Source organism: Trifolium pratense, linkage group LG7 (genome assembly GCF_020283565.1).
Source record: "Trifolium pratense cultivar HEN17-A07 linkage group LG7, ARS_RC_1.1, whole genome shotgun sequence".
Taxonomy (NCBI): domain Eukaryota; kingdom Viridiplantae; phylum Streptophyta; class Magnoliopsida; order Fabales; family Fabaceae; genus Trifolium; species Trifolium pratense.
This window is the reverse complement of record NC_060065.1, coordinates 14,816,726-14,869,988: the sequence shown is the minus strand read 5'-3', so window position 1 is coordinate 14,869,988 and position 53,263 is coordinate 14,816,726. Positions and strand designations below refer to the sequence as shown.

General features: G+C 31.7%; 3 protein-coding genes and 2 long non-coding RNA genes across 5 annotated transcripts; 2 read left to right on the top strand and 3 right to left on the bottom strand.

Annotated features, from left to right (window-relative positions):
• Nucleotides 1-235: 235 nt before the first annotated feature.
• On the bottom strand, nucleotides 236-2,404 carry LOC123899653. The gene is made up of 2 exons (XR_006805703.1): nucleotides 2,085-2,404; nucleotides 236-664 (listed from the first exon to the last, which is right to left on the bottom strand). It is a non-coding gene; the product is annotated as an uncharacterized LOC123899653 (long non-coding RNA).
• Nucleotides 2,405-5,485: 3,081 nt separating this feature from the next.
• On the bottom strand, nucleotides 5,486-8,569 carry LOC123898773. The gene is made up of 5 exons (XR_006805425.1): nucleotides 8,251-8,569; nucleotides 7,942-7,996; nucleotides 7,625-7,684; nucleotides 7,045-7,183; nucleotides 5,486-5,871 (listed from the first exon to the last, which is right to left on the bottom strand). It is a non-coding gene; the product is annotated as an uncharacterized LOC123898773 (long non-coding RNA).
• Nucleotides 8,570-15,978: 7,409 nt separating this feature from the next.
• On the bottom strand, nucleotides 15,979-24,500 carry LOC123898186 (protein PAT1 homolog 1-like). The gene is made up of 5 exons (XM_045949079.1): nucleotides 24,182-24,500; nucleotides 23,444-23,589; nucleotides 22,860-22,916; nucleotides 19,976-20,039; nucleotides 15,979-18,810 (listed from the first exon to the last, which is right to left on the bottom strand). The coding sequence occupies exons 1-5, from the start codon at nucleotides 24,264-24,266 to the stop codon at nucleotides 16,529-16,531; spliced, it is 2,634 nt and encodes an 877-aa protein (XP_045805035.1). The 5' UTR covers nucleotides 24,267-24,500; the 3' UTR covers nucleotides 15,979-16,528.
• A 5,546-nt stretch (nucleotides 24,501-30,046) lies between these two features.
• LOC123898977 (ribosome-binding ATPase YchF-like) lies at nucleotides 30,047-37,422 on the top strand. The gene is made up of 11 exons (XM_045950031.1): nucleotides 30,047-30,415; nucleotides 32,456-32,644; nucleotides 32,788-32,841; nucleotides 33,060-33,170; nucleotides 34,067-34,129; nucleotides 34,224-34,478; nucleotides 35,245-35,391; nucleotides 35,611-35,638; nucleotides 36,153-36,223; nucleotides 36,675-36,734; nucleotides 37,081-37,422. The coding sequence occupies exons 1-11, from the start codon at nucleotides 30,206-30,208 to the stop codon at nucleotides 37,147-37,149; spliced, it is 1,257 nt and encodes a 418-aa protein (XP_045805987.1). The 5' UTR covers nucleotides 30,047-30,205; the 3' UTR covers nucleotides 37,150-37,422.
• A 3,325-nt stretch (nucleotides 37,423-40,747) lies between these two features.
• On the top strand, nucleotides 40,748-41,464 carry LOC123898641 (auxin-responsive protein SAUR78-like). The gene has a single exon (XM_045949654.1). The coding sequence runs from the start codon at nucleotides 40,853-40,855 to the stop codon at nucleotides 41,231-41,233; it is 381 nt and encodes a 126-aa protein (XP_045805610.1). The 5' UTR covers nucleotides 40,748-40,852; the 3' UTR covers nucleotides 41,234-41,464.
• Nucleotides 41,465-53,263: the final 11,799 nt, after the last annotated feature.

Genomic DNA, 53,263 nt, shown 5'->3' with positions numbered 1-53,263 from the left:
ATTTCTAGAGCTAAGTTGTTAAGAAAAACAAATGCAAGCAAACACGGCTAAACTTCAACTAGGATCCCATCCTGCCATTTCCAACTACAAAGATATCAGTTAGCAAGACAATCACCCATAAGCAATGAAGTACCCTTCTAATTTTCTAAAGATCTTAATATCAGCTTAATAGTCAAGCCAACAGTTCAGCCATATCTTTTACCCAATTACTCACATTTCCCAATTGTAGTGCATATAAACTGAATTGGCAAATTTTGATTTAATTGGTACGCCACCTACATTTCAACCAAACATTGTCCTCATTGTTAACAAGTAGCAAAAACTAGAACCATCATCTAAAATAAAATGAAAGACACTTCCCTGACATCCACACAAACTAAAAAAACGACGAATTACTGAGTTGGAGGTTGGGGGATTTGACCATCCATAATGCGGAAGAGCTCATCAAAGCGCTGGTGGACGGCAGTCTCAATACGCTCTTGGCTTGCTTCAATACGTTGCTGGCTTGCCTCAATACGCTGCTGGCGCGCCTCGATACGGTCCAAACGTGCTACTATGTCAACCAAATCAGGAGGAGGCGCGGGAACATTAACAGCAGCAGGGGCAGGAGCTCGGAAAGTACTGACCTTATTAGTTGGTCGCTGTCTTTTGGTGCCCATTGTACCTACAAAAGAAGAGGGACCATATATCAACTCGACACATAAAAATAGGATTCTCAAAACATATGACCAATAAGCTACAAGAACCAAAGTTAGAAAAATAAAGCACAAATGGGTCTAATAAACAAATCCTGTATACCATCTTCAAATGGGACCTCAAAATTCAACACAGAATAATGCACAAAACAGGAAATCACTCAGATTCTATTAGTGCTAACCAGAGAGCTCACAAATCAGACACAAGTTCACAACAATGTTGTCAGCGGCGGATGGCGGAAGACCAAAAATCCACCATGCAAACACACTATTGCGGTCTATGGTACCGCCATGGCAGGCAAACTTCACAAATATCCTATGGCGGTTGTCCAAAAATCAGCCACGCCATTCCACCATGGCATAGCCATGACAGCCACCTAACAACACTGGTTCACAAATGCCATAAACCCTAAAGGGTCAAATCACAAATCAATAGCCATCTCACAATCCATCCATCATTTTCAGCTTACAAGTCAGTATTGTAATATCAAGTCAAACCCAATTCGAATTCTAAAAAGTTAGGCAACCTGTTATAGGGCGACACACTCCACATGTCTATGCACGAGGGTTGTGGAGTTGAGTTAGGTTCAACATCAATCATAAGTCTCATTTTCAGCTTCCACACCACTCATTTTCCATTTTATCAACTAAATGCATAGGAATAGGATTCTCAAAAAACGAAAATAACATATGAACAATAAGATACAAGAACCAAACCTAAAAACAATACACAAATGGGCATAATAAACAATGCACAAAGATAGAGTAATATGCATAATAAACTCAAATCCCAATTATCATCCCTCTATAGGTCCTCAAAATTCAGTCACAGAATATCACTCAAAACAGGAAATCGCGCAAACCAGAGAGTTTGCAAATCAGTCACAACTCACAAATTCACAGCAGTAATAAACCCTAAAGGGTGCAACCAAAAATAATGAAAAAATTCAAAAAACAACAATCATTAGCAATCATCCCTAATAATTTCCTCCTACATAAAATTCACTACCCTCTCTTCCGTTTCTAATCAACACAAAATAACACATTCTTTTCATACACATCTTTATCCCTTCATCCTCCTAAACCCTTCCAACTATTCAGCCAAAGAGTAATTTAACAACTTGAATTTGCATAAAAAAACCCATCATTTTATTGAATTCTTCTAATTCAACATACTCAGAAATCACCACAGTCCATGCACGAAGGTTTGTTTGGGATTGAGTAAGGTTCATCCTAAATTCAACGAATTTGTCAAAAAAAAAAAAAAAACCTAATTTCAAAGACTAATCTACACCGGTTCCTCTAGATCCACCTTCTGGACCCCAAAATACGGCAGTGGAAAAGAAAATTCGAAAGAGAAAAAGAAAATGAAGCAAAAAGGAAGCGAACCAGGATAGTGATGACCGGAGGTGGCGGAGCGCGGTTGCTGAGGAAATGAGCGGACTGGGTGACCGTTCGAAAACGGAATAAGACCTGCCGCAGACCAGGGAAGAAGGTCGGAGAAGATGACCGGCTGCAGATCTGGGGCGCTACGAGGATAGCGAAAAATGGAGAGCGTGGGCTATGCGGATGCCGAAGATGAAGAGCGGTGGGGAGTGGTTGATGGCGGTGTTCCGGCGACGGCAGGGATAGGTGACGGAGGAAGGTGAAATTTGGGTTGGGTTTTTGTTGAAGAAATGAAAGAAGGTGAAGAGGATTTTAATAGTTTTTTTAGACCTAAAGGGTGTATTGCAATAAAAGTATAAAACATCGGTATCGTCAAGATACTAATATAAAAATTTTATCTTAAAATTTGTGTAATTAATATCTTAAAAATATAAAAAAAGTTATCTTTTTAGCATTAGTTTTATCATAATTTTCTTTTTTTAGCATGTTTAACAAGTGTTTGGGGTACGGCTTAGCATGACCTTAAAACATTTTAGGCTCTGTTTGGTAAAATTAAATTATAAGTTAGCTACTTGAAATAACATAAAAGCTATAAGTTAATGAGAAAAGGTTTTTACCAAACATGTTCATTTTTTCGAACAAGCTTATAAGCTTAGTCCAATAAGTTATAAACTAGCTTATTGGACTTATCAAACACACCCTTAAAAGATTGTTTTGTTACTCTCTCCGGCTACTGTTATAAGAAAAAAAAAATCACTTTTTAGATTCATTGAAAAATTTATGTATTTGGTCTATAATATAGATTAAGATACAACAATTTTTTAATGAATATAAAAAATGAATTTTTGCTTATGATAATGACTGGAGAGAGTATTTTATTTCTTTTTTACAAAAAAAAAGACTATTATTTATATTTTGTTATTATAACAAGGGATTTAATTAACTGAGTTTAATGGAGATTGTCGAAATAAATTAATTTTAAATTGACGTTTAATAGAAAAAAAATTAATATTAAAAAAATTGAGTTGATTTGAAGGAATACAAAATTGTTATTGATTAATAATGTAAAATTGTTGAAGTGATTTGACGGAATATAAAATTGTTATTGATTAATATTGTAAAATTGTTTTACCTTGATAGTATGTATTCTTTTTTATCTAATTAATTTGTATGAAATTTTGCTCTAAAGTTATTTTACGCATGCATCTTCAAATTGAAAAGTTGTTTGGTGGTTAAGATAATATACATGAGATAATAATTTATCATGTTACATTTCAATTCAATTTTTTATGAGAAAAAAAATATATGGTAAGTCAATTAACTTAAGCAAAATTTGTAACAAAAAAAAAAAACTTAAGCAAAATTTCAACTTGATAGTAATTTTATAGACTAAATTGATCAATAAATAATATTTTTAAGGACTAAAATGACTACATGAATATAGATTCAAGATCAAAATGACTACCTAAATAAGGTAAATTCTAATATGACCACTTCATCAAGTGGTTCATGGTGGACCAATCATGAATAACATTATAACGAATACGAAATTTACAAAATTCACCGTTGGATTGAAAGTTTATATCATATAGATCATCCATAGAAAAATTTTAAAAAAATGAAAATCATTTGATATGTTATTGAGACAAATCAAGATTAACGGTTTATTAAATAACGTAAATCTTGATAGGTCTCAATAACATATCAAATAATTTTCAAAAAATTTTAAAAAATTTATGGATGATTTATACGATATAAACTTTCAATCCAACAATAAGTTTCGTAAAATTCATAATCGGTAGATCACTTATTCACGGTGGACCACTCCGTAACATCAGTCACCTAAATAGTAGTAGCGAAGAGCATGGATGGACTTGAGTAATTGAGAAATTCTTGCATAGACTCTCACCTAACACCACTATATACACACTCAATTAAAATATTACCCCTCATTAAAATAAAAATAAACTTAACATCCTCTCTTAATAATAGATTATTCCCTCTTTCCTCTCCCCAGTTTTTCCATTTTCGGCGAAATCTTTTTTTGATCGAATTGGCCGCACACTATTATCTTCCTCCTCTAGTGTCATTTCATCTTCTGCCTCTTCTATGTACTCTCACTAGTTAGGAACTCTTGCGACACACGGCAAGGACGATTAAATACATCATTTAGACATATTTTTTTTTATAGGATAGACAATTGGTTGTTAATATAACACAACCATATAAAAAATGCATAATAATATAATTGTTGTTATACTTAGAACATAAACCTACAAACAAACAACTTTCACTTTTAAAACCTACAATTTCTTCTATACAAAATTGTTTCCATAGATTGGTATAACTTGAAATTTCTTTCCTTCAGCATCCATATGGGACACTCCCCGTGTTTTGTGTCAATAAATTTTCACTTTTAAAACCTACAATTCCTTCTATATAAAATTGTTTCCATAGATTGAGATAACTTGAAATTCCTTCCCTTTAGCATCCATATGGGACACTCCTCGTGTTTTGTGTCAATAAACTGTCACTTTTAAAACCTACAATTTCTTCTATACAAAATTGTTTCCATAGATTGAGATAACTTGAAATTCATTCCCTTCAGCATCTATATAGGACACTCCCCGTGTTTTGTCTCAATAAACTATCACTTTTAAAACCTACAATTTCTTCTATACAAAATTGTTTCCATAAATTGGGATAACTTGAAATCCTTTAATTCAGCATCCATATGGGATACTCCCCGTGTTTTGTGTCAACAAATTTTCACTTTTAAAACCTACAATTTATTCTATATAAAATTGTTTCCATAGAATGGGATAACTTAAAATTCAATCCCTCTATAATATTGACATTTCACGAGGAGTGCCAAAAGGTAGCGTGTTGTAAGAATTGAACAATAAAGAGTGACAAAATTTTCAACTATCAATGGTCTTTCGTTTTGTTTTCTTCATTTCAAATCAAGGATATTGCTTATTGCCTACTACTCTTTGTTCCTTTTCAAAGTGAATGTTTATACTATACCAAAGAAATTTTTCGAAAATAGAAATATGCTAACTTTTACATATAACTGGATATATAACTAATCCATTAATTTCAGAAAGAAAAAAAAAATTAAAAATTAAGACAAAACTATGTTTCACTTACCTCATTTTCTTGGTATTTTTATGTTTGTAGACTTATAAGTTATATTTATATCCATTAAAAGATGATATACTAGTAATCCTACACTACACTACAAAAAAAGAAAAGAAAAACGCCAGTACTTCTATGTTTTTCTCACATATTAACATGTTCTTTTGGTGAGAATGTGGTATGAGAGACAGTAATTCTCAAATATTTTGTGCAGAAATTAAACATTACTTCTTAGATAATATATAGAAATGAAAATGTACTTCAAATATTCTTCAATGTACTTGTTAAGAAATAGAATGAAGTTATTACTACAACTAAGGTTACATAATTCACTTGCCCAAGGATAGAAAACATAATAAGAAAAAAAATTAAATCATAGTTTTCGTAAAGCCCTAAAATACATAACTTTTGTCTAACTCCAAATTCAAAATTTAAGCCATTGCATAATAATCTCTTCAAATATAGAGTCAACAAATTGAATGTGTGGTTTTATATGTATGATAGCATATATGTACATTACACGATCCTCCCTATACTATGCATCAGTTTTACCATTCTATTCCTTTTTCTTCTCCTTATCCCTCAACGTTCTTATCATGTGCATCAGTGTCTTATTCTATCTTCTCAAAAAGCATACCTACTATAGGTGCACCTGCAATAAAAGAAGTGTGTCAAATATATGGTATGAAAGTTGAGAAAGTAAAGTAACAAAATGCAACATGTTTCATCAAATAGTAGGTCAAATATATGGTATGAGAGTTAAGTAACAAAAGAAGCATGTTCCGTCCAAAATACAAGCACCAGTTTTTGTGTAAAAGCTCCCAAACTTGAAACACAATTTTCTTAACTAATTCAAAGTCTTATATAATGACAATAGAAACCATAGTTCATGTGCAGAAAATGTAACATAATCAAAGCAAATATAGTGAAAATAAGCTTAATCCATTATTGCAAGCCTTGAACTCATTGAGTCATGCTGAAGGGCATATGCATGATGCATGGTTTTTAATTTAACAATCCTAGATTCAGCAAGAGTTTATCTATCAAATACTTCTTAGCAAACGATATGTATTGTTAGATGCAGGATAGAGATGATAGTTGCAGGCAGGGACGGATCCAGAAAATTATTGTACGGGGGGCCCGGAAATAAGAACAATTATTTTGAGCTTTAACATATTTTTTGTAGTCATTTTGATTTTCAAATTTATCTTTCCTTTGTTAGTTTGGTCCTCAAATATGTTTTATGTTAGTCAGTTTGTCCAAAAATAAATTACTAATAATAGACATATTTGAGAATATTTTGTAATTTCAATACACTTTATTTGACAATTAATATTTCATATATTTAAGGACCGATATATTTTATGTTAGTCATTTATTTTTACCATAGTATAATTCATAATATTAAACTAAAGTGTTATATATAGATAATTGAGACATGATAATATATATATTATACACATATATGAGGGGGAGGGGGGGGGCCTTGGCCACTGCCTGCCCCCCTTTGAATCCGTCCCTGGTTGCAGGATAGTGAAGATGGATGTGCCAAGCTAGCTGCTAGCATGCATGCACTGATAATTGACAGCACAAAAAGCCATATGATTAGAAGCACCATTGAGCTATAAGCCCCTTGGTATTTCTAAGTAAAATAATTACAAAAATCTAAACCTTAGGACTACCAAGTCTGATTGAACACACATCACATATAATCTCATGAATCATGAATATAATTAAAAAAAAAACTACAAAACCAAAAGCAATGAGAATTAATTCCATTTCATGTTATACAAAACCAAAACCAAAATGTAGTTCAAAGAAATACCATTGAAAAAACTACTGGCAAAGTGAGCTGAATAAGGATCTTTGTAAGCAATAAGGCACGCATCAGCAGTATTTTTTCCATTTTCATCCGTGTACATCCATCGATATTTATAACCCCTCTTCTGCTTTATTCTTCCAACCTATGCAATTAAAACACATGTAACAAAATGTCTAAAATGTTGAGGCCTCTAATCTAATAGTACTTCACAAAGGGAATGAAAAAATAAACTTATTTCCACTAGTACAACAGGGTCACATTTCTTACATAAAGCACAATTCAATATGTATTTCAAAAATATGGTCATGCATTACAATGAGACTGAAGTTACTCTGTAAGAGGCACTTCCATGTAAAATAGTCCTGATAGTAAATTGACGCAAATAAAAAGTGCAAAAGTCAATTGATGAACACACAAGGAACACATATACTTATTTAGTCATAAGCTCCTTTGTTGCATCTTCAATTTTAAGATAAAAGATCACCAAAGAAGCATAAAAAAATAAGTTATCAAATGTCAATGTCTATATATATCTATATCTATATATAAAAAATGAAGGTATAAACGTATAATGGCATCTTACCCCTGTTTCTTTGACTTTTTCGAGCAGTAAAATATCCAACTTTCGAAATTAACAAAATCTCTGCATTTAAAAAAGAACAGCAAAATCATCATAATGAACAATAAACCCCAATAATGGATCCAAAGTTGTATAATTTGATTATTCCAAGTGTCAAATAATGGATGAAAATGAATATAGAAAAAGTCAGAAAAGCCAATATTTTTTAATCGAAATTTATGTGTTCTTTAATTTGTGAAAACATTTCCAAAACCAATTCAAGAATATTACTTTCATCAAAGAGAATGCAATAATGGTAACAATCTTTGGATATCTCTCACCTGATTGTGTCATGCGAGAGAGCGATTCCTTCGATCAGGTATCAAAATTTTACTACTAATGAGTGAATGAAAAGAAAAAACAAAACAGAAAGCGGATTAGAAATGCCAATGAAGAAAATTAGGGATTTGGAAAAGAACAAAACTAAAATTACTTGCGGGATGGGTCTTGAAACAGGGTTAGAGGATTAGATTGAGAAGATTGAGAAGAAAATCTAATTTGCAAACATAGACACAAAATTAAACATGTCACATAAAAATCAGATGATGAAATTAAATCATAAAATAACATATGGAGAAGCAAATTGAAACCTTTGAAGATTGTGGCTTGTGCCATTCAAGATGGTTGATTCATGGAGAGAGACGAAGTTCAAAGGAATCAACAAAAAATGGAGAGAGATGAGTAAGAAAGTGAGTTTAGATATTGAAAAAGAGTGGGATAAATTGAATTTTGAATTTTGAAATTGATTCCAACAAAGCAGAAAACAACAGTAGTAGCAGCAGCATCATGAAAGGGATGGGTCAAGCTGCAAAATTTGAATTTTGAAAGTATTGGTCAAAGCTTGTAGAATAGGATTGCAAAGCAGCTTTTGGTTTTTCACCGAAATGGAATGGTGTGAAGATGGAGAAAGAAAGCAAAAACGTGTGGGCGTCAAAATGGAACGGTTTGTCTGTGATTGAATTGTTTTTTTGTTTGGCGTCAAAGCTTTTCTTTCTTCAGGATTGGGCTTTGCTGGGCCAGAATGTGTTGGACTCAAGTATTTTGGCCCAGCAAGCAAGGAGATGTGATGTAGGAGAGTTTCCTTAATAATTTATTATTTTAGCCATATTTAGTTTTATTATATTTTAGGTAGATTTCTTATTTTTATATTTCACCTAGATTAGCTATTTTTATATTTTAGGTAGATTTGTTATTTTTATTTAGCTAGGTTTGTTATTTTTATTTTTACAATCTTTTAGAAGATTTGTTATTTTTATTTTTCACCACTATTTAAACCAAACTATTGTAGTCTTGAAAGGCAACCTTTTGATTTAATAAAAATACAGAGATTTTTCTCAAATTTGGTGGATTCCAAATTACTCCTTCTGGTGGATTCCGGAAGTCTAGTGGATTCTAGATTAGTTACTCTTTTTAGTGGATTCCGGAAATCTGGTGGATTCCAAAGCCTTATCTAACAGGTTTGTCGCTTGCGAACCTGTGTTTTATTATAGGATTAGCGCTTGCTTTTCCTTCACGCTTTCGTACTGCGTCAGTTGGTATCAGAGCCTGGTTTCTCCTGTTCTTTTCCTAACATGATCAGCCATGGGAGAATCAATTCCGGTTATTAGGGTTCGCAATAACAACCATATTGTTACATACATAAAATCAGAACATACTCGTGGTGAATCTGATTTGGAATACTATGAGCGTCGATATTACAAAAGGTTGAAGGATGATTACTACGAGTTTAAAATCTCTGATTCGACATATCGTTGTCCGTTTTGTTACAACAAAGATTACTCGTTGTCCGGCCTTTTGAGGCATGCTTACAGAATGGCAGGTAACTCGCGTAAAACGATTAAAGATATTGCTAAACATTCTGTTTTGATAACTTATGTTAATTGGTATGTTAATGTTAAATTTGAGGAAGCATTTAGCATCTTCAATAATTCCAATAACAACAATCATGCCAATAATTTTCATCTACGCCACATAGCTACTGAAACCCTAGATGATAACCAGTCATCTCTTCTCGAGAAACTTGACGATCCTGCTTATAAATCCGAACCGAAAGAAACCGAAGTAGTTGTTGAACAAGATGCTTCGGTTGAAGTTGATGAATCGAAAGATGAGAAGGAAGAGATCGATGAACATGATGATTCAGAGAAAGAGGATCAAACGGATGTGGAGTCTAAAATGGTAGAAACTACAATCGATGAGGAAGGAGTGCTCAATCTAGAATTGGAGGGTAGTTTCAACGAGAACAACAATAACATGGATTACGACATCCAAACAGAGGCGACACCCGAAATTGATAAAGAAACAAAGGAGAAAGAAGGTCATGTAACAAATTTATCGTCATCGGCAACACGGTATGATGCAACTTCAAGGACAACACAAACAGAGGAACTTATGAACATTGATCGGTATTCCCATGTTATGCATATAAGCTCTACCTCCACTGTGGAGTTATTAGATGTGTTAACAAGTTGTTATCTCAAGTTAGAGGAGAAAAACAAAGAGCAAAAAGTAGCAATCAAGCAAACAAGAAAGAATTGGATAATTAAAGCAGAACCAGTACTAAGTTTCTACTATGATAAACGCATGAGTCAGTATCAAGCATATGAGGTTCTTTATCAAGATAAGAACTCGGGGTCGAGTTCTTTTGAGGTAGAGGAGACTGATGTAGGAGAGTTTCCTTAATAATTTATTATTTTAGCCATGTTTAGTTTTATTATATTTTAGGTAGATTTCTTATTTTTATATTTCACCTAGATTAGTTATTTTTATATTTTAGGTAGATTTGTTATTTTTATTTAGCTAGGTTTGTTATTTTTATTTTTACAATCTTTTAGAAGATTCGTTATTTTTATTTTTCACCACTATTTAAACCAAACTATGGTAGCCTTGAAAGGCAACCTTTTGATTTAATAAAAATACAGAGATTTTTCTCAAATTTGGTGGATTCCAAATTATTCCTTCTGGTGGATTCCGGAAGTCTAGTGGATTCTAGATTAGTTACTCTTTCTGGTGGATTCCGGAAATCTGGTGGATTCCAGAGTCTTATCTAACAAGTTTGTCGCTTGCGAACCTGTGTTTTATTATAGGATTAGCGCTTGCTTTTCCTTCACGCTTCCGTACTGCGTCAAGATGAAAGGGAGGGAAAGGAAATTCGAATTGCTGGCCAGAAGAAGCAAAGTTTTTGAATTTTTTCCAGCTAGGATTTTTTCTGCATGATTGTGTGATTGACACATGTCAAAAATTACCCTAAAACTGTGTTGGGTTTGTGTAGTTAGTATGATATCAATTTTGAATGTTATTCATTTTGTGATTGTTTTACAAATTGACATATATCGAATAATTGTAAAATAGATTAGTTTGTTAATTAGTTACCGTAGGTTATAATTTTTTTCTTTTCAGTTAACAGGTTTTTATCCTCTTTTCCTTGTATATTTAATAGGATCAAATTTATGTACAGTTCCATATACACAGTTTTTACTATACTAGATACATGGAGGTAGTTATTTTTATATAAAAATAGTTTTCTTTTATTTTTTTAAATTAAAAAAATATAAAAACTTCATTTTTGTGAGAGGGACAGAAAAAACTGCACCTAAAAAAATGCATATAAGTTTTATCCTATTTAATATCCCTTTAGGAATACACAATTGAATAGAAGGATTTCAGTTTTATAAAACTCATTTAAAATATGGTGGTGATTTAATCATGGATGGAAAACGATATTATTTATAACTTGTGAGAAAAAAACAACTGTAATTGATGCAGCGGTAGCAGGGGCGTCTCCGAGTTTTAGGAGGCTCTGTGCAAAATATAAAAGTGGTCCCTTAATAAAAAAATTAAAAAAATTATCGATTTAAATTGCATATAATATAAAAAAAAACATTCTTGTAAACATATAAATTATCAATATTAAATCTTACATTAAATTAAATGGAACAAGAAATACAAAATAATTATCTTTGAATATAACGTCAAAAAGGAACATCATAATCTAAGATTAAATTTTATGCAAAGATTAAAATGGACTAGAACTATATTTACGAGTATAGATAACTAATATATTGATACTCATGATATTTATGAACATTAACAATATATAACTATTATTTTAGGGCCTAAAAATTAATCTATTAATATACATCTGATATTTTATAGGTATAAATAATATATAATAAGTAATATTATAGGACCTCAAAATTTTGAGTTGAGGCCCTCAAAATTTTGAGACCCTATGGCGTCGCACACCTCGCACATGCATGCGAGCCTCCTCTGAGCGGTAGTAATGCTAAACAGTGAAATGATTTTGACGATTTGCTCATGGTTAAAGAAAGTGGAGAGATTTGGTAAAAAGAAGCTGAAAGAAATTGGGGAGAGAGAGAAATAGATGTGGGAATAGGCTAGACCGAGCTAGTCTTTGGCAAGCCTGAGTCTGACCTGTCAAAAAATTGAAGGCCTGAGTCTGGCCTATGACCTATCATACGCCTAATTTTTAGGTCCGAGCTTGGTTTTTTGAAAGCCTAATGTGACATATTGGCCTGTTTAAAAGCCTATTTCATATGAACATATTTAAATAAATAATTATATTTATTTTTAAATATACTTATGAACGAATAAACCAATGTTCTTTTTGATATTTAACATGATATTTTAGAGGATTTGACTATATATGTCATCATATTTCAATTCTTTTTTTTTGTAGAAAAAGAGGGCTAAACCCCAAAACGAAAAGAACTACAGAGTCGAACAAATATTCCTAGGCATGCAAGCCCCGAAAAAATCATCAAAAATGAGTCTTGAAACCTCACTGGGAGGATTCTCCATAACATGAATATTAAAAGAGTCTAAGGAGAAGCTAAAATTAGTCAGACAATCAGCACTTCTATTCCCCTCCCGCAGGTATGATTGAAATGCACCTGCCAGTTCAACTTTAAAAGCTCTTGTATACGACGCACCAAGGTTGGAGGATTGCCATTAATTTTAACTTTCCTTGTGATCATGTATGATGGAAACCCTGACTCCAAGCAAGCTTCTAGTTTATAATAATACATTTATATATATATGTTAAAAACGAATGTAGATTAATAAATTTAAACTAATTAAAAAGTTAGTCGATTTATAATTTAATCAAAGTACAAATTTTAATATATAAATTATAATCATAGTAAAAATATTATTCATATTAAGTTAAATAGGCCTCAAAGCCTTTTTTAATGGTCTGCGGTCTGACCTTTTTAGCTAAATAGGCTTATAAAAAAGTTTTGACTTGCTCTATTTAAAGAAATAGGTTGATATGGCCTGAGCGGCTGAGCCTATATAGGCTAGGCCTTAAGGTCCGGTAGGCCGGTCTGGCATGTTCCCACCTCTAGAGAGAAAGAAAGAATCTTCAACAATAATGAGAAGAAATCGTTTCCCAAAAAAAGATAATGAGAATAAATCTGATTTTAATTTTTTTTAATTAATTTTAGTGAGGTGTAATATTTTAATTGATTGTGTGTAAGAGTGAAATATTAGGTGACTATCCATGTAAGAATTTCTCTTAGTAATTTGGTAAATTTCATTTTCCCTTCACAATTAAGGCCAAAATAAATAGTAGTAATATTAAAAAGTGTTACATTAATTTGTGATACATAGAATCGTTTAAACTGTACTGTAGCCACATATATATATCCTTTCTCAAGTCAAAAGTTTGTCACCAAATACTAATTAATGCCTTGTGTTTTAAACGATTTTGTTTGTTGAGTCAAATGATATTTACCCTTTTGAAAGTGGTGAGATAAAGGTTTGTTTTGCTTTTTTGAAATTTAAATAAATTGTTGTAATATGTGATTTGGGAAGGAGAATTATTTGTCCTCATATTTTAGATAAATTCTATTTTCATGATAGAAATAGTTATATAGTCAAATAAAATGGTTCAGTAGTTCTATTTGTGATTCTTTTTCTTGACAAATGGAGATCGACTAGCCTATACATAACATAGTTTTTGTGAGTTGAGTGTAGGTGTGTTGGGATGCAAAATTATGTAGTGTTTCGGTTTGTTTAGTGGTGAAAAGGATTACATGATATCCATATTTTTTTCTCTGTATGGTAATGTAGATCTATCTTATGTTTTGGTATTTTCATGAGCAACTCTAATAAAAATCGATGATTCATTCTCCTAATAGATTGAAAGAATTTGTATCATTTTTAGCTTACAAACTTTACACTAGTTAATGACTTTTTGCTTTGAAAAAAGATATATAATCCTAATTTTATATAAGGAGAATGAATCGGTTATTTTTAGGCTGAACGTGATGGGAATAAATGTCAAAAAATTTATGCCGAATGTTATGACCAATTTTTGAACTCCGATGCTGCTTCACTTATGTGTGTGAGTTTATACTAATTTAGATACTATATATCCACGTGAAAAAAAAATAGAAATTTTATATCAATTTAAACTATTTTGTGTCATATTTTGTTTGGATTATAAACATTTATCAGTTAATCTGGTAGTATGAGACGTACTAGGAAAACAGATTTATGAAAACTTATATTAAGAATTTATAGCACGACCTGTGTAATGACTTACTTTATTAAGGATTTTAATATCTTTGTTTACGTATGAAGTTGTTTTACATAATTTCTCTTTTCAATCAATTTAGTATGAATGTGAGTTTCAAACCGCATGTGTTGAAGCAAAATATTTGAGCATTACAAATATAGTATAAGGAGATCACGATATGGAGGTTTAACATGTGCCCTAAGGGTTTTGACACATGTTAAAGAAAACAACGTGACAATATTTTGTTTATGTATGAAGTTGTCTTACATAATTTCTGTTTTCAATCAAATTAGTATGATAGCGAGTTCCGAACCGTATGGGTTGAAGCAAAGCATTTGAATATTATAAGGGCAATGTTAACTTGTGCCCTTAAGGCACATGATAAGAAGCAATAAATGATGGTTGGTCCCACCCAAAATTAACTTCAGTCAAAATAATATAAAAAGAGTGTTTTTATTTTTCCAAAATTACCCTCTTCTGTGAGCAGCTATGGTGGTTCTTTACAATGGTGGGTTGGTCACTGAGGATTGAGGAGGATAGGTCGGCAACGAAGGAAGGAGTGGATCCTCTGATTTACTTTTACGAATGAATTTTTGAATAAACTAAAATAAGGGACACGTGGCATGATCAGGTACGTGAGATTGATCTAACAGGTGTGATTGGATAAAAAATATACATATAATAAGCAAAAGAAAATGTCAGGTGTGTGTGTTTAAATGTAAATGGAAGTGGGTGTGTGATATAGTTGAGGGCAATTTTGTCTTTAAAAATTTTATGAGACACAATTTATGATATTATTTCTTTCAAAGTAAAATAAGTGGAGTCAACCATCATTTATTGCTCCTTATCATGTGCCTTAAGGGTACAAGTTAACATCACCCATATTATAAATATATTATAAATATAATATATGGAAATCACGATATAGAGGTTTAACATGTACCCTAAGGGTTACTTATTAATAAAAAATTGTTTCAATTATTTCAGACTACGCTCGACATGCTTCCTTTTTTTTTTTTCTTCAAAGCCTAATGCAAACAATTCCCTAACAATTAGTCGCCAAACTTTACTCGGTGGATTTACTTACCGACTGACATTACATAAGGATTAAGGAACATCCTCTCCTTAACAACTTGAACGATGTTTTCAAGGAATTAACATTTGGGCTGGTCGTTGGTATGAGATTGTGTTTGGATTTTGCAAAATCTTTGAGAAAATCTCCTACACTTACATCCTTGTATTCTCCTGCCTTTGATGTCAATTCTTTAATGCTGAAGTGCCCCAAGGGCATCACAAGTACATCTGGTACTATGTGTGTATAAAACTAAATGTCAAGGAAAATATAACCGATTAATATAACTGATAATATAAACGATAGTAAAACAATTTAAAAAACAGATAAGAAAAACATGAATCAACAGTTAAGATGAACTGGAGAGGATACCAATGCATGACAGAGGTGACCGTGTAAATAACAAATACACAACATTTTGTCCACGCAATTTGCTAAGGTTCACTTTTTATCATTTCACAAGAATTAATTAAATAAAATAAGTAATTTAATTAGTTATATTAAACCTATCAACAATATGTACTCATTCTATAAAATTATCCTTTCATTATTGAGAGTCGTTTTGTACTTGATGATTGCCTAATTTTTAAGATTATCCTCTTTACGGAATATATAAAAGTATTTTTAAAAAAAGTAAGAATAGATGCAACATTACCAAAAAAACAAAATCATGCATTTTCCATGACATTCGCATAATACTGTACATGGTTAACTCATCATACTACTATTGCATGCAATATATCTCGAAACAAACTACATAAAAATGTGTCGAAAAATACTTGGATAAAACTAAACGGTCTCTCTCATTGAGCGAAGATAAATAATCTATAAAATAAAAGTTTTAGAAACTATGCTAGTTCCTCCTATGTATTTCAGCACCACCACCAACTGGTCAACATGTTTCCCATTGAACCCCTAGGCTAGGGCAATGGTTGCCTATCATCATCATAAGTAGATTTGAATATAACCCAATTGAAAGGGAACATGGGAATCAAATATCTGCCTAAACCTGTACACTAGTATGTCTACCAGCCACATGGAGTAATAAAATAAGCTCCCCCGTCATAAATAAAATAAAAGACATGAGGAACAAATCAAGCTGAGTATTTCATGATATATGAAGAGCCTCAGAGTAAATATATCACAAATGCCAACACATTCTCATGGAATCATCAGTATTGTATCGCCGCCACAGATGCAAGGTATGTGACATTAATCCCAAAAACCATTATCATCAGAAGAAATCTCTACACTATCAACTAAGCACCGTCTCCGAGTTCACATGACTACTACTGCTCCCAGCATAGCTGTTAAATCCAACCACAGGTGCAGAGCGCTGAGCAAAATCTAGTAATAACTTTCTCTGGCGGTCATTGGTGTGAGGAAGACTTGCACGTAAGAGGTCGACAGGCATTTCCTTACTACCTGCGTTATCAGCATCAGATCCAAGTGCAGCCACATTTTGTTCCCGTGATTGCATGATATTCTGGTACTTATTCATGCAATACTTTGTGAGGAGGCCAAAAAATTCATCAAATGAGGCCTGCCAAAATGTTCGATTACCCAATTTATTGTTAGAAGCAGCATGAGGATCAGTTAGAAGATCAGTAGCGCTTTTAAGAACAGATACTAAAACAAGGGAAGCACTATCTCCAGCAGGACTTCCAAGGGGACGCAGAGGAGGCTGCTCCGATGAACAAACCACTGCTGCAAGACAAGCACCCAGAGAACCAAGATCCATTCCTTGGACACACTGACAAACAACCATAGCAAGATCACTTGTAGTCTCTGCTGCTGCTGAATCAGGGGGGATACTGCCAAATAAGAATCTTAAATGACGAAATATAGCCATGCAGCCAATCCGCATAAGCTCACTACCAGGAGCAAGCAACCGAAGATACTTCGCTAGGAGCTTCCGTCCCTTCGAAATAGATGCTAATCGTAAGAAAACAAGGTCATCCTTAGCAGCAAGCCCAGCTTTGTGTCCATTCTTTCCCAGTGGGTCCACGAGATGAAGTGATGTTGCTAATCCTTCCAAAAGGACATTCCTTCTTCGTAAGAATTGAGTTCCACCATCTTGTAGCAGATTGCACTGAAGGAAACGATCAATATCGTCTACATCAAGAAGAAGACAGAGACCATCCTCAATTGTGATTCTGGCTGCAAACAAAGGCTCTTGCTCAAGGGACTTCTCTGAAATAATTCGCTCAGAGCCACCACTAGCAGAGGAGTTTGGAGGATCAACTTCAAGAAGAGGGCGAGGCTGACGAATGGGCACATATGAAACCCTCCCTAATGCGTCAACCTGAAGAAAACCGTGTGGCTCAGTATTGGCCCGGGCTCGTGAAGAAACATCCTTTATTTTGGTTGGGCAAAATGAAAGTTTAAATTTAACCTCAGAAGGTTGTTTTGCAAGACGAGCTTGGTGATAATAGTCATCAATGTAGGGGTCATTGCAGTGAGTCACAGCAGCAAGCTGCATTTTAAGAATACTCTCAATTTCATCGCTAGTCATATACTTGGACCTGAACTGTAATGATGAACCACTATCGATCTTCTGGCTACTGGCATTAGAAGCCTGTTGAGAGAACCGATGTCTGCGAGTTGATTTTTGTCTATGCTCTCTAACATCACCAAGCACATGTTCATATTTTCTACCTATTGATGATCCAGACGAAAGATGGTGATTAAATAAATGAGGCTGTAAACCTGATATTAGGCCTGCTGACTGCTGAACAGGATGATGCAATCTGTGCTGCTGTTGCTGCAACTGACTCAGTAAATGGGGAGACACGGATCCATTATTATGGTATAGTTGTTGCTGCAACATATTATTCAGGAGGTTTGAATTATCTCCGGGATACAAACCTGTTTGGTTGACCCATTGATTCTGGATTCGATTATTGAGCGGAGAACCAGTATTAAATTGAGCCAAATTGCCACTAAAATGTGGCTCATATTTTGATCCACCCAGGTGTAATGAAGAATTGAATAAATTAGAGCGATTTTGTGATGGCAATGTCATGTGAGCTCCCCCAGAAAAAGGAAGGTTCAACTGGCCTGTACTGTGATTTGGAGCCAATTGATGAGACCTACCACCAGGGGGAGGATAAGAAGTAAATGAAGATTTTGGTGCCAAAGTTGGCTCACTCGAAAAACGAGGAAGCTCTTGTCGCTTGTCAGGATGAGATGATGTTCTATACAAGGGCTTCGGTCCTTCTATGTGTGAAATGGAGGAATGTGGATGCGATGACCATCTCTTATCATCATCAGCAGTTTGAATATCATAAAACTGCTGATCAAACCAGTTAGGAACAGGTTCACTAGAGCGATGCTGGAGTTGGTGTTGCAGCTGCCGTTGCTGCTCAGGAAATGACGATGTTCTGTATAAGGGCTTTGACTCTTGTAGATGAGTGATAGAAGAATGTGGATGTGATGACCATCTTTTAGCATCCTGAGAACCCTCACTGTCATAAGTGTGATGGTCAGCCCAGTAGGAAAAATCATCCCTCTGTGACCATTCAGAAGCAGAGGAATCTGTATAAAAAATATAGGAATAAAAATAACTAAGTCAAGAATACCAAAAAAACAAAAAAGAATAAAGCAAATAAAACAAGATTGATGCAGAAAAGGGGATATAGTGCCAGCTATAAAGCATAAATACAAATTTTACTTAGATGTATCCAAACTCCAAAATGTTATCTAACAAATTATCCATTAACCTGACTGGTGTATATCTAATCTATGCCTCTTAGATTTGTTCAAAAAAAATAAAATCTATGCCTCTTAGACCATCAAGCTTCAGAAAAAAATTTACACACACCTACAGACCTTATGAATGATCACAAAACACGGCAATTTCACTGATGAAATATCATATCTTTCACAACATAGCTCCCTTCTACCACTATTACTGTGGTTACTAAACACCAAGACAACATCTGTTGATACGCAGAGTTATGACCTAACATTTCTCTGGCCCTTCTTTAGGAAGTGAAAGCTTCTCCACTTAAAAAACCATTAAAAATATAAATTATCTTGCAGCACTCACCCAAAGGTTTTCCACTTTCAAAGATACATGTTTGCACAGGTTCTAAATCAATGCTTGTAAACATGGCTTGAGATTTCTTAATAATGTCTATGCATGATAGAGATCAGAAGATTTTATAGCACAGGCACCCAAAAAAAAAAAAAACACTTGATAAATAATGGTAGAAAGAAAAGAAGAAAACACAACTACATATTTTTTTAAAAATAGTAGTAAGATCATTAGAATCTGGTAACTGGTAACATCACAGGAACCCAAATTTCCCTGGATTTCCAAGATTCAAAATGACTTATTAACCATTTCCAACTCTACATACCTAGGTAGTGTGTCCGTATAGAGGGGAGAGAAAAAAGGACAAGTTACAAGGTATGAATTTTTTGGGCGAGTGATGCAAAATGCAAATAGTTTAATAGTTCTAATGTTAAGAATTAATATAAGGAATTTTAGAAAATAATGGTACAAAACATTTCTTTGACAACAGAAGACTTTCATACTTGATGTTACACTTTAAAGCCCCAAGTAGATTTTAACACATTTAAATTCCATACTAAACACCTCAAGTGTTGAAATTTTCCAATAATATTAATGAAGATACAGCTTATTAGATACAGGAACAAGCAAATATATGAATTTATTATATAATAGCTTACTCACTTTCTCTTGACAGCCGATCACCAATAACTCCTGCACTTTTAGGTCCACTAACAATTTTGTTCAGCTGAAATATATCAAGATGTTCAATATTAATATCAGTTTACATAAAACGGATGGCACCACCATTCAAGAGACCAGCATTATTTCCAATATTATAACTGAATCTTAAAATCAAATACTACATGCAGAGCGCATGGAAAATATCAAACAACTTTTGAATCACAGACAAAATTTGTTAATTATTTCCAGAACATTCAAATAAATGAAAATAAAGGATAAAATAAATAAAAAATAAAGATAAACTGAGAGAGAAGCTGTCATGTATACCCAACACTAAAAAAAGGAAATACAGTAATTAAATTTGTAGGATGGTGATTGATTAGCTGCAAAGAGAAGCGCCATTAATGAATTATCAAAAATACCCAATAGTCAACAATAATAAATCTTCACAATTTAAGATCCTGAAAATCCAGTTACATATCTATAGTCTTTTTTTATATATATAAAAATTACCTACCTATAGTCTTTTAACAAAGTTTCAGCCACATTTACTCACCGGTATTATTATTGATTTCATAGTCCAAAATTACTGAATAAGGGAGTAACACAGGCAAGACACGATTTTAACTAATAGAAAAAAAAAATTATTGTATGCATGGCATGCCACAACTTTTCCTACATACTTTCCTCGAAAGGAGTGTTTGTCCATAGAAGGAAACTGTCAAAGCCATTATTTCTATATAGATAGCAGTCTGACTCTAATCAAATTCTAATGCTCAATAAATATCTGATTAGGTATAATAAGTGATACCCTTAAGTAATTTTAGAATCACCATCTTCATGGTTACCTTGAATGAAGTGGTCTGGTCCAACACTCAAGCACGGAATTCAATTTTTTCACATGATCTGAATTAACTAAGAATCATCATCATCCTTCATTGAAAAAAATACTACACCCCATATGGATAGGAATATGAGATTGGACCAAACCACTTCCTTATCTTGTATATGTAAAGCATTAAAAGGTCACCTAAGTCATTTAATATAATAAAAACACATTTTTTGCTTTTACATTGTAGAATAGCCACATTCATTTGGAACGAGAAATTGATGAACAACATTGCTTGTGTCCTTAAAACTTTGGAGCACGGTCGATGGTTCAGCATATATGTAATTGAAAATAAGAAAACTAGAGAGCTATATGATTCCGTTATTGTTTACTATTTCAGAAAATTATTATAAAAAAATTGGAAAATAAAATCTAGTTGATAATATTCATTAGAAAACAGTGTTTTGAAAACATAAAATCTGCTTCATAAATTTAGAACACACGTTTTGACAGAGGAGGGTGACGTGTGGAATGTACTACGACAATAATGGTGAAGGAATGTGTCAATTGAAACTCTATTCGCTAAAAGTTTACAATACTCGATCATGAATCATGATCTCTCCAACTCGAAGACCTCCCTTTTCCTTTTTATACATGATATTACAAGCTACCCCATTAACTAGTAACTTCCCTAAATAACTCCCTATCTCAAATCCTAACAAACTCCCCCTTATTCTATATCCTAACAGTGGCAGATATTTTAGTGAAGGTGGCAAGGTTGCAGTGACGGCAAAGGTGGAAGGTCACCAACAATAGAAATGGAGGGTATAAGGAGGTTGTGGTGGTAGAGGGTGTTAGGTGGTAAAAGCAGTCGTGTAAATTAGGCCGTGGCAACAACATGGATGTTATCAGGGAGGAACAACAAATGGTGTCAGGTTACGCAGTAATTGGTGCCAACGACTATAAAGTGTTGGATTGGATGAGCACATAAGATAAGAATAAAAATGAAAATAAAAAAATAAAAAGATGAAACAAAAACATCTCTAGCTTTTTATTGTTTTCTTGCTCTGCAAACTAAAAAGACGTGAATAAATTTTGAGAATAAACACACTCAGACAAGTTTTTTTGTTTGCTACATTTTTAAAAAACCATTTTTAAAAATTGTACGCAAACAGACTATAATGTTTTAGGCTACTTGATGTTTATAAAGTCATCTAGTGAATTTGGTTCGCTAATCAGGTTCACAGTCAAAGAATGGCAAGAACAAAAATAAACATCAAATTTAAATGCAATTCAACCAACAGTAAGCTATTAGCATGCTTCTACATGCAAGATAGAAAGACAATTCCGTATTATCAATCAAATTACTATTATGGATGTTGTGCTCACAGTATAACCCTTGCACATTTGCACTAATACACCTGAATCCTCACTGCATGCAATGGGAATAGGATTGTGCTTATGGCATCTCTTCTGTCTACAGTTCATATGTTCAATTAACAGGCACTTAAAGTAATTGAACAATTTTGGTACATATTATATTTTCATCTTGTAAAAATGTTTTCTATTTTCATTTCCTAAAATTAGTGTTAATTTTACTTGCTAAAAAGGATATACTAGACTTTTGAAGTGAACAATTTTGAGTATTTTTAGGAAAGAATGAAAATGCCGAAATATTGTTTCATTATTTTAAAAAATGCATCATCTCTAGCTAGTCTTTCTTTTTCTTTCCATTACAATTTTTCATTAAAATGAAAACATGTTTTAGAAAATGAAAACAGAAAATGTTGACAAAGTAAACAGCCCCTTATATTTTCATCTTGTGTTAAGATACCTGTTTTAGAATTTAGAGGATTTCTTATCCTCCCCTAATTGTTTCTTTCTTCTATCCCATCTATTTTATTTTTTAATATAAAAAATACACTATAGTACATATTTTTTCTGGTTTTAAGTGAAGGCAACCCGATCAAAATTCAAAAACAGTCACCAACATACTAATCCATCATTAATCTACATTTCAAGAAAGCAGTAAATGTCAAGTTTGTCGATCCATACCTTCATAAAAGTGGTAGTGAGATCATCAACATCAAAAGGAGATCTTACATCATCCGCCTGCAATGTGAAAATAACAGTTAGATGGTACATATACAGCATCATCTCTTCGATATTAAACCACTCATCAGAGTAAGATTAATAAGATAACCAATTTTTCCCTTTGGCTGAATGCACAGAAGGCAGAATCAGTCAGCCAGATAAAACTCAAATATAATACTCTTGTTTTGTTATAAACTACAAAAAATTTATGGACACAATTCAATGTTTTAACAAAATGCTTTGTGAAAATGGATATGAATGAAAGACGATCAAGTACAACAGTTGGAGCATTGATGCTTTGGCAAAATGGATATTAATGAAAGATTGTTCAAACGTAACAGTTGGGTCAACGAATTTTAGCTATAATAATCTATAATTAGCAACATTTGAATGTTAAAATGAAGAAAATGACTTGACGCGGAAATGAAGAAAACGTACACAGTTAAATTATAAGCAAGGGATCAAACTTTCTATAACTTCAAACATAGTAGCAACATAAAATTTGAAAATAAGAAAAAACTGGGTACAGAGATTGAAAAAATAACCTCTTCTGCATTGTGAAAAAACTCCTCCTCGTTGAACTCAAAAGAAGGGGTATAATCTTTCTCATCATCTAACCCCCCCAACTCAACTTCCTCAGCAACATCTTTACCAAAGAATGCATATTGTGATGCATCAAATAATGCACCATCTGGCATAACATAACAACAGAAAATTGAGTCCGTGCAGTTTCAACAATTTCATAAATGTCTACATTAACATAAAAAAATACATATAGAGTCTACACATTCGAACAATTCAAGAAAAAACATAGCATAATTTCAAAAAGAACTCAAACCCTAATTTTATTTTTTGTTTCCCATAGATTCCCTCAATCGGAGGTTCGAACCTCGGTTCCGCTAAACCCAATCCCCTGTTGGTGAACTCAAAACCTATCTTAGGTACTAAAAGAAAACATTGATTAATATCAACATAAAATACTACTATTAATCTAGCATTAAAATTAAACAGTCTATGCAACCACACCTACAATATTCTTAGCAAGCAACTAAGCAATCAATAAATAAATACTATTATATTTATGATTATTTCAATCCAAACATTACAATCAAAATTAGCAAAACACTCGACTCTAGCACAGCCATGCAACAACTCTATTAAGTATATTGCTATGAACTGAATTAATAAAATAAAATAAAAAAGGCAAGAAAAAAAAACAGATCTACATGCAGAAACCCTACTGAAACCCTATAAAAATTGAAAATTGAAACGAAAAAATGAACCTTTGGTGACATTTTCCAATAGATTAAGATCTTTGGTGTTGGGAGCAGCAATAGAATCAGCCCCAGCAACAGTAGAGAAATCCATCCATAAAACAATGGAAGGTGACAGAGAAAAACGAAAGCGGTGAAGAATTGGTGAGAGTTTGTGAGGTATATAGAAGATTGTGATTAGGTTATAAATGAATGAGATTGAAGAATCGAAGAAAGAATGAAATGGGCTTGGATTTTTGAGAGAGAGAGAGAGAGAGAGAGAGAGAGAGAGAGAGAGAGAGAGAGAGAGAGAGAGGAACCCTACGAAGGGTAGGGTGAATTATGCTTCAAGTAGCGTATTTCGTTTTATATATATATATAATTTTTTTTGTTTTACGGTCATTATTTGATTTTTTTTGTAAGAGGTTACTCCCTCTATCCTATGAAAAAAAATTTACATTTTAAATTCATTCAGAATGTAATGTATCTAATTCATAATTTGGTCTAAATAAATTAGATTTTTAATTAATTTAAAAAATAAATTTCCTTTTATATTTAGGATCAAATGAAGTATTTTATTTTACTTTTGACTAAGTATTTTTTTTAATATATTTTTATACTTCCTCATGTCCTTATTCGGGAAGATGTGTCTACTCACCACCGGTTCGCTAATGAAGTTTTCAGTATTCGTCAACTTCTCGCTATAGATTGAGAGGTTGCGATTAACCATACGCTACAGGAAGGTAATGCGTGTGTGGATGTCTTAGCAAAGATGGGTGCGTTATCTGACTCATCTTTAGTGAAAATCTCTACGCCCCCAAGTGACCTCTCTATGCTCTTGCTCGCTGATGTGCATGGGATAGTCTTCATTCGGGAGTAGCTTTCGCTTCTGTTTTGTCTTTTTGTTTTGTTTTCTCTATTGTAACAAAAAAAATATTTACTTTTTAGATACATTGAAAGTTTAATGTATCAGGTCTATATTATAGTCTAGATACATCAAACTTTGAATGTATCTAAAAAGTGAAAATTTTCATATAATTAGGACTAGAGGAAGTAAAAATTAGCAAAGATGGGTGTGTTATCTGACTCATCTTTAGTGAAAATCTCTACGCCCCTAAGGGTCTGTTTGGTAAAAATAAGCTATAAGCTAGCTGATAGCTGATAAGCTAGCTGATAGCTGAAAAGCTAGCTTATAGCTGATAGCTGAAAAGCTAGCTTATTGAAATTAAAGTGTTTGGTAAAATTAGCTTTTAAAGTGGTTATTAAATATAAAATTACATAATTGATAGTGGGTAGTTTATTTTTTAGAGTGGGTAGTTATTAAATTAAAGGGAATAAATGGAATAAAGTGTAAAAAGCTATAAGCTATAAGCTCAAATGCTACTTGAAATAGCATCTGAAAAAAAGCTATAAGCTAATACAAAAAGCTTGTTACCAAACACCTCTAATTTTTTGAAACAAGCTTATAAGCTCATATAATAAGCTATAAGCTAGCTTATTTGTGTTACCAAACAGAGCCTAAGTGACCTCTCTATCAGGGGCGGACCCAGCCATGAATTATTAGTGTGGCTAAATTTTTTTAGTATCACTAAAAAAAATTCATCATCATCCCAATAATCAGTTAAACAAAAAACAATATATAATATTACTACTAATCCAATATGTATATCCAAAAAAAGAACGCCAATAATCCATAAAATTTCTATTAAAAAAAAAAAGAAATCAATAAACTAACAAACTATATCCATAAAATCACAAAATTTCTATTCGAAAAAAAGAAGCTATAACTTATTGAATATATGTTAAATCATACATATTACTATTGTTTGATACTTCACAAGATTCTACCTTGGACGAGAATATATGGAACCCAAAATTATACTAGCCTATAGTTTATTTTGATAAACTAATTCAATTAGCTTATAACTTATTAATTTTTATTCCAATTTTACCTATATCATCTACCAATTGAAAAACTTAAACATATTGTTTTATGTTAGTTCAATCGTTAATTTTACTCGGTACTGCAACTTCAATCAGTTATCCACAATTTTTTAACAAACAAAGTCAAAGTTGATTATTATAAACATAAAAATATATAACTTAAAATAATATACCATGTATAACCGATGACTTGAAATCAACAATAATAAACTATAAACTAATATTTACACTAATACTTAAATTAATGGGCACTGAGAGAGACTCACGATCTTTAATAATAAACTCTAAAGTAATATTTACATTAATATTTGTATGAATATGTATAAAGAATAACTTAAAACTATTTATAAAATTATTATTATTATTTTTTTTTTAAAAAAAAATTGTGCTGGACTGGTCTGGCTATAGCCACACCATGCCTCACTAAGGTCCGCCCCTGCTCTCTATGCTCTTGCTCGCTGATGTGCATGGGATAGTCTTCATTCGGGAGTAGCTTTCGCTTCTGTTTTGTCTTTTTGTTCTGTTTTCTCTATTGTAACAAAAAAAGATTTACATTTTAGATACATTGAAAGTTTAATGTATCAAGTCTATATTATAGTCTAGATACATCAAACTTTGAATGTATCTAAAAAGTGAAAATTTTCATATAATTAGGACTAGAGGAAGTAAAAATTATAGTCTCGTGAGCTTAGCTCGGTTGGTAGAGTATCGCATTATGCATGCAAGAGATCGGAGTTCGAACCTCAAACATCCGACTAATCCACTTTAGGCTAGAATTTATAGCCACTAAACTACTTGACCAAATTAGGGATGACAATTTGACTCATACTCAAAGGGTACCCACAAAAATTACCCACAACGGGTAGGGTAAAAACCGGCATTGTGGGTACGGCATGGGTATGAGTAATTACCCGCAAAAATGAACGGGTACGGGTGCGGGTACGGGTACCTTAGTACCCACCCCGCCCCATACCCACATAATATATATTTATTTATTTTATTTATATTATTATATAATAATATATGTAAATCAATTTAAAACAATACAACACTATTAAACTATTACATATTTTTAGTAAAAATATTTATTTATAACAAAATTATACAAAAATAATGTGAATGTTTAACATAATACGAACTTTAACATAAAGTTGGTAATAATTTTGTTTATAATTTTCATTAGTCAGTATTAAAATCTTTGAAAATTTTTAATTCCGTTAAAATGATATGATAATTTATAATTGAACAATTTGTTTTTAGTAAAAAGGCGGGTAACAGGTACATGTATGAGTATTTAGGTACCCATATGGTATGGGGATGGGGGCAAAAGTTGTTACTCATGCAGGTATAGGGATGGGTACGTGTATTTTTTCAATCTGCGGGTATGGGAATGGGTACTATAGTACCCTACCCATACCCTACCCATTGTCATCCCTAGACCAAATATACATATATATACATAAAAAAGTATCATTATTTATTTTTCAAAATATTTTATTTTTTTAAGTAGTATGGTGGCTAGAAATTTTATAAATAAATGTCTGTAATTCAAATCATGTCTGCTGAGTATATTATACAATGCCACTACAAACTGAAGGGACTATTTTATGTTCATAAATGTTATATAAACACACTTTTTGAACACAAGTTAGACAAATTTACTGATTTTTATTTTTTAATAATATATTTTGCTTATCGATTTGTGTGCATAACTTTTTCCTTTTTATATTATGATAAGATGTCGTATTTTTGTCGGACGGAATGTGTTTAGATAACATGTGTCTTTTATTTTTGACTGTATCTTTTGGTTCTGGAAAATTTCAAATTTATATTGTTTTATATATTTTATACTATAAAGAATCATTATTTATTCTTTTAAAGATGCTATTTTATTTTATTTTTGACTAAGTATCTTTTGTTTCTATAAAAAAAATTATATATTTCAAATATATGTTTTATATATTTTTTAAAAGATCATTATTTGTTTTTTGTTTAAGATATTTATTTTATTTTATTTTTCACGAGTTGTATAATAGCTAGAAATTTTATCTTAAAAATGAATAAATGGAATGTTCGAAATTTTAATCACGTCTTCTACCTATATTATACAATGTTCTTACTAACTAAGCTAAGATCATGATGACTATTTATTTTTTACTAAGTATCTTTTGGTTCTATAAAAATTTTAAATTTATATTCTCGTCGTGACTTTTGATTATATTTTTAAGTCAACTCACATGTATCTTGTTAATTTTTGTAACAAAAGGTGGGTTAAATACACATTTTTATAAAAGTTTAATTCAAAATATGAATTTTTAAATTTTTGATACAAAAATTCTAAACCTTTATATAATTTTATTTATAATATTATTAATATGAACACAAAAATTCATTAAAAAAAATGTGAAGTATACAAATGAATTGAGTTAAAATCAGAGATAAAAAACTATGATAACAAATATTTAGAACCAAAATTTAATAAATAAATTTAGAAGGATTATAGAGAATAAAAACTTATTTAACCATTTTTTTTTTAAAAAAAAAATTATTTAATACACTTTTGTTTTGCCATTTTCTTTTATAAAAACAACAGACATAATTATTTTTTTTACAAAGAATATCCATAATTTATTTTTTGCCAAGAATTTCCATAATTTTGTTATTTTAGTAATTTGTTTTTTTAACTATTAGGTGGGGACAATTTCTTCCTATTAAATCATTTCATTTCCATGTTATGCTGAGGTTGGTGACATTGACCGGTTTGACCTTATACTCTCTTCCCACCCCTTTCCATATTAGTTCTCACGAGTTTAACTCAGTTAGTAAGAACATTATATAATATACATAGAAGACGTGATTCAAATTTCAGACACTTTATTTACTCACTTTCAAGATAAAAATTCTAGCTAGCATTGTTAACACAGTCAGCAAGTGCCACCTCAGTAAAAATTAGAGACATCAACATTTTTAATTATGAAAACACTTTAAGGACTTTTAATTTAATTTATTTTTAAATTCTAGCTAGATTATTTGGTGATTATAGGTAATATTTAGGCTTTGTTAAATTGATGAAATATAATAAATGAAATGCAACAAAGTAAAATATAGTGGGAATAAAATAAATATACGATATTGTTTTGATAATTTATGATGGAAGAACAAAAGTTTACATTTTATCTCTTACCTCCCAAATTAGGTGGAACAAAATTGAAGGTAAAGTTAAATTGAACACCGATGGTGCATTCAAAGAAGGTAGGAAACCTGGTTGCGGTGGAGTTGTGTAATAATGGTCAACGGATCAGAGGTTTTGCAAAATTATTAGGGACTTGTAGTGCGGATGTATCTGAATTATTGATAATTTTTTAAGACTTAAATTATGTGCACATGTTGAGTTTTATCAAAGTTGAGTTGTCTATTGATTCTAGTGTGATTGCTCAGGTTGTTAAGACAAGTATGTCTAGAAGTAAATCAGGTCAAGCTTGACTGTCTGCATAGATTCTGGTTCTACCTTTGCCACGTCACCTTATGGACTTGTTTTAGGATTCTAATGAGCCAATCACTTTTGATTTGAGATCGAGAGTTAGTGTCTAGTGACATCTTTTACAGCCGGGTCGGTGTCTTCTCTAGTGACCTGAAAATTGAGGGACGCCTTTCTGATTATGAGATTAGGAGGTAGACCTCGTTTATGTGATGTTTGTTTTGATATTTATTTTCGATATTCTGCATATATACAAAACCTCTATTACATAATTCATCTTTTACTAATATTTGTTCATCTTATACAAAAACTTGATGAATAATATATTTACCTTAAAAAAAAAACAAGTTAACTAAAGTCACAAGAACACATCCCAATTATTATTTTTTTTATTTTTTTACCAACATCCCAATTTAGAATCTTAGATGATTTATCATAATCAAAACCTAATTAATAATTACAAACGGTAAGCAGTCAAGCATATAAAAACCACATAGTGAGATAGAATACTTCTTCCATTCATTCCTTCATCACATCGTAGCCATTGAAAATGCTTTTGTAGTAGAACACAAAGAGATAACAACAACACACTCTTTCTCTCTACACTCTTCTCAATTCTCCTACTAATAATAATGGCAAAACTAGTTCCCACTTTAGTTCATCCATTGAAATCAAAATTTTTCGGTAATCATCACAGTTTTTTAACCAAAAACTCTTTTCAACTTTATGGCTTTCAATCAAAGAATTCATATTCTTCTTCTTCATCTAAGATAAGCATGAGTCTCAAGGCTGGCATTGTTGGCCTCCCTAATGTTGGCAAGTCTACCCTTTTCAATGCCGTTGTAAGTATTTTGATTTTTCTGTATTTGTTTTTTCGGTTGCTGGTTATTACTTGAATCGAATAGTCTTTGTTCTCTGTGTTATATGATTTATCTTTCATACAATTTTGGGTATTTGGGTGTTTAAGTATTAATCATAAACTCTATTTTTTCTTTGACCGGTATGTGTTTGAGAAAATGACTTCAAGATTAATTAAGTTTAAACCCTAATCTATAGCGTATAAATTTGTATAATCAAATAAGAGTGGTTTGGTTATGAATTATGATCATTGTTTCATGAGCTTATAACAGTTTTTCATATGCTGGTTCGAGTAGCGTTTGAGCTTACGGCTAATATAGCCTGTCATTTTTTATCTCCACTATCTTAATTGAAAACTTTAAATATTAATTAAAAATCTAATTTTTTTTTATGTCATTTTATAGTTATGACTTATTAGTTAGTTCATCAACTAGTTTTATCAAACATTTCAAATTCAATTTGCTAGCTTATCCGTTATCAGTTACGAGTTACCTTATCCGCTATCCCCTATGAGCTTGCTAATGCAAGATTTTATATTATTATTGGTCTGCTATGTGATTTAGTCCTTTTCATGGTTTTCGTGATAGAATGAGGGGTCCTTGTTTTGTAAGATTTAGAGGCAGAGCTAACGAGAACTAGAATTGAAGAGTAAATTATAGGGCTTGCAAGAGAAGAGAAATAATTAAACAATTGAGAGAATTTTAAGAGGCAAAAGTTCATAAGTCTCGCAGTCAATGGTAATATATGGGGATGAAAGGCATTTATAATTTATAGCCTTCAGTGTTTACATGGAAATAGAAGAAATAACAAACTAACTGAATTTTAAGTATCTCTCATCAGCAAACAACTAACTCCAGCTATGTTCATCTGCCTAACCTAACTGCCAGTTGGCATAGTTTCCTTTTGAGTTCCGTATCACTGTATCAGGGTTCAGGAGGACTTGATGCTAATTTGTTGTTTCTGAAACTCTGAATGCAATTTGGTTTTATTTTACTGTCAATTTTACACTGATTGTTCCTTGTGGTTGTGATATAGATGTGCCCGTGTTTCAAAGCTCAAAGATTATGTTGCTAGCTCCTGTGTGTAGCACTTGTTAAAATAAATAGTGGTTTCTCTGTGTTGTACTTAACCCTTATGCTACTACAATCTGAAATGGGGATATGCACCTTATATACATTCAGACTTGTGATGCTTTTTTTTTTAAGCTGAGAAATGATTAACTTAGGTGAGGTGATTTAATTATTATAGTTGGAAATATAAATAGGAGTGAACTTGTTTGGAAGATTGTTAAGGAGACTTGAAAAGATAGAAATAAAGCCTAAGTAGCATATACGTAACTAATTAGCATCGACTGCACTAGATATTGTGGATAGAACTGTTGTAGCTAATGAAACTAAATGATAACCAAGACATTGAGCTCAAGTGGTTAATGAGCTTCCCAGGAGAACCCGAGTTCGATTCTTGGTGGGAACAATTCCTGGCCAGACTTTACTTACCTCACGGCCGAACTTTGGATTACCGGGGCCCCCTTCCCTCGGGAACCAGAGGGTTAATACCAAAAAATAAAATAATGAAGCTAAATGATAAGGGAAACTAAGTGGTAGGTCCAAGTACTAAGTTATAAGTTAAATTGAACACTAAGAAAGTGTGCTAGGTACTTGTTCTGTATTCCATATGCAATTCTTTATTTCATATGTCTTTAAATTTCTGTTCATATTTACAGCACATACAATCCTTTCATAAGGTTATGGTAAAAGGATAATTCACATAGAACCAATAGTTAAATCTCTCTAAGAAATAGACGTTGAGAAGAATGAATCTTGCTGAACTACTCTTAAAAAATAAGCCATTATCATTTTAGCATTATCCTTGCAATAACTTGATATGCCTTTATGCAATAAAATAATTTCAATTTCTGTTCTTTATTTTGGCTGATTGTTGTATTGATGTTGTGTATGCATATATATAGCCCTTGTTCTGAATGCTATATCAAATTTTGACAAGTAGTGTTCTCGCATGTCTAGGTTGAAAACGGAAAGGCTCAAGCTGCTAATTTTCCTTTTTGTACGATAGAGCCAAATGTAGGGATTGTTGCTGTTCCAGATTCTCGTCTCCATGTACTCTCCGATCTCAGTAAATCTCAACGAGTGGTTCCAGCATCCATAGAGTTTGTAGATATTGCTGGGCTTGTCAAGGGTGCAAGTCAAGGCGAGGTTTAATTAATTTCTTTTCTCCTTTGTTTAGGTTTGGTGTCAACTGACGCTTATCTTAATTTTGCAACCTATCTTATTTATTGTGTTAGAAAGTTGCATATGTATTACTGTCTATGATCACTATCTTACTTCAACTGTTGCAGGGGCTCGGTAATAAGTTTTTATCACATATTCGTGAGGTGGACTCCATACTTCAGGTGTCTATTGACCATCATTTTGTTGTCATAGTTTTACTTTAATCTTCCCTTCTTTTCATTCCATATCTTTCCTTTTAATTAATTTAGATTAGTAGTGGCAATTTACATATTGCTTATTGGAACATGAAGTTTCGAAAATACTGCCTGTATTAAAAAATGTTTTTGCTTTATTATTTTCTGATTAAATATTGCCATGGATCGATTGATTATCACCTTAGGTTGTACGGTGTTTTGACGACAATGACATTATTCATGTGAACGGGAAAGTTGATCCCAAGTCTGATATTGAAGTTATCAACTTGGAGCTTGTTTTCGCAGATTTAGATCAGGTCAGCTTACTAACCGTCATTCTACACAATTTTACTGCCTTTGTTTCATTTGAATTTGTTATTATCTTTCTAATTTTGGTGGAAGCACATTAACGAGTTCTATCACATTTAGGGTCTGTTTGGATAAACAGCTTATTTGCAGCTTATAGCACAAGTGCTTATCATAATAAGTGTTTATGTATAAGCTTACTAAAGCAATATTTATAGCAAAAGATAGAATAAAGATTTATTGTTTTTTATATATGCTACAAACTGTTTTCATAAGCCATATTTGAGAACTTATGAAAATAAGTGGGAAAAAACTTACGAAAATTGTCATAAGCTGTTTTCATAAGTTCTCCCAAACAGTTTCACAAAACTTATACCAGTAGATAAGCTCAAATAAGGCAATCCAAACAGGCCCTTTATCATGATTGTATTAATATATTTGGATGAAGTTATTAGGCTTAACTACACATTTGGTCCCTTACGTTTATTTTAGGTTTCAATTTGGTCCCTTACGTTTAAAAAGTATCAATTTGGTCCCTTACGTTTATTTTAGGTTTCAAGTTAGTCCTTTCCGTTAGTTTTGTCACTAACACCGTTTGAACAGTACACGTGTCAGCGTGTCAAAGTGCCACGTGTCAGTCCACGTATGCAAATTGACTGCCACATGTGACAAAATTGACGGAAAGGACTAACTTGAAACCTAAAATAAACGTAAGGGACCAAATTGATACTTTTTAAACGTAAGGGATCAAATTGAAACCTAAAATAAACGTAAGGGACCAAATGTATAGTTAAGCCAAATTATTATTACTTTCCTTGGTCTTCATTGTGAAGAATACTTTTTGGTTTCTGTGACAAAGTTGACTGATCGAATAAAACTAAGATATTTCTTGTTTGAAGAAATGCAGATTGAGAAAAGACTGGATAAACTAAAAAAAAGCAAGACAAAGGATTCACAATCTAAAGTCAAGGTTACAGTCATTATATATTATTAACCGTCACTGCCTCTTGAATTTGTTGGTCGAAAAACACCACGTGACTTGATTTTGAAAATTTTGGTTGTAGGAAGAGGCAGAAAAGTCTGCATTGGAAAAAATTCGTGTAGCACTCTTGGACGGAAAACCTGCACGATCTGTGACCTTAACAGATTTTGAAAGGGATTCTATAAAGCAACTTTGCTTGCTCACCATGAAACCCATTATATATGTGGCAAATGTTGCGGAATCTGATCTAGCCGATGCTTCAAACAATGATTACGTCGCAGGCGTCAAGAATGTTGCATCCGAGTTGCAGTCTGGAATTGTAACAATTTCAGCACAGGTATACAGTTTTAGATAAACAACTTTTGAGTTATATAGTATACTGTAACATAAATAAATATGTTGCCATATCTGTTTTCTAGTTACACTCGGGTAATATAGCTTTGCCATTCATTTATTTTGAAAATGATTGTAAGATGTTTAAGCTTGTTATGCAAACTTTCTTTGAGAAAGAAAATCAGTAGTATTGTGATAGCATAAAATGTTTAAACTCGGGTAATAAATGGTGTGTATGTCACCTTTTTAGTTGTTAGGTTCTTCATCTTAGGGTGTGTTTGATACATACTATGGTAGAGGACAAGGAGAACAACACATGGCCAACATTTGACTCACAACAAAACTGTCTTGTGTATTGTTTGGTGCATGATGGATGACACAAGAAAATTAAAATGTCATTTAAAACACCATTTCAAGTTACTCTTATTTAAATTAGTACCGTTATCCTCCTAGTATCGTCATATTTTCAAATATGGTTGTATGACTATTTCAGCTTGCTGAGCAAGTGATGTTTCTCCGTAGAAAAGTACTGACAGTAGGTTTGACTTTTTCTGTGGAACGGGTTCTCCTTTCTCTTAAAGTTTCACAAATATCATATGGGCAATTTGAACTTTACATGTATTTTCTGTAGGGAATTTTTGCAATGTCAACTTTTGCTAGATCCGTCACTTGATAGATCATGATATCTCTAGAATGAAATAATGATGATTGACATTCTTGTTAGCATTGCCACAGAGACTCAACTGAGAAGTGGTCATTTGTTTTTGCAGGTTGAGGCAGAGCTTAGTGAACTAGCAACCGAAGAAAGGCAAGAATATTTGAAATCTCTTGGTGTTGATGAAAGTGGTCTTGGGAATCTCATTAGAGCAACCTATGATCTTTTGGGGCTGCGAACTTATTTCACTTCTGGTGAGAAGGTAAGAGGAAACCTTGAAAAGTTTTAGAGAGCATTACTGCCTGTTAAACACGTGTATAATATACATAGTATCATATGGTAACTTGAACCTTTGATTAGTAGTTCCATAGTTATTATTGAACCTAACATGCAAAACTAAGTGTCCCCCAAGACATCCTAGATTTTAACTAGTCTTTATTTCATCTCCAAAACTGATATTGTTTTTCTAATGTATACACAGGAGACAAAAGCTTGGACAATACTTGCAGGTTAGTTTTTTCTCTGATATTGTTCATCCTTTTCTAAGTAATTGGTCATATAGAAATTTAGAGCTGTGTTATTTTGACACAAAACGGGACAACAAAATTTGACAACAATTTGAATAGCTAATGCCGTTTAAATACATGCTTAATTACGCTTAGAAGATAATTTATGAATATGAGAAGCTTCATAACCCATTAACGATCAGCAAACACAATCAACCACAATTTTGAATGTCATTAACCGCGACTTTCAGGTGTATATTTGAACACTAATTGTGGTTAAAATAGATATCATATATAAACAGGTTATTAAATTAAATTTGCTTTATTTTTGGATTGGCAATACTGTTTTTCCTTTTGTTGACAAAAAATGGCTCTGGTTATGATCTTGTGCCCTTTTTATCTATGATTGCCCCTTTTTCTTAGGAAGTAATATGACTGATTGACCAAACATAATCAATAATAATATAAGGATTTGAATGGAATTTCTCTTCTAAATTTTACTTCTCTGTTGTACTAGGTATGACTGCGCCTCAAGCTGCGGGAGTTATTCACTCTGATTTTGAGAAGGGTTTCATTCGAGCAGAGACAGTAAGCATCAATGATACATTTTTAAACTCCTACTTATAATACATAAATTATAAATACATGACTTGGCATAGCATGTATTGTAATCATTTATATCAAACAAAGGTTGAGGTGATTTTGATTTTCAATATTCTAGAATATGCAAGGGAATAGATTTTACATGACAAAATTTAATAGCACGAGTTATAGGTTTTTGTCCAGAGTTTAATGTAGAGTGAGGCAAACCAATCTGGTTTTCAATACTACTTGAATAAACGCATTGCATCTAATCAATCTTGCATTAAGAAAAAAATACCACTCAAGCTCACAAAATTTTGCCATACAACTAGAATTGGCTTTGTATTCATCATTCTGACTCATGTACTAGGGATATAAATTTTACATATACTATTATTGTGTTTGTTTTAAGCGCTTGCATTCAATAACCTTCATGAAAAATGTTTATTTTTATTAGGTGGCTTATGATGACTTTGTTGCTGCTGGTTCACTTGGTGCAGCACGAGAAAAAGGACTTGTAAGTTTCTAATTTCACTTCCCTCCCTAAACTAGTCTGCCTTTTTATTTTCATTTATTAATTATATCATTAGCTAGCAAAGTGTATGCTAACGGTGGTTATTGATTTCTATAAATATGAGATCGTCACATGCGTACTTGTTGATTTTATTTGTTTACATAAGTGATTAATAGTAGGTTTGCGAAGGAAGATTATGATTCCTCACATGATACACATCTTGTGATTGTGTTTCATGAAATTGAACATCCAACATTTCCCTGTTGTCCCTTGAACAAACTTATAAACAGGAAATAATTTTCTATTTTCCTGAAACAATTCTGAATTTACCTAAATATGTTGTTTGCAGTTGAGATCTGAAGGTAAAGACTACATTGTAAAAGAAGGAGATGTAATGTTGTTTCGATTCAATGTATAGTAGAACTTACTGCTACCAGTTGGGAATCAGTGGAGAAGTTGAGATATTATTTATGACCAAGATCAGGAAATTTTTCAGCAATTGCTGGTTGTAGTTTTTCTAAAGCATTGTGACAGAGTGCTCCAAGGTAGGCGTCGGTGGATTTTGAGACATAATTTATGACTACAGGCCAGAAGTTTTTCAGCCAATTTCTAGTTACACTTTTGAGAGGCATTGTTTTGTTTTAGTCACAATTTTTTTTCATAATGTATACACTAAATTTTCTTGACACTTTACTATATAGTATAATAGTAATGTTCATTATGTTCTTGTTTATTAAAGTCCAGTGTAAACTATAAACACTTTAGTATGCTTAATTTATTCTATAGTGAGCATTAGCTATACATAATTTTCATAGGTTTCTTTTTCCATCTACAAGAATACTATGATGAAGCCGAGAAAGACACTGTTACAATTTCGGGAGGCTTTTTAGATGGCGCCATTCTTAGCAAGCCAATCAGCACACTCATTATCTTCAAAATTGTCATCTTTGAGCGTGATTAAAAATTAGATTCCAATTCAATTGAAGATGTTAATTTTTTAGGTGTGTAATGCATCATGTGAAAAAGAAGTGCACGAAAGATATTTTTGGTAAATTTTACTGATGAGTTTTTCGATGATACTCTTTTGAGTTTTTCTTTTCGCGCTTTAATTTTCTCATGTGCCTGTAAAGTTACTAAAATACCATGCTCGCACTTTAACTTGCGAACACGTTTCGCCCCCCCAAAATATGGGAAGAGTTCGCATTCTAAACCGTGAATGGTTCATCTCTCTCTATATATATATTCTAGGCCCATATGGATTCTATTAAGTTCTTTTAACACTTTTCTCAGTGTGATAATGATGGATTCCACTAACAAACCAACAAATATATACACGGAGAGTTGGAGGAGGAAGTTTATTTGATCAACCTATTTTAGACTTGTTTGTCGGCTTCATGGTTCTCTTTATACATATAAAATCATTTATTTTCCCTCACCTATAACACATGATTGAGTGACTTCTTCAATCCTCTTAGGTGGGAAGAGTGTTTCACATCATCACTATGGATGATTATCAAAAGGGTTTGTCTAACATGTGCAATATTGCATATGTTAAAACAGCTAAAATAAATAGTAATTTTTTATTGAAAAATAATAATAATTTATTAAAAAGTTATTAATTTAATATAAAATGTACAAATTTGCACATGATAGAAAAACTCATCTTGTTCCCGTGAGCTTAACTCAGTTGGTAGGGACATCGCACTATATGTGCAGGAGTTCGGGTTGGTACCCGAGATACTCAACTTATTTACTTTTAAGGTGAATTTTCTAACTACTAGGTTACTTAAAAAAAATAAATATCCATCTTAAAAAATTATAAGGAAATACATTCTTTTTTGCCTCTCCACAATAATGATTAATGAATATAACCAACCATATGCACCAAATGTTTGGAAACATATCCATATACTTGCGTGCACAACTTTGAGCATCATTCACATAAGACGAAGCATCAAGTCAAGGTACCATATTCATGTGGGGCATCAACATCATGAAACATCTTGATATAGGCCAAACTATTTTTCTTTTTCTGATGAAACCATCTAGATATTTAAAACAAGGAAAATAAAATATCTTAGTGAAAATAGCACGTTCATACATGTCAGAATATAGTGCATGACTCTTCTATAGTTCTTATCTCAAATGTTATCTTGCATTATTTGACTTGTCATGCAAGGGTCTATGTTAGGTTGTACATTGTAGAAAGTAAGTCAAATGAGTATGTGATGTGAAAAGAACTTAATAAATTAAATGACTAAGTTCCTTGTATCATAGAAGAAAAAGACTAGGTTCTTAGAATAGTCTAATCAATTCCTGCGGCAGAAACTTGATAATGTTCAGGAAAATGAGAAAGACAAAACTACATTAATGTCAAGGTTTAATTATAATTTTGATATTTTAAACATGAGAATGCTAACTGTTAGATAATAGGTTTATGTTATTGGCTTTTTTATGTTAGTGTAATTCATTTGATGATATTAGATTAAATGTTCTCTTGTAACTTTTTGACAGGATTCTCAAGTTTAATGGTTATTCTCTTCCCATCCATGCTATTGAATGAATTTGCGTAGTATTTATGTGACAATTTCTATCCAGTCAACTAAAATTTTACAGTAGGTAGGGACTAATGTTGGAAACGGCAAAAACAATGGTACTAAAAATATAATTAAAAAAAATGTAGGGATTATTTATAGAAGTCTGTCAAAATATAGTGACTAAAAACATATTTAATCCTTCAATATATAAGAGAATTTGATACAATCCACCAATTGCTCAATTGTCACAACCTTATTGAAAAAAAATAACGTCATTCTTCAAATTAACATGTGTCATTTCAACGTGTTTTGTCCTCGATCACACACTTTATATGATATGAGCTGCCAAAAGAAGATGCTGCTTATTGGTATAAGTAATACTAACCGATTCATAAGCTTTCCTTCAACTTTACTGTCTCATACTTGCACAATCTCAAGATCTCTCTTATTCTAATTTGAATCTCTTTCATTCATGTGTCTCTTTTCTTATAAGCTTAGGAGCGAGCCACTTATTGATCATATCTTGTGCACAAATGATCGCTAGTTGCCTTTGTCAGCCTTAGGGTCACATCAGAGACTAAAATAGGTTTTCATTATAGTATTTAGAGTCGGATCAAATGACACAAACTAGTTTGACATTAAATGTTACACATCTTTATAACGTTTTAACCGATATAAATTTTATAAAATCAACCGTTGGATTGAAAATTTATATCATATAGATTATTTAGGTAAAACTTTAGACAAATTCAAAATTATTTATGTAAAACTATTTATTATATTTATAGATTGTAGAAAAAAGAAGTAGCAACCAACATAATTGGGTCAAAAGGAAGGGACCAAAATTTGAATCCTTACCAAAAAAGGTACATATATTTAATGACGACAGTTCCTCGAATTTACTTCAAGTGGAGGGAACTTGTAAGCTTACACGAAACCAAAAAGCAAAAGATGTAATGTAATTAAATGTATCTCTTCCTTTTGTGTGGCATGGACATTATTAGTTGTGTTGTTTGGTTCAATTCCTTGGCCAGAAAAAACCAAATGTAGTGTGAAGAGAAACAGTGGGATCTGTCCAAAAATGTGTCTTCATTGATGAATGACAAGAGCTTCAGTTGTGTTGTGTCTGTCTGTCTGTTGTGTTTGTAAGTTAAAATCTTCTTACCTTCAAATTTGTTAACTAAAAAAGATGACTTGTTTGTGTCACTAAAAATGTTTGGTTTAACCGATCTTTACTTGGTTCAGTGGTGATTGACGCTGAACTTGGTAGGAATTTTAATCCCCCGTAACTGCGATTGGAAGGGGACTGAGACCCCACTTGATGCCAGAACTGACCCTGAACTCGATCAAACTGGTGCCGAAAGCCAAAAAAAAAAAAAGTTTGGTTTACAAATTGACCCCACACTTCTAGTACCGGAAAACAATGACTTAACACCCACTCTCTTCATAAGTACCACTTTTTTGCCTCACTGTCTCTCATAACTTTTTATTCATTCATTGTTTTTTTCCAAATAAACCTTTTCTTTTTGTCTCTCTTTTCCCCTAAATCTGAATTTAATTTCCCTTCAAAGAAAGAAAAAAGGCATGAAGAAAATCAATCTATTATTAAGAAAGTGCAAGAGTTTGTCAAGCAAATTAGGAAGATCATCATCTTATAGTAGCTTAAGGTCAAAATCAACTAGAGAAGATTTATATGAAATTCAACAAGATGATCAAAATTGTGAAACTATATTTGTTGGTAGCACAAGAAAACGGTATGTTATAAGTTCAAAGTATTTGAATCATCCTCTTCTTAATGCTTTGATCAACAAGAATAAGCAAGAGGGTAGTGAATATGATAATAATGTTTTGATTGTTAATTGTGAGGTTGTTCTTTTTGATCATTTATTATGGATGCTAGAAAATGCTGATCCTATGTTTAGTTCTGAGTCTTTAGATGAATTGGCTGAACTTTATGTGTTTTAAGAGTTGGGTTGTGGCTGCATTTTACACAATGTAATGGTTTTGAATTGTTTTTTGTTTTTTAATTTGTATTTTAACTTCATTTCTCTAGTGTATTAAATGACTTTGTAATTAACTTATTGGGATTTCAAGACCCATACGTTTGATTAGTTGATACGAAATTGTTGGTTGGGGAAATTGAAATGGACACATCACTCATGGCTTTCTTAAAGTTCAATTCAGCTATTTTTGCTTCTTTTTTCTTTTTCTTTTTTTTTCTGTACTAAATTAACTTGTCATGCCTTTTTTTTTTGGCAACTAATAATTGATTTAAGACCAACAATTATTTAAAAAATTAAAATTATATTTTACGCACGTGCCACTTCTAACTTTACATTCATTTGTCATAAAAAGGTTTTTATATTCATAATCATCATATTAATAATTTCTACCGTGCATTTTTTTTTACCGTTTGTTAAGAATTATAAAAAGGGAGCTTTTAGGGTACATTTAAAAATTCAAATGTATCATTGTAAAAAAAATAAAAAATAGAATGTATCGGCATATTAAATTAATTAATTAACGATTATTTTTATAAATCAAAAAACTATTTGTCGATTATTTGTATTTTAGTGATAATAATTTTATAAGAAAAAATACGATTTCATTGTTTATAAGCATTACACTAATTTTTTATATTATTTTATAAAAAGTTCAATATTGATTATTGTTATTAGAAATAAAATTAAAAAAATATCAAATTTTGAACTTTTTGAAGATTTTGATAAATAATATTTAGTTATAATAATTTTTTAAATGATAGAAAAAAGGATTTCTTTCACAAAAAATATTCATTTACCTACTAATTTTTATTCCTTTGTTAATATTCATTTATCTACTAATTTAATGACCTAATGTACCGGTATATTCCAATTTCCAAATACTTTAATTATATGCAAACATATATTGTGAATGTATTTTTTCGAATATGAAAATTTCGTTCACTCACAACATACATTTTTTTACCTACTAATTTTTATCCCTTTTGTTAATATTCATTTATCTACTAATTTAATAACCTAATGTACCAATATATTCAAATTTCCAAATACTTTAATTATATGCAAACATATATTGTGAATGTATTTTTTTGAATATGAAAATTTCGTTCACTCACAACATACATTTTTTTACCTACTAATTTTTATCCCTTTTGTTAATATTCATTTATCTACTAATTTAATAACCTAATGTACCAATATATTTAAATTTCCAAATACTTTAATTATATGCAAACATATATTGTGAATGTATTTTTTCGAATATGAAAATTTCGTTCACTCACAACATACATTTTTTTACCTACTAATTTTTATCCCTTTTGTTAATATTCATTTATCTACTAATTTAATAACCTAATGTACCAATATATTCAAATTTCCAAATACTTTAATTATATGCAAACATATATTGTGAATGTATTTTTTTGAATATGAAAATTTCGTTCACTCACAACATACATTTTTAATTAGTATATGCAATGGATTAGCAAATTAGTACTAGATATACTTCAATCCTTAATAAAAAGTTTTAGATACTTTGTTGAGCAACCTTAATAAAAAGTTTTAGATACTTTGTTGAGCAATCTAAAAGATGAGTACATCGGTTGATAAAAAATTATAGCATATGTTGTTCCCACTCCTCCCGTATTGCACATACCATACATTGGGTGGTATGGTAGTATAAAAAATATGTAATGGATAAAGTGGTAATTTCAACTCCTTAAGTTTCACAATTGTGCGATTTTGGCCTTTTTAATGTATAGGATTAAAAGTAATTTTGACCCCTTAAGTTTCATAATTGTGCGATTTTGGCCTTCAAGATTTTAATTGTGCAATTTTAACCCCCTAAATTTTATAATTGTTCAATTTTAGCTCTCAAGTTTCAATTGTGCGAATTTAACCCCTAAGTTTATCCCATTTTGCATTTGCTAGCCCCCTGTTAATTTTTTTGACTAAGAATTGATTATGTGAGATTTTAACATTTTAAAAAATATTTTTTAAATAAATCAAAGATGTTTTTAAAATAAAAAATAATTTATAAAATAAAAACATTTGTTTTAAAAAAATGTATTATTTTTTTAATAATTATTGTTTTAAAAAGAACAGTTTAAAAAATTTTAGTAGCTAAATTATTTTATAAACATATAACCAAAAAATTATTTTATATGTTATTTTATGAAAACAAAATTTCATTTATTTTTAAATTTTTGAAATGCCACATAAGCAAGTTTTAGTAAAAAAAAAGTCAACAAGGACCTAACAAATGCAACATGGGGTAAATTTGGGGAGCCAAAATTGCACAATTAAAATTTGAAAAGCTAAAATTAAACAATTGTGAAATATAGAGGGTTAAAATCGGAAAGTTGAAACATGATGGACTAAAATGGCACAATTTTAAAATTTAAGACGTCAAAACTGCATTTTAGACTAATTTATATATAATGCAAAATACCCAACAAATTGGCAATAATGAAAATAACTATTTTTTTTTATAAGCAAAATTTGAATTATAAGGAGTACAAAGGGTACTCGTCCCTCACAATTCAAAATCAACCACTTTAGATACAATGCAAACAAGCTAAAAGATTGATACACCATTCGTAAAAAGTTAAATTGACATTGCTTCCTCGGCCTATAAACCAAAACCATGACATGTAAATAATATGGTCCACCAAAGTAGTGACACTAACAAAGGCTCCTCTAAAAATAATATTATTTTGCATACGCCAAATATTCCACGTCGTCGCCAACCAAATTACGTGACGGAAGCGCTTGCTAAATTTAGCATTTGCATTTGCAGTGTCTCCAAACAAAATGAAAAGTTGCGGAAGATCTTCCATAAGAATGCAGCTTATGTCCATCCATAGAAATATATATGTTAAGCCAAACCTGATTAGTAACATGACAATTAAAGAAAATAAGTTGTGTGTCTACCTTCTCGCTAAAGCAAAAAACACAGCTCCTGTCATTGTTATTATACCTTTGTGAAAATAACTATTCTTGGTTTGACCTAGTTAAGTATTGCCAAGCAATTATTTTTGGAATACAAGAGTGGAAAGTTAATTATATTTACTTTTTTTTTTACTCATATTAACTTAATTTTGCATACAACAGAGTGGAAACTATACGTTTAAAATGTTTCATGTTAAATCTTTTTAATCAAATTTATGTTTGAAACGTCTACATGATGCCTACACAGTCTCATGTCTTAATTCAATTGGTTAGGACATTGCATTATTTATGTTGGAGGCTTGAGTTCGAATCCCAACCTTTCCACTTATCCACATTAAGGCCGGAACTTCAATCCAATAGACTACTTGACCAAAAAAAAAAATAATTTGCGGACACACTACAAACACAATTTTAGAGGGTGCCACATAAAAATTTCAGAATAAATTAACTCAAAATTTAATGAAAAATTAGACAAAATTACCTCAAATTTTAACGAAAAGGACGAACTTAATTATGTTGACATCAACTAGTCACCATGCCCGTGCGTTCGCACGGGTCAAAAATCGTAGATCAATTATATATTATCTCTTTGGGCTAATAAACAAAATACGCGTAGAAACCAAAAATATTTATTGTTTAATATATTTCCACCAACAATCATACAAATTACGGAAAATTTCTTTATAAACTATATTTGAAGTGATATTTGTAAGGTTCCCGTCATCATCAACGACTAAAATCTTCAAAGATCGATATAGATCCACATTATAACCATTAATGCGAGTCAAATATTTGTACCAAACTGTAATATTGCTATATGCTTAACACTTTGAGGACATAATCTATATCACAATTGATTGATATGCCTTAGTGGTTGAAATGTTTTATATTGCAGTTTTTTATTAAAAAAATACAATTTTGTCTTGACAAGGATTCGAACCCGCAATCCTTCATTACAATACAACACTTCAACCACTATGACAAGTAGACCAGTTGTAATTAAAATTATGTTCACAAAATGTTAAGCACCATCAATTTTCATTGCACACTTTAAACAATTAAAAACTGATAATTAGAAATCTAGCAAATCATCAAATCTCTTATCTCTTATATTATCTCTTATATTATAAGCTTATTCTGATATGCTAACCCTAAACCTAATCCTTTTTCCGCTCATTTTCCCTCTCATTTTAACCCTAATTTAATTCAAATAAAATGTTAAAAAATACCTCAACAAAAATCGGACACAGGACCTTTAAGATTTACTTTGTGAATTTGCCACTAGGCTACTATGAATCAATCTGATATAATTTGATAATCCACATGTAATAAATATGAAATCAATACTTAATTTTGTTTAAATAGAAATCAACCCCATTTTTTTTATACAACTCCAATTTTTTTATGTAATACACATTCAATTTCTATTTTTTTTGTTTAAATAGAATTCAATTAATTTATTTTCTCTCATTTTTTCTCCCAGTTTTTACATTAATTAATTTTCCATTGGATTTTTGCAATATTCAGTTCCAAATTAATTTAAATAAGATGCGTTATAGATTTGCATTTGAGTTATATCTCTTATATATATATATAAATCCTAGATAGTTCTCCTACCACTAATCCTAACCCTAATTGTATCAATCAATCATAGCCTTTATATCATTTCTTTTTGTGGATAAATCAAGAGTTAGATAATAAGTGAAACAATCACCTCTTTTAATGTTTTTTTAGTGCTAAGCCTTTTGATTGACATTCCCACTATAATAAAAACGGTTTTGTGAATTAATTATTTTATAATATATATGTTTTATATCCCTCCTCATACATATATGGGCATGTGAAATTTCTATTTGGAAGGGTTATTAGTGTTGTAGAAGAATGATATGTTTCTGAAATTTTATGATTTTATTGTATCTTTCTTTTTCTTTGTATTTAACGAGTGAGACTATATTGTTGATTTTGCAAGTATATATAGATTTTGATGCTCTTTATTCTATTTTAACACTTTATCATAGTCATTGTATAACCCTTCTACCCAACCCTCTTTCTCATCCTTATTTCTTCATTTCTTTCCCTTTTAATATTCAATATTTATTTTTTTTCTTTAGCATTCTTATTGTCTAATTTGTGATATTTATGTAGTGGGACTTTGCATGATATTTACGAAACACTACAAATAAATTGTTTGAAATGCAATTACAAATATAATTCATATTGTTAATAGTTTTAATTAAGTTTTATTGCTAATATTATTTTGATAATATCTATTGTTTCAATTATTAATTTATTATTGATACAAATAATTTTTTGACGCTTCATTATAAAACAACGCATAATGTCTGTGCATCGCACACTACTACATTTACCAAGATCGATGCTCCACACATTCCAATGAACCATTTTGATTTTATGCCATTCCAAGATATTTTGAATTCAACTGAAGAAGAAAATAGTTGGTAATGATTATTAGCTTTCGTTTTAATTTAAATCTCATATATTGATTGATATTTTAATCTGGATAATATGTCTCTATTTTAATTGTTTTAAATGTTATTGCGCATGTGATTGAAAGAAGTGAATTCAACATTATTATAATATAAAATACCGATTAACACCCGTGCATCGCACGGGTGTGGGACTAGTATATTATAAGCTTGCTAACATAAGCTAACCCTAAACCTAATTTTTTTTCCCTCTCATTTTTCCTATCTTTTTATTGTGGATTTATATTTTAAAAAAATACAAATTTGTCTACAATAAAAATCGAATTTGCATTTGCTTACAATAAAGTCTTTCAACCACTAGAGTATGTGCTTCAATCGTAATAAAAGTTAGGAATTCTAATATGTTAACCCTGTTTTTCAATAAATTTGAACGGCAACATCCCTTATCTCTTATATTATAAGCTTGCTAACATAAGTTAACCGTAAACCAATTATAAAAAAAACCAATTATAAAAAAAATTGGGATATGACGAAATGTGTATATAATTTTTACACGTCCGATTACAAAAAAATATTTACTCAATGTTTTTAATTTTTTTAACAAAACATGTCTCATTTTTTTTTCTTTGCTGCAATTATTCTTTTATGCCAAAAAAATCATAATTCAATTTAAGATCACAGTGTGAACTTTTAATATTTAATCAAAATTTAAAATAAAGAGTAAAGACAACATGTTAAACATGTTAAGATATATCTTTCATCGCAGATGTTTTCACAAGGTCAGTTTATATGTTGCAACTTCAAGAGTTACTTCTAGAGAATGATTAAAGATTATGATTATCGACAAATGCGGTAAAGATGCAAATAAAATTTCTATTATAGTTTATAAGTAAGTATTTCGTAATATATCATAATTTCCGTTGCATGAAAATTTATCCAAATTTATGGTTACTCTATTTTTCAAATACCTTTTAATCAGACCCGTGCGTGCACTGGTCGGAAGTTCTAGTTTTTTTAATAAAGCTACGTGAAAAAGTTCCCGCCTAAACTACAAAGTAAATTAGGGTTAACCTAATTCAATATTACAATCATTAGAAATAAGAAAGATAACGCAATAGACAAACTTAAAACTTTTTTCTTATATATATACCAATTTGAATGACCAAATTAAAAGCTAAAAAAAATAAACTTAAGGGACTAATTAAGCCTTGTATTTTTTGCGGACTTAAAGTTATGATATTTTTATTATACACTATTTTGTAATTGACATAACAATTAGTATAAACTAACCGATATTACTAACTTTTTATTTAATAAGAATTAAGGTTAATCGTGGAAAAAAAAAACACGAAAAAAAAAGCTTATATTATATATACCATCCTTTCCGGAAACTTTCTCCCTTAGTTGTAGTCTGTATGTGTGTTGAACATGCGGCGAAGCCGAAACTTGCATAGTAGGATATCCAGCCGGTGGTGTTGGTTCAACATTATGTGACATCGATCCTTCTGTCGGAAAAGGTGGAGGAGATGCCATCACCGGTAACGAAGATTCGGTGGAAAATTAAAGAAAAAATATTCAGTAAATAATCTTGTAATCCGAGTGAGCTGTACTAATAAAATTTTCCGATTAAAAAAAAAATGGCTGCTAGAAATATCATATAAAGAAGAAATTTGAGTTCATTTTTTGTAACCTGGTGTTTGATGCTGATTCATCATGGTTACAAAATTGATACAACGAGCTACACGAGGATCATAACATATATAATATTTATGCAGTATGCGACTATGCAAAGTATATTTATTTATAAATTATATGCAAAGAGCGTGAACAGACAGGGATATACTCGATGAAAAAAAGAAGTCATGTTTGATGACGGGAGATTAGAAGTATATTTATTTATAAATTAATTTTATACTGATGTCGAATATGAATCCTTTATTTCTCCATGTTATACCATTAAAGTGAAAGTTGTGAAATGATTCGAGGAATACATAGTTGTTATTGAATGACCATTTAAAATAGTTTTATATTGTTGGTGCATATTCTATTTCTCTTAGAAGTAAGGTGGGCTAAGTATGTTTTTATTTTTTTTTACAATCTCATGATCACTGTCTTTTCAATTAATTTTTCTTACACGCAACTAATCGTTAATTGATTCAGTGGTGATTAACGTTGGACTCGGAGAGAGGATTACAGTTCGATCCCCCGCAATTGCGATCAAGATGGGACTGAAATCACTTAATGTCAGAACTGACCCTTAAATCACAGTATGTGGTCCAATGAACCAGATACTAGTGGTAGAAAAAAAAACCATACGCAAAAATTAAAAATTAAACTCCTTAAGAGGTTTAAATTTGTTGCAACTTAAATCAATGGATTGTTTGAAATCAAACACATTATAGGACAAGAGTTTATCATGTCTTACAAATAATAAATTGGTCCAAGTGGTAATGATCTTAGTTCCCTTAAGCAAATGGTTAGAGGTTCGATTCTTAACTCATGCGTATGAAAAGAGTTTATCATGTCTTTATACAGAGTACCATGTAATCATTTTAATCTTAAATACTCCGTTGATAAAATAAAGTTGGGTCAACAATATTTTATTTTTCGACAAAATTTTATTTAATATAGAGGGTCTCATTTATTGCTCCTAATTAGGCTATGAATTTGAAGCTTGTAAAAACTTTTGCAACTATGAAATGCTAGCCGGTTGGGCATTGGCCGGTAATTAGAGACGCCGCTCAAGGCAGACAAAGAGAACTAAACAAAAAAAGGATCACAAGCACAAGGATAAATTAGTATGTATAATTAATTTATTTTTTTTGTCTAAATAGTTGTTAAAAATTTATCTTTTGAGGTGAATATTAAATAGACTCTGATGGTGAGGTCCTGAAACTTCTAGGCCTACTCAAAATTCCCCTCCTTGGTATAATTAAATTAGCCACACTCTACAAACGATTATTAAAAAGCTCCTTTAAATAGGTTATCTTTGTGTGCTCCCCTTTGGTCTCTGTGAGATCTCTCTCAGCATCAAATGGTTCAGCTCTAAGAAGGGTCACCATCAGCAAAGAACCTTCGTCTGGTCATTATCGAGTGGTGGTTTAGCAGACACCCTCAATGGGGAGATGCAGAATACTTAACTCATCATCTAGTGTCAATGTAATCTTCCCCAGAGACATGTGGAAGCTTGAGGTGTCCTTGTACCCTCTCTCAACAAATGCACTGGTCAGGGTTGGGTCCAAAAACATGTAACCAGTAGTGGAGACATCCGTCAACCTTGTATTTTGGTATGAAATTAATCGGCGTTGGGAGTCTCCAACTTCTTAACCTTTCTCTTGTGGATGAAAGGGATAAGAATCTCACGAACCTACAAAGAAAGGAAAAAAAAAGACAAATAGAAGTAAATAAAATGAATTACATGAAGAATCAAACAAAACAAAAAGTTATCAAATTGTAAATAGTTAATTTTTAACTTATGTGACCGTTGAAGATATGTCAGGTAATATGACCCACGTACAAGGTCCTTGTCAGAGGCCCTCATGAAAATACATATGGCTAGGCTCAACATATCTAAATTCAGCGGCCTTAATCTTTGGGTCGTCCTTTTTTGACTCCTCTCCCCCACCAGCATCCACCATATTTTTCCTCCTCCACCCGCTCCTGCTCATCCACCTCAGGCTTAGGCGAAACGCTTTGTTCAAGCTCTTACTGCCACACACTTTCCCTTTCCCACAGTAAAGACGCAGCGGCGGATAAACCGCTATTTTCTCGAACACGCTTCAAAGCAAGCTCCATTTCTTAACAAATATCAAACATCACAACAATAATTCAAACATCAGAAGAATTAAAGGAAAAAAATTTAGCACCTCAGACAAATCAGTTACTTAAGTATCAGATTATACCAGTTACAGGAAGAAAAAAAGTCGAAAAGAAGAAAAAAAATCAATAAGTTGTGACCAAATATGTACTAATCTCATCGTTGAAGTTGTCGTTGAGTAGATTTCGACCACAAAAGCTAAGAAATCAATGGATTTGAAGTTGATTGTATTTTGTGGTTTTCGTAATTTTTTGGAGTTGGTTATCGTTTTTTGAAATTGATGGAATGGGGGAAAGTGGTGGGTTGCTTATATATGTTACACTAGTCTTCTACTTAGGTAGCGGATAGTTTCGTCTATTTCGCTACTTAAATAGTAGATGGAAAAAAAAATTCCTCGGGGTTCTCTAGGGGGTGTGAAATCTTTAAAAGTTAGTGAAGTCCAATATTTTCAACTCATCTATTTCTTATGATAGTATATTTTTGTAACAGCCCGCTGTTACAAAAAAAGGCGCCTTTTTTGTAACAGCCCGGGCTGTTACAATTTTGTTCGTTAATATTGTAGTATACAAGGGTATTTTAGAAATGTAACAGGGCGCGAGAGGAAATTTAAGGGGCGCCAAAAGCAATTCTCAAAAGATTATTAGTGGCCCCTTTTGATGTGTCCACAGCCCACCATTATTTGGGCTTATATATAGTAGAAAAAAATATGAATTTTTCTCTTCCTAATCCCGTGTTTCTTTTCTACCCCTATTTTCTATTTTTGCCCTTGTATAAAAACTTCGGAACGCATTTTCCGAAGTTTTACTAGTTCAAATTCAGAAAAAATTCGGAAAAGAAACACGGGTTTTTAAGAAAAAGGAATCCTAATATTTGGAGTTTCGTCACGAAGTAAATAAAGTCTCACTAATAATTATTCCACCTAAAAATTGAATCCGGGTTCTTCCAAACAATACACTCTTTGATGAAGTTCATTACTCACTTCAACTCAATTTCTTAATTTAAAATAAATATATTTGATTGAACTCAATCAAGTTGGTATTATTAAAAATTGATTAACTGATTTTATAATATCTTACAAAATAATATTGTCAAAAACAATATTTTTTTTTGGTGAATTAACATCAAAGTGCTAGTAGACATCAAATGATTGTTTTGTTTAGGGATGGCAAAAAAACCCAAACCCGAGAGACCCACCCGAACCCAAACTCAAGTCAACGGGCGAAACCCAATTTAACTGGGTTTGGGTTTGGGTTCGGGTGACACCCGATAATATGGGTATGGGTTTGGTATCAGTCAAACCCACACCCGAAACCCATACACCCACCCGAAATATTTTATAATTACCTAATTACCCTCATAGTCTCCCTCAATTTCCTTGGAAGACCTTAAATTTTAGTTGTAATCTAATTTCTTGAAAGTCTATGTTGTAATTTCTTGAAAGTCTATGTTTTTATTTTCTTGGAAGACCTTAATTTTAGTTGTAATTTAATTCAAAGTCTATGTTGGAATTTAATTTCTTAAATTTGCAAATTATTTTCAAATGTGCTGCGGGTTTGGGTTTGGGTGGAAAAAACCCGAACCCAATGGGTGCGGGCGTGGGTGTTGTTTTGCCACCCGAACAACCTTTGGGTTTGGGTTTGGGTGATGATTTCGGGTATGGGTTTGGTAAGTGTAAAACACGTACCCATGGGCGCCCGTTGCCATCCCTAGTTTTGTCTAACATCCACCACTTAATTAAGTGGTACATGGTGAACAAGTTAGCAATTATATTATAACGAATACGAATTTTACAAAATCCACCATTGGATTGAAAGTTTATATCGTATAGATCATCTATAAAATTTTTGAAAAAAATTGAAAATCATTTAATATGTCATCGAGACCCATTAAAATTAACGGTAGTTAATAAAACATCATAAACCGTTAATCTTGATGGGTCTCAATGACGTATCAAATGATTTTCAATTTTTTTCAATTTTTTTATAGATGATCTATACGATATAAAATTTCAATCCAATGGTGGATTTTATAAAATTCGTATTCGTTATAATGTTATCATACACTTGTGCACCGTGGAAGACTTTTTCCACTTGTGCATGTTAGACTTGCCCTCAAATGATCCCTATTAGTACTAATCGTTTGTTTCTTTATTGTTTTGGACGGACATAACATAACAACTCCTTTGGTTAGAGTAAGGTGTTGCTTGTCGTGGTGAAGTCGAACTTGAAGCACGGAGGGGAAATGTACTTGCAAAAGTTTTAGCACTCCAACGCTCAAGTCAGTATTTGCTCAAGGAGAATGTGTATGAATTGGGTGAAATATGTTATGTGTGTATCTTGACTATGGATTCATAAGTGTATATATAGGCAAGTGTACGCATGGATATGCATAAAAAGTGACAATTTCACTACGTGAGTAGAATAAAGAATATAAAGTACCATCATACCATGCAATGACTATTATTGTACTATGATGAGCTATCTTAGATACCATATCTGAACCATTAATGTAATGGGCATTTGGCCGGTCTCAAACATTTACTATATATATATATATATATAACAAAACAAAATAAAACAATGAAAAACTAAAAATAAAGTAAACCTCAAACCCTAGTCAATCCTAACAAAGGAGCACAAATATGTGAATGTTTATTATATGGCAAATGAACTGACTGTCAACACATAAACAAGTCCACGTATCATCAACTCCCTGCAATAAACGACAACAACCATTAAGGAGTTTTTCGAGACAACCAGTTTAGCGTCAATCAGAT

Bases quoted from the DNA above. Each gene is read 5' to 3' on its own strand.
- LOC123898186 (XM_045949079.1), bottom strand. From the start codon at position 24,266: ATGGATTTCTCTACTGTTGCTGGGGCTGATTCTATTGCTGCTCCCAAC. The intron at 22,917-23,443 runs GTTATTTTTTCA...TTCACATTGCAG, and splicing joins TTTTTCACAATGCAGAAGAG to GCGGATGATGTAAGATCTCC. The intron at 18,811-19,975 runs GTGAGTAAGCTA...TTTTTTATACAG, and splicing joins TGATCGGCTGTCAAGAGAAA to ATTCCTCTGCTTCTGAATGG.
- LOC123898977 (XM_045950031.1), top strand. From the start codon at position 30,206: ATGGCAAAACTAGTTCCCACTTTAGTTCATCCATTGAAATCAAAATTT. The intron at 34,479-35,244 runs GTATACAGTTTT...TTGTTTTTGCAG, and splicing joins TTGTAACAATTTCAGCACAG to GTTGAGGCAGAGCTTAGTGA. The intron at 36,224-36,674 runs GTAAGCATCAAT...TATTTTTATTAG, and splicing joins GTTTCATTCGAGCAGAGACA to GTGGCTTATGATGACTTTGT.
- LOC123898641 (XM_045949654.1), top strand. From the start codon at position 40,853: ATGAAGAAAATCAATCTATTATTAAGAAAGTGCAAGAGTTTGTCAAGC.